Source organism: Filicampus tigris, chromosome 8, assembly GCF_054856515.1.
Source record: "Filicampus tigris isolate MCC_2025a chromosome 8, RoL_Ftig_1.0, whole genome shotgun sequence".
Taxonomy (NCBI): Eukaryota; Metazoa; Chordata; class Actinopteri; order Syngnathiformes; family Syngnathidae; genus Filicampus; species Filicampus tigris.
Genome location: NC_141224.1, coordinates 20,917,490 through 20,989,572, shown reverse-complemented (window position 1 = coordinate 20,989,572; position 72,083 = coordinate 20,917,490). Strand labels below are relative to the sequence as shown.

Here is a 72,083-nt window from a genome sequence, read left to right as displayed (position 1 = left end):
GTAAGCTTTTGACTGAGTGGGCTTGTTATGTTCTACATTTCTGGAACTCAGAGTTCCCTTTGATTTTCCTGTTTTTCTTGCATAGTTCTTTATTTGGCATAGTATACAGTACACTAACAGAGAATTGGCATACGTTTTATCTCTGTCGATGTTGTAAAGCAAGATAAGCAAGATATCACCATGTATCCATAAGATAAGAAAACATACATACATACATGTTCAACACCCAACACCACTTATCCTGTTCAGTGTCACGGGGGATGGGGGGGGGAGCTTATCCCAGCTGACTTCAGGCAAAAAGGGGGCCGACACCCCATACTGGTCGCCAGACAGTCGCAGGGTACACACAGACACGAACAGCCATTTACATTCACACCAAGATAAGAAAACAGGAATATCTCTTTTTATACTTTTTGTTCAGTGTAGTGATGGATGACAATCTTGGTGTTGAGTTTGTCTGTTGCAGCAGTGCAAAGTGACCAGGAACAGGCACCCACAAAAGGAAACCCTGTTCCCCAACTGATGAGCAGCATTATTCAAACACAGTCTTTGTTGTCACTGCACTGTGCAAGTCATCACATTCCTGTGACAGGCAGGAATGCACTGTGTCCTCATTTAGATCAGCTTTCACTTTATCTCGAGTTGAAATGCCTGGAAATAAGGCAACTTGCCAAGTTCATGTTGCTCTGTCTGCTGCATTTGTGCACTCATCATCTAATTGAATATTTTCACCTATGAAAACACAGCAAGTGTACAATGACTAGTTGCCACATTGCTGTACATATGCACAGTGTAATGGGAGCCAAGAGAATAACTATATTAAAAATTCTTCTTTACAACAGTCTCAGATAGGTATTCAAGAGCTCATTCTCTCATTTGTATTTCTCTCTCCCTCAGGCATGGCGGCAGATTTTTTCTCTCCCGGGGTAAAGGGGGGGCTTGACCGATATGTGGTTGGGGCTGAGGAAAAAAAAAAGATTTTCATTAATTCACTTACTTGAGAGGTTCTCTTGTTTTTTCAATAAAAGTATGATACACGGCACAAACATACGTACGGATGCGTGGAACTGCCAATATGTTGAGTAAACATTTTTGACTGGTAAAACCATTCGAATGTATGTTGATAAAATGTAGGCTAAAGGCTAAAACAGAGCTTTTTTCCCCGCAATGCCGCTGGGTATTGACTTGCACATGCTATGTTTTTAGGATTTAGTCTACATTTTATCAATACATTCAAACATACTGTGCAAATACGTTCATTTATTTAAAAAAAAACACGATTAATGTCAATGATAATATTATTGTACATTTTTTTTTAATATAGAATTGTAGGTCTAGTAATCGCTAATACATAGGCCTCCCCTACAGCAGGCTTCCATGTTTCACCGCCATCATTCTGCTTCGGATACCTGAAGGAGACAAATTTAGCAAACGTAGTTCCTCAATATCACGACTACAGCATGTGTAACAGATGCAATGCACTTACTTTGTCACTTGAGGAATACTAGAAGTCATTTGTGATGACATTTTGCTTGCACCTCTGCTGACAAAATTGGTGGTAAAGTTGTTCATCGTGGAAAGTGAAAAGTTAATTCGGGACATGGCTTTCTGATCAAGGTCTGATGATGCTTGTTTGTGCAAATCTCTGAATGTATGTTCTCTATCAGACCGCGTGCATTTATTCTCTTTGTTCAGATGATCCCCAGGGTGTCTTAGAAGTCGTGGGGTCAATGTCTCCTCTGTTTGCTTCTGAACTTGGGAGCATTCTATTTAATTAGGCAGCTAATCAGCCACTAAACACACAAAAAAATGAGACAATCTGTATCTGTTTACTTCCCTATATTTGCATGTATAGCAGATTGGAAAAAAATCATTTATCCGGGAGAAAGATCAAGGTCGTGGCTCCTCCTCACACCCGATTCTGTGAAACCAATTAATGTGTTGGCTGGTGAAGTTCAGTTGGAGGACACGTGCAACAAAACAATAGCACATGACAGCTGCTCTCTGCTATCTCTGGCTGTGTTTCCTTCCAGCATTAATTATATTTGCAGATTCTGTCATTAACTTCGGAATGGTGGTGAAGTTCGCAATTGTTCATATTTGTTATCACCAGTCAGATGCCATGTGCGTGGCCCCAAATGATGAATGCAGTCAGTCAACATGTCTTTCTATTTGATCATTTGTATTTGCAGTGAAGCCTAGTATGTCTTTCAAAACTAATATGAAAATGAACTTGTTTAGAGTGTAACTGATCATATACGTCAGTCATAAAGAGTGAAAACAAAATAAAACGAAAAAGAAATGCAAAACACTATTACCCTATGGAAATAAACTGTGTTTGTTGACCACATCTTATCATTTGTAGACTTTTTACATTCGCGATATCATTAATTCTTGACAAAGTTACACTTACTGTAATATGTTGTTATTTTGAGCCGTCCTATCGCTATACCATTATGAAAGCAGAAAATTGTACAAAAAGTCAATGTTAAAAAGTATTGAGTAGGCAGTACGGTGTCATGGTGGTTAACACAAGTGCCTTACAGTTAAGAGATCTTGTATTTCTGTTAGACTCCAGCTCACCTGCCATTTTAATGACAACAAACAGTATCGCTATTAATAATAACAATATACTGATGTATATTTACTTGTATAATATTTTGATTTATAGCAGTTGATTTTAAGGCTCTATATTTATAATATAATATATTTCTTCATATTATACTCCTACACTTGCACGGCAAAGTAAAAATGTGTCAACATAACAAATGTTTTATTTAACTGCTTTATTGTTTACTGAATACTCCTCACCAGCCAACATTTTTTTTGTGCGTGTGTGTTATGAAATGAATGATGTGTGTTAATTACCAACATAATTTTGCTATTGTTCATAGCACTTATGCCCATTTTTGGGGCAAAGGGGTGAGGGTGACAAATTTTTTAAAATGGCTGGACTAAGCATGGCCGGAAGTGGATTTTAGTCGAGCCCACTAATCGGCCCTCATGAGTGTGACGTGCTCGCGAGGCAGCCAAATTTAATCTCAGCCTACTCGGTGAAAGGCTTCTTTTTAGGCTTCTTTCTACTCCCGCGTCTGCACGAGCAACAACTGCTGTTTTAGGGATTGTGGTATTGCCCCCCTGCCCCCTCTTGGAATGGTATGCCCCAGTTGCAGGTGGGAGGCGCGGGTTACGTGATGTGACAATAAGGAAATACATGCACGTTGAACGCACGTTGCTGTCTCATGTCTCTTCTTACACAGACAACTGCCGCATTGATTCACGTGACCGACGCATTGTGCTGTTGGCGACAGGTCTGCGACACATGCCACGCACACATCAGGAATTGTTGCTGCTCTGATCGGTCTATTATGTCACATGCTGCAATGACATACAGTTTCCCACACGGAGGAGGGAATGCACCACGCAGCTCGTTGCTGCTGCTGCAAAGCAAACTACTTTGGCAGAAGAAACTACGTTTCTTTAAAATGAAATTAAAAAAATAAACTCCTAATACAGATGCATGTCATGTCAAGAAGCAAGTCACCCACGTTCCCCCTTAGCCGCCACCATCCAGATCGTTTTCGCAATAAAATTAAATACATCGTCTAGTCATCTTGGTCCCTTGATGGTTGTAGCAGGCACGATATCCATTGTTGTCACTGTCTTTTCGAAGCGACGCCCCTGTTTCAAAACAACTTGTGTCCGCGAGTATAGTCAAGCTGCGCGCATAACTCAAGCATGGCGTCTTCCCTACTTCCGGAAATACACCATAGCAAACCTGCTGTGTATAGTGGTTTGCCGGCACACTTTTATTTTGAAGGTGAAGGAGGAAGTGTGAAAAATAAATAAGTAACTTGTTGACTGCGACTTCTGACCATCTGTTGGACCCAAATAATTATACAATACGACAAATCCAACCACGGGGCTCGCAATGCAAGTAAGCACACGCAATTGGGTAAGTAGTAAAGTACTACTGCCGCATTTGAAGCGTGTCCACAGCGGGTTAGAATTGTAAATTAGCCAGTCATCTTTAAAAAGCATCTGCCGTTAGTATCTCTCCCACGGATGCTTTTTTTTTTTTTTTTTGGGTCGGGGGGCGGAACGGGGCGGGGGACGACAATGTTTATGAATATATCCGGGGGGTCGCGGCCGGAAGGGTACCCAGGTGGAGGGTCGCGGCCGGCAAAAAAGGGTCAAGTGCCCAGCTCTGGCCCTGACAGACCAAACCGACGTCGGAGGTCGTGAAGCGTCGTGGCGTCTGTAAGCGCCGTCTGATTGGTGTAGTGGCCACCATCGTAGTGTCGTAACCCGTCTGTAAGTGTCTTGGGGGCGTTTACGTATGTTGATTTGGCGTCGCCAGCCGTGACATTTGGTCACTCTGACTGCCTGTTAGCCAGCAAATCAGCGTGCGGAGCACCAACGGGATGTGACAAATGCAGAAAAACAGTGAGCACGTCTCCGCTGCCTTAATCTTCTTACAAGTACAAGAGCGAGTGTTAACAATGTAAGTATTTCACAATACCATGACAAGAACGTGATGGTTTACTTCGCGTGGGAGTTCATCGTGAGCAAACACTATAGCTGAATGCATTGTTTACATTTTTATAATCCGCCCCGGGCCAACAGCTTTCCGGTTGGAGTTTTCTAACCATGAGAAATGGTGACTACTGCCGCCGATGGTATGGAAGGGTATTACATCTTCTGCATGCGCAGAAGGTATTTTAATGGTCAGCGTCAGTGTCTGTCGTTGCGGTGTATTCCTCCAGCGTGACGTGCCGACAGCCGGCCGGACGCCACAGGGGGTAAGCGTCTGTCACTGTTGGCCAGCGTCTTTTTGGTCTATCATGGCCTTAAAACAAAGTCGAGCAGTTTATTGGACTGACTTTTGTCCCAGCAGAGGGACAACACTTTGATGCATGGCTGTGTGACTGACATAGAAAGAAAAAGGAAAAGAAAGCATGTGTGTTGTCATGATTCTCGTCTGTTGCAGGCTGCGGCGGGATGGCAGGGCGTGCCTTCTGACGCCGCACCTGTTTTGAATGAGAGCAATCAAGGACTTTAAAAGGACTACTTCCACAATAGCCTGTTGTCGGATTATTGACCCTTGCTTGCCTCCGTTGCGCCAAGTGACTGATTTTCTAGACACCGTAGACATTGTTACTTGTCCTTTCCGATCGCGTGAGTTTTTTTCGTGTGTTGAGTGTTTTGTTTGATTATCCTGACGTGTTTTATTTTTTGTAATCTGAGTTTCCTTGTCCTTTGTTTGACAAATGATTTTGCGTTGTTTATTCTTGCTACATTGCTTTTTGCAAGTGCTTTTTGTGGATCGTTTTCTCCTGGCAGTTGTTGCCAGTGACCTTTGTTGTACTTTTACAGTCGTGAATTTTGATTTTCTGTAAATAAACTTTGTTAAATAGATTTTTTTCTCCTTGTCTGGGTTTATGGGATCCACCCTCTTACAGTTCCTACTGGAAACCTTGACGTGTGTCTGAATGTGAGCTTGCAAACGTCTCCAGTTGGTCCAAAATGCTGCTGCCCGCCTTCTAACTGGAGCTCGGAAGATCGAGCACATAACATCAATTCTGGCCTTCACTGGCTCCCAGTGCATTTCAGAGTTCAATTTAAGATTCTCCTATTTGTCTTTAAACCATTAAATGGCCTGGCCCCGGCATACCTCTCCGAGCTCCTCTACTCCTACGGACCAGGCGCTGCTCGAGGTGCCGAGGACCAAGCGGAGCCTCAGAGGGGATCGAGCCTTTTCTGTTGCCGGTCCTTCCCACAAAACAGCCCAATTTCTGGAGTAACCATTTTTTGGGGAGGTTGTTTTCTGCATAATAACCCAGAAACTTGGGTCAAATTGACCCAAGTAGTGGATCGGTCCATTTTTTACCCATAATTGTGTTATTTTTAACCCAACTGTTGTTAGTATAGCGAGTATTAAAGATAAAAGAACAGAACAGCAGAAGTTAGCTAGAAATTTTTCAACAGCACTATCAAGATTTTCTGTGAAAGAGCCTTGCAGATCTCAAGAAAAAACATATGTATTGATTTGTGGAGTCTGGATGACAGGTCATTGATGCATGACAAAAATGAGTAATAGCTTATTTTGACAAAGTATTTAACGCTACTTGACCTCCACAGTCGCAGACAAAAAGTTGGTCATTTGGTTTAACATGAGAGCATTAGTTCACTCTAAAGACTGAAAAAGCTGCTCTGTATCTCAAATAAAATCCAAAGAATCCCATGTTTGAAGTGATTTTGTGTGTGTGGGTAAGTGTGTATCTTTGTGTGTGCGAAAGCAATGGGCAGTAAATAGTCTCCAAAATATGCATGTGCAACATTAGTTCTCAGCTGTTGCGACCCTGGGACCTGCATTTTTTCTATTGTCGCAACCCACTTTTATAGAACTCAATTAACAATAAGGAATGTGTGTTCTTCAAAAACAGCCTTTAATTATCTCACATTTTTATGTTGTAAGTGCTTTTCAGAGAACCTTTTCAAGAAACTGAGGATGAAAATAAACACATGAACAAAAATGAGTACCTTGGCACAGATCTCTCAGAGAAAATGTATCATTGTATTCTCATCGGTGAAATGTGCATGTAGCATTTCTCCCAGACTTATTGGTACAACCGTACACCACACATTGTGGCATTTTCGCTGAAGAGCAAATAACATTTAAAACACCGCACAGAAATCAATGTGTTCAAGTTAGGAGTCCTTAGTGCGTGGCAACGTAAGATGGCCGGCGGCGGCTTCACTTCTCTCTATGGCAAGTATTAGGTATTGTGAATTTATCCTATATCTACTTCTATGTCTTGCACCGATTTTGCTAGCTAACAACCAATCAATGTGATCAATTGTCACAGATGGAAGACACCTTTTTCCATACTGCGATTGGTGGTCGATTAATTCAAATCATATTAAAAAAAATAGCACAATGACCCAAGAACCTCTTAATTCTTCACAATTTGAAACGTTGCTTCTCACTTTGGTTTGTTCCTGCTTGTACAAAGTATTATGAATATGTTGGACAAGAATGTTGTATGTGTGTGCATTTTATTGAATAAAACAATGACTCTGGTTGGTGTGATAAACAATGCTCACTCAGCCACATTGTTTGTTTGCTATGGTGTGAAAGTAATGATTTTGATTGACAATGACTGAAAGAACCAAAAGTCTTTACTAAAGACAGATTATTTTAAAGTTTGCATTGCGATCAATTGTAAAGTTATTCTTTACATATACAGTTGATATATAAATGAATTGTGGCAGAGTATTAAGGAGAGAGTGAGCAGGGATGGGCATGGCCAGCTCCGTTCCTGTTACAGTAAAAATGTGACAGTAGCAACCATTAATTCTACTCTTAATACTAGAATTGTAGTTTCATTTAGATTTTTTTTACAAATGTATTTACATTTTACTTGTATTTGACAATAAATTTGTTTCAATGAAGAATCAAGAACCAGTTCTGATAAGAATGCTATTTGAGCGGAATACTGACTAGTATGAGCTGATGTATTTATTATATGCATGTCTGACATATAAAATGCAAATGTTTTGAATAATTGACTAACCATAAGTAAATGCAATAAACACTTGATATATCACAGAATTGCCTCATGGGCATCCAAGTTCATGAGACACACCTGTGTAGTCTGTGCAATCCTAAAACCTGACACAAATGTAGCACCACACTGGTAATCCAAACAACTTTTTTCACAGTGCACTATAGTATATAAATGCAGTAAACACATGAAAAAAATAATAATTTATGACTGATACTCACGTTCATTTTTGAGGTACTTGATTAATTGTATGAATGAATGGTCTTAACCAATAATTACGTCTATCCAAATATGTTACATCAAAACCTGTTTGTTAAAAAATCCTTTCAGGGAAGATTAAGCAGGAACAACAATATTCGGATGATAATTCATTCCAATTCATGAACTTCGTGAAAACAACATCAATGATAATGTCATCATATCACAGATCATTTTGGAAGCGCATAGCTGGTTTATTTCATTATACGTATGTTGGTCATGTATCATGTAGAATACAGAATTGTATGTATTGTACTGTATATTCGATATGTATTGAAAAGTGAAACCACACCGAGCGCAGTATGCCTTTGTTTTCATTTTCATTATCCAATCGGAATCGCACAGCTTTGTGTTGCTAGGTAAGAACTATCCGGCAGTTATCAACATTTAGTGATCTGTGTTTCCATCCAACCAAGTGCTTATGGATACAAATAGACATGTTTGGTGAGGACAGTTTAAGTTGTTGTGCAATTGTTATTTTTATAAAATATTGTTGGTTTAAGTGGCAGTTGTGTGAACGGTGTTATTTGATTTATAGCCATGCAGCTAGCTAGCTAATCGAATAATTAGATGGCAGCTAATACTTTGGTTAATGATAAAAGTGCACTTCTTGTTGCTGATTATCACCCATAACAGAACACATTAGGCTACATGATGATCCATTTTGTGTCAAAGTCATTTGTTTCTTCCTCATCAGACCAGTCACGAGAACCGCCACGGCGCCTCACGACGGCGGAAGCCCTAACCGACCCTCGTGATTTAATCAACATTCAAATTGATAAGGACCACCGCCTTAGTTTAACGGTCAAACGGCAGCAGAATGTGTTGCTTAGCAACGATCAAATTGGGAGAACAACGTCATCCGTGACGTGTTCATAAGCATCTCTACCATGTGGAATTTACATTTCCTGGTGCGCACCAGAAACTTTAACTAACGTGCGCAAGTTAGTTAAAGAGCGTTTGTGCTAGATTGAGATAAAACGGCAACATGGATTTTATTGAGGGTAGTATTGGCATCTACAAACCACTGATGGTATGTATGTTCAGGTGTTTATTTGAAACTATGCATTAAGTGCGAATATGAGTATTGTCTTATTTTCGTTTTAGACGTTTTTTGACACTCCCGCATATAAACAATCAATGGAGACCTGCTGGAATGCTGTCTCTTATAAGCTACAGGTAAGAGGTAGCAGTTTGCACTGAAATACAAGAACAAGAAAGATGAGCAGAAAGATTGAATGTCTTAGTTTCTGCATTAGATCGGACTGTTGGCAGAACTTTTTGGACTCCAGCAGAAGAACCTGATCCCATCTGAGGTGACTGCTGATGCAATGGCTGACCTGCTGGTGGAGGAGACAAAGAATTCAGTTCGAATAAAGTTAGTATAAACTCCCAGCTACATGGTACTTAAACATGATTCTGTTGAAGAAAAGTGAAGATGCATAATGCTGACATTTTGTTGTCGTTTATTTGCAGGCTTTGGGAGTTTGAAGTAGAAGACTGCTTTGAGGCTGAGTCCAAGCTGGTAAGAGAAGACTTCGAACAGTTTGCACTTAGTTCTTTGCTGCACATGGTTTAGTTTTTTTTTGCCAGTACGTATATACAGAAAACATTCCATTTGAGAATAGAGATGCTCCGTCCGTGATTATAGCTTTGTAGCAAATCTTCCCTCTGCAGTCCCTGTGTCAGGTGAGGTAAATTAAAACAAAACAAAACAAAACAAAACAAAACAAAACAAAACAACCCATTAAGCGAAGTTAAGATTTGGAGCATCATAGATACATACATAAATAATGACATTCTGTACAGTAACAAAGTGCATTTTTCAAAAATATACCCACATGAATTACATTACTTATTCACATCTTGTACATTAGAAAATGTAGTTCGAAGATGTCGATGTTGACAGGTTTTGTTTTCTTAAGATCAAGTTTCTTTGAAGAAGGTCCTAGAATATCTATTGCTCTTCTATGCAGTGGGAGTTTGTTTATGGATTTATTTAAGAATGCTGGTTATCCAAAGTTGCATAAATCCTACAAATTATGTCACAGCTGATCATTGTGTCTTGTTCTTGTGCAGGTTTTTGAAGTGAACACCAGCATGAAGATGAGAGACATTGAGTTTGAAGCCAGACGGCTTCTTGACTCTCCTGAGATGATCCCTCTACAGTTAAAGTGAGTCTCCCTTCTTGCACATTTATTATCAGTCCAAGTGTAATATTTATGCTGCATGCAGTATTTATCAAACACGTGTATTACGTAATATATGCTTTTAATATGATAAATTCCAGACATACTACGATCCTCCGCAAAGCTCAGCAGTTTGCTGGGAGCTTGACTCAGCAGAAGGCCACCTATGTTGAGCTACTCAGCATACGTGCAATGGTGATAAAAGTTCTTCCAAAAGTCTTGCAGATCTTTTGGCTGCCTCCAACAACTACACCCTTCACCATGCCATCCAGGTACCTCAGTAAAATGGCTGTCGGAGTGACGCAGGCTGTGTTGGACCGCGTCTCCCAGACGCTATCCTCCAGTCAAATCCAATTCTCCTACTCCATAAGAGACAATTTGGTCCTGTCTATCCAGGAAAAAGTGAGACAGTCTTTCACTGCGCACGACCTGGTGGAGGGCATTCACAGCTTTCAACCACAGTTCTTAAAGACAATCACAGATGTCACAGTTGAAGAAATCAGTGCACTTTCTGCTCTTTTTGTATCACTCCCATCTTCACCATCCCCTTACTTGTCTTCAGAGACAGCTTCACTGCCAGACGAGGACAACGTGCTTAAGGAGCCAACCAAGGAAAAAGGCTCATTCGTCAGTGAGGGACCTGTTGATTTAGCGTCAGGTCAATTACTTCCTTCAAGCAAAGAGAAAGAGAATAGCCAGGATGGGACCAGAATGACGTTGAGCATCCTCAGCAACGTCTCTAACTGGATGAAAACGCTCTTTGTCAGAGAGCACAGACGAAGATCATAGACTTCTCACATTTACACAATGCATACCAGTGCCTTTGCATTTGGGACAGAACTCCCCGAAGTGGGTTCTTGATGTGTCACGCAGCAGTTGCAGCTCGCCTCACTGAAATAATTTGATGCATGGCGACGTCAGTGCAAAAGTTACCTCAATACAAAGAGAGTTGGCATTCATCTTTGGTGTTAAACTTCATACTCCAATTACGGTTGGTGGACTTCTGCCGACCTCTGAAGCAAATTCACAGGTGGACTTCAAGCCCCCAGCCTTCATCTTGCAAATTACACAAAGGACAGTGAGCTGGCGAAAAAAACAACAACAACTGAAAATGCCTTCTTAGATGACACTAATGTAAATGGGGCTTTTACTCTAACAATATAGTAGTTGTTGACTTTTGTCTCCTCTCATGCAGATTGGCAGAGAAAGCCACTTACATGATTTACTTAGAACATATTTTAGACCATATGCCATTTCTGATGCAAATATAGTATGCAATGTACAGTATAATACATAATATTCATTCTACACAATGTGTATTTTTGGAATTTTAAAACTACTGTATTTGTGTTTGCTTTTTTAAATGTCGTAACGCTTGGTGCTTATCAACCCATTTTTTTACGTATTCAAATGTACTCTTATGTTCAAGTCACTTTCTGACGTATTTTTTAAAACTTTTATTTCTTCTTCTTTTTTTTTTTTAACCAATGGCAACGCCGTATTAATAATAGCCCAGTAACGGTTACACTGACATAATTTTGAGATTCATATCTAGGTATCTTGTTTAAATATTTAGTGTAATGTCTTTCGAGGAAGTAAACAGTATTGTATAAAAACTACCACTCCCAGAATGCTTTTCTCTAACCGACCGGATGTTGATCTTATGTTTTGACGAGCTCGCTGCAGCTTGTCATCGATACCATGTAGCTTCCTGCCGTTATGGGTGATGCTTGAATCGTTCTGATTTAATCTGATTTAAAAGGATGTGAATATAATATGACATGTATATTACAATACTTTTTTGAATAGCTGCCTTTATGTAGTGCAGTACAAATGTTCCATTTTTTTCTCTCTCCTTATACGATATAGTTTTTCAGTGGGTATGCGTATCAAATATGCAATTTATTTACTCTCAGTGAATTCCACACATCACAGTTTTGCTTTCCACAGTACTGCAAAGTGTTGCTGATATAACGAGCGCTTGGTGTGTATGCAGTGTCCCACGTTATGGAAGGCATCACAAGGTAACGTCTGGAATGCGACTCTGGCTGTTAATGTATTTTGAGAATGGAAGTAGAATTATCCCCCTCAATGAATGTATACATCCATCTACATTCAACAGTTCTTTCCCCATGTGTGTTCCGTTATGTCTGGTTGTTGGCAAACTGGCCATGTTTTGAAAGGTGAGCTAACGCGAGTCTGTCTGTAGGCTAGCTAGCTAACACCAAAACTAACATCAGCGTTTTAACACAACTTGTCACTTAAACGCGAACGCACTTACACCCAGTGTTTGTTGCTTCACGGGCAAACATCATGTTTTACCGAAACACTTTTGCAACGTTCATGTGATATTACACGTACAATGTGTACATTGCATATGTCGCAAAAAGCTACTATGGACAACGATGCTTTGTGGTTACTTTGCATGCCAGATCTAATACCGAACTACAGTGTTGTAGCATACGGCATATCACTAGCAATACTCATTTTTGCATTTTCATTGCTCGTTTATCTCAGTTTGGTATCTAACTATAATCAATCAAACAAACAAACAAACAAAAAACACAAGAACCAACCAACCAAACAATCAAAAAGAAAAAGTAATCACCAGAATGTCGTTTTAGGTCATTTTAATAGTTCAGATTGTATTGACCAGTATTTACCGATATACAGTTTTACTAGGTTGGGTATGGATTGAACTCACCAAGTGATCACTTGTTTCCCCATCACTACTGGCAACAAGCTACAACCAATCGCCATTAATGCAATATTAAACACAAGTTAAAAGTCTTCTACTTATTGATATTGCAAACTGGAAAGACACAAAAGAGCTGATGAGCATCTATACATGGCGTCATAGTCCATTTCTTTTCAACCTGTGATTAGCTCAAATAATAGACAATGATTTAGAAATGTGTATTACATTGTTCCAGTCAGGAAATATTCTGTGTTGGCACTCCACACTCATGAGTGTTTGTCTCTAACCTACAGGTCATGCATGCGGCCAGGCCTCTAACCTGCACTTTTTTACAAATCACCCTAGAGCAATTGTGCTTCTAGTAGGTGCAGGCTCTTCCTTCATCTAGTCTCCATTCTTCCCCACTGCCTCCAACAGCCTAGAGTTCCCTATGTTAACTCTGTTGAGCATGTTTTACTATATCTGTCTGCGGCGACGCTCCAGGAGTGGGACTCGTGGTGAGGCACTGACCAGTCGGCGAGCAGTGGAGTCTGGCCAACGGGCGATATTGCCTGTCAGTGTGGAGGTGGAGCAGTACACCAAGGAGGTTTTGGACTTCAGCTCTCATTATGGCAGTGAGAATAGTATGTCATACACTATGTGGAACCTGGCTGGTGTACCTAATGTCTACCCCAGCTCTGGGGACTTTACACAGACTGCGGTCTTCAGAACTTATGGAACTTGGTGGGAACAATGTGCCAGCGCTCCACCACGTTTCCGGCGCACCCCTAAAAGTTTCTACAGCCAGGATTATATTGAGCTGGGCTTTGAAGAGCCTGTTTACCCTACAGCTGTGGAGGTGCTTGAGACTTATTACCCTGGGGCTATTGTCCAGATTCTGGCCTGCTCGCATAACCCCTTTTCCCAAAATCCACCCACGGATGTCAGGTGAGGCAACAATCTGGTTTTGAAGAGTATGAGCAGACGCAATGTGAATTTGTAATTGTATGTACCGGTATATCCAGCACGCCCGCGACCCTCGTGAGGATAAAGTGGTTCAGATGATGGATGGATGTTGTATAAATTACATGTTGACATGCTTACATACACTATGCTTATGAGAATTCTTCAAATTAATCAGTACTAGACATTTTCAGACCCTCTTTTACCCTCATGTTTGAAAACATTTGAGAATGTTTTTAATAAGTAATTAGTAAGATTGACTGGCATATAAATATGTCTTTGGGATTGAATGAGTTAAGGTGACTCGGAGTAGGGAAATTAATGCAAATGCATAAAAGCAGAGCTGGGCATTGCCTGTTTCCCATCTGCATATTTAATTGACCCACGTGCTCCCAGTCGGTCCGAGTCAGCCAAATGACATCGAGAACGAAAGTTAACCTATACCACGTCATACGCAGGTGCCGCACTTCTGACATGCGGCCGAGTAAGGAAAAAATACAACAGTGACGCATATTGTTTTTATTTCACTGATGACCACGCTTGTGCGCGTGTGTGTGTCTATTGTTTTTGTTTGATATTTTTTCTTTGTTTGGCGGCGTGTCTGCTCGTGTGGCGCCTGCTTGTGACGTGAAGATTACGTTCTCAACGCCGATTGGCTGTCGCCGATAAGGGATGGACCGGGACCACGTGGTCGATTAAATATGCAGGAAGGAACGCGGTGGCGGTTCGACGATGCCCAGCTCAGCATAAAATCTCCCATGTCTTATCACGATCCATGTTCAGTATTCTTTAATGGGTCTGACTTGCGATACCTTACACCCAGACGCTAAAGCAAAGCTTCCTCTAACGCAGGGGCGCCCAAGTTCGTTCCACGAGAGCCCCTATCCAGCCTGCTTTAGATGTCTCACTCCTCCAACACACCTGATTCAAATGATCAGCTCATTAGAAGCTTGTTAAAGAAAAAAGTTAAAAAAAAGTACATCCTGCTGATTTTGCCGCATGAAAACATGCATTTCTTTCATTAGATAATAAGAAGATAATTTCTTATGAACATGTTAAATATTGCCAAAATATCGATATCGCACTTTTTTTCTGATATTGTGTAGACCTAGCACTTTGGAGTGGTGTTGTATTTTATGTCATGGAAGTGACATTACCATATTTGTATTTACGCAACTCACTCTTAACAAATAGTTTGGATTGTGTCCATCATGTACTGCCATCTTGAAGTACTATGCAAGTGGCAAATACTGTATTCCATCAGGTTGTTGTATAAAAAATGCAGTTTCTGATTCTAATTAATTTCCCCCCTTCATTGACGCAAAAGTAAAATGAGTACAGTATTAACTATCAACTTCCATTGAAAGAATTATTTTCGTTTAAAAAATGTAAAATAAATGTGCTTAATTTCAGACAAAATAGCCCTTAAACATAATCTTTAGAGTGGAAGTCAAGTCAATTTTTTTTAAATTAATAATAATTGTTGTTTGCACCCCCACTAGTCTAAACTTGAAAAATCCACCCATTTTATCCATCCCAGGGGGCGGCCATTTTGCCTTGTACTGCCACTTGGTGCCCACTCAAAATGACACCACAGTGCCTAAGGGCTCATTTTGTGAACGTCACATGACCAAACCCAGAAAACAGGGTTTGATCATGACCCATGATGGTCATTATCTGAGCCCTTAGGCACTGTGATGTAATTTTCAGTCGACAGCAAGTGGCAATTCAGGGAAAAAAAGTCGACCCCCCCGAGATTAATAAAAAGGGGTGGAATTTTCTGCTTAATTCATATTCCACAAATGCAAAATGAATCAGAATGCTGATTTTAGAGTAGTGGGGGTGCATAGAACATATTATTGCAAAGAACATTTTTTTCCTTCACTTTCCCTTTAAGATATTTTGACAAAACATTTTAAATGTTGTGAGAATTTACATAACAAAAATATTCCCCATGGGATCAGTATGTGACAAAGAAAATGTCTTAACATAAATGAATAAAGGCTGCTGCTTTTATACAAAGTTAGCTTTTGTCCCTGTAAACAAAATCCCACTTACAATATATAGCTCTCCATGCAGATACATACCAGCAAGGTGCATATTTTTCATACACAAATTTGGCAAGAAAAATAAGCCTGTCTAGAACAACAGGCTTTAGGCATACCCTGTTAGATGCTACAATACCAGACTACACACTTTGAAACCCCCCTTGTAGCAGGGTTGGATGTTGGGTGTTTCTTTCACTGGGTATGAATCTTACTTAATGTCAGCAATATGGGCCAAACTCTGAAACCGTTTGGATAGGGACCAAACGGCTCGTTTCAGGGGTTCCGGTGCCCTATAATCCAAAGTACCTCCCACAGAACTCCCGTCCCGAAGTACATGGGCGAATGCCTTCTCTAAGTCCACAAAGCACATGTAGACTGGTTGGGTCAAACTTCCATGCACCCTCCAGAACCCTGCTGAGGCTGTTGTAGAGCTTGTTCATTGTTCTGTTGCCAAGTCTAAAACCACACTGCTCCTGCTGACTATGAGGGTTCGACTTCCTGATGGATTCTCTCAAAGACCTTAGCAGGTTGGCTGAGGAGTGTGTTCTCTTCCTGGAGTGTAATATTAGATAGGAATAATGTCGTCCATCAACAGAGATCATTGGCTGTTCGCGCACGAGGAATGGAACTGATTTATGATGGCGAATGTAAGGCAAATGTCGTACAAAATCTCGATAAGTAAAAACTACCGCACAGCAGAATTGTAACTCAGTACGTGATAATCGGTAGCTTCAAATGCCTGAGTCACCTGAATAACATACCACTTAAATGCTAAAATACATAGGCTTGCGATCTTAAACACTGATAAGTCATAGTCATCAAAATGAATAAATAGTGGATAGGACGTTTATTCCGTCCAATTTCTCTCGTGCAGGTGGGAGGTGTTGTGGTCGGGGGAGCCCACTAAGGTGCTGGCACCCCAGGCTCGCCAGTTTTCACCCAACATCAAGCACATCAGTTTTCCCACCAACCTGCTACGCCTGGAGGTCAACAGCTCTCTTCTGGATTACTACACTGAGCTGGATGCCGTCATCCTACGTGGCGTGAAAGAGAGGCCCATGCTCGCGCTCTACAAAATGCCTGTCATCGACATCATTGACCTGAGTGACAGTGAGGATGACCTTTCTGATCTGGGTGGTGCGTTCAGACAGGGTGCAGATAGCAGGACAGGCAACGGCTACTTTGACAAACTACCCTATGAGGTGAATCATCATGAGCTCTAATGAAGCAAGAGTTTCCATTAATGCTATTGTTTTTCGATGACTACAACTAAATCCTGACTTTGATAAGGCTATTGCTAAGTATCAGGCTTATGTGGCAGTTATTTCCAACAAAGCAAAATGAGAAGAGGTAGTACAGTGGAACTTCGATTTAACGGACAAATTCGGGCAAGGGGTTGTCCGTTAGATTGAAGTACTTTTTTTCCGTCGCCTAAAAACACCCAATTCAGTACAAAGTTATTGTTGTGTACAATTTTTGTGGCCTAAAAAATGCCCAGAACAGTAGAACATTATTGTAATTAAATATAAAAAAGCTTGAAACTGTTTTAAAAGTCTCACACTACGTATATCCAAACTTACATCGCTGCTGTTTGGGGGTGTGCGGGTAATTGCGTGCAGTTTATGAGCTGCAATGTTAGTGCACTGCAATGAGCTGCAATGTTAGTGCACTTCCTTTTTTCACCTTCACTACTTATGCTTGGATGCCACGGGTAAGGGCTTGACAAAAAAACAAAACTGTATACTGTTCCAAAAATAGCATGTTTGAAAGACGTGTACACATCCGACATATCGAGAGCTCGCTCCATTAAACAATAGCCACATAATAGGACCAGAGCCGGAGTGAGACTCAATTTCAGCACTCAAATTTCCTGGCTGAGACCGTCCCACTTTATTTCAGAATGGTTTAATGTAGATATGCAATTTTAGCCTTATTAGTGTATCATTACAATTGAATGTGCTTACAAGCTGTTACAAGTAACACCTGTGACTGTGTTATGCCTTGTTAATGTGTGCTTTTTTGTACAGACAGGGTGTAAATTACGTAGTTACAATACAATACTATACAATACAATTTTATTTACATAGCGCATTTCCAGAGCTGGGCACTTGACCCTCTTTGCCCGTCCGGCCGCTGCCCCCCGGCCATATTCATAAACATTGTCGGCCCAGGGACGGACTGCCCAGCTCTGTGCATTTCATAACAGTAAGAGCTGTAACAAAGAAATTTACAAAACAATAAACAAAAAATAATAAAAAGGCCATAATACACAAGTGTTAATCAATAAATTAACATAAAACACTATATACAATTGACACCGGAAAAGAGCCGAAAATTTCAGGTCTGATTTGATAACACCATTAGTAACAAATGTTGTGCAGTCAGTGCTATATTTAATAAAATAGCCTACCACACTCAATATGTTAGTAGTGCATTAGTATGAGAAGTAAGGAAGATAATACCTTTAAATGTCCAAATGCATTTAATTGTCTGATTTCAAAACAGATCCGAAAGTAATGTGCGGGCCGGAATAGCGGCCCCAGGGTATTGCATACAGCAGCCCCGTCCACTGGGAAATCGTCCAGTTTTCCAAATTATCCATGCCGGACCTTTTGAGCTGCATGCGTACAGCAATGCTAAGCTAATTTCCATACTGGCACAGTCACCCCTGCCACATATATCCATGCACTGCCTTTGATGAGAACGTGGGCACTGCCAACATGGCTACCACAATGGCATGTGAAAGCTTGCTCTAGTCTACCGTATATCTGTGACAACAGCGTCACAACCTGGAAATGCATGTCTCAGTCGCTGTCTGTGGATTGCCGCACTGTGCCAGTAAACAGCGGCCAATTCTGGAGCTAACAAACTTTGACAACTACTGCACAAATGGGCCTTTGGAGTGAACTGGACACAAATTTCTGTCCGTTAAATCGTGAGGTGTTTTGGGGGTTCCTTAAACCGAGGTTCCATGTACTGTATCTACATACAGAAAGTGACACACTCATAAAATAAACATAATAAATTACTGCACTACTACCTACCTTTGCCTTGGGCCAATTATGACAAATAAGTGTTCGATATTATCACATACGTACATCTGACATCCCTACACTAATATATATATATATATATATATATATATATATATATATATATATATATATATATATATTGATCGTTGTGAGCAGTTGTGATGTCATTTTCAGTCGACAGAAGACAAAATGGCCGCGCCCGGAGATGGCTAAAAACGAGTGCATTTTGCTGCTTAACTTATATTCCACAAACGCAAAATTAATCAGAATGCCGTGTTTCAACTAGTGGGCCTGCAGGGAACATATTCTTGAAAAAAATATGTTTGGGTTGACTTCTACTTAAAGATGCTGACTTTTTTATCCTGACAAAATACATCTTTTTTTCTTGTCAAGATTCTGCTTTATTTTTTTGTCAATAAAACATGAATTTATTATTGTAACATTACAACCTATATTTTCTTAAAAATAGGCAACTTCTTATTTCCTACGTCATTTAGGGGTATAGTAGTTATGGAGGTTTAATTGTCTCCCCTGTAAGGGGTTCCTGGACCAAATGCATTTGATAATTGCTCTCTTACAGATCACTGCGAACAAGCCATTTAGGGAGTTCAGATGGTAGCTTTAGAGGCCGACTGGTTCATGTCCTTTAAAGAGAGTTGGCAGGAACGGAACGCTGGATTTCAAAAAAATTAAATTCATACACATTCATTTTGCATTTGAATTAGTGCTTTGTACTGAATTACAAAAATGCCTCCAATTAAGGTAAATCAGCACTTTCTAATGAGGCCATGTTCCCTTCTGCCCTCGATCCCAAATTACCACTGCATGCTCATCTTTGTTTGATATTTGTTATTCATTTGTGCTTTGTTGCCTTCTCTGCTCAAGTACTTTCCTCTTCTCTTATCCCCCCCCCCTTTCCCCCTTATCCATCCATAGCTCATTCAACTAATACTCAGCCACCTGACCTTGCCAGACCTGTGCCGTCTGGCCCAGAGTTGTAAGATGCTACACCAGCACTGTTGTGACCCGCTGCAATACACCCAGCTGAGTTTGCAGCCCTACTGGGCCAGGCTGAGTGACACCTCCTTGGGACACCTGCAGAGCCGCTGCACACGCCTCCAGAGGCTCAACCTTTCTTGGACTGGCAACCGTGGCGCTCTCACCCTCAATAGCTTCAGCAGGTCAGACTGTCAGCACGAGTTCTCAAGGATAGAAATGGCCTTGAAGAACTTGAAAAGTTTAGAAAGAAAGCATACATGGCAAACTACCCGTTTTGGGGATAGTACTTTTAGTTTGTGTGGTAATTCTTAATCTTGATTAAACCATTGGTAATATTACAGCTATGCATATTAGTAACTTTTTCATCTATTGTTATTTCGTCCTTTTTCCACAGTTTCATGAAGGTCTGTGGGCTTAGTCTGGTGTGTTTGGAGCTGTCTTGCTGCCACTTCCTGAATGAGGCCTGTATGGAGGTCCTCGCCCAGACTTGTCCGGGGCTGCAGGAGCTAAACCTGGCCTCTTGCGACCGACTTCACCCACACGCCTTCACACACATTTCCAAACTTACACGTCTCCGCAGACTGGTGCTTTACCGTACCAAGATTGAGGTAGGCGGCGTCAACACACATCCTCATATATATCAGTATCCTTGTTGTTTGTACCTTGGAAGTTCACAGCAATGCAAGACAGCTCTTTGTTATACAGGACATATTTTGGCTTTTTAACATGTAACCCTGAGTGGCCTATGATCTTTTACTAAAAGTATTTTTTTCAATATAACACAACATTTTTCATGGTTAAATTTTGGCTCGAATAAAAAGAAAATGGGACTGCATTTTATTCGAATGCTTAATTGGTCATGTTGAAAGTGACCCCGAGGTTTGATAACGAGCATCGGTAAAGATTTTTAGCTTATTAGCCACCCAAATCAATTAGGAACATGATAACGACCATCATCGTTATTATATCACGGACAAAATGGATTTTTTTAGAGCCTGTGGTATGCAACTTGCGGCCCCAGAGCTGCATGTGTCTCTTTCATCCATCTTCTGTGGCTGTCCTTGACTATTTCATTATGAAAAATAGTCATGAACTATTTTATTTGAAATTAAGCTTCAAGAAAACAATTTTTTTCAGATTTCATAATGTTTTTACTACAATTAATTGATTTCATCAATACAACCCACAATGTTTTATTTTTTTTTTTTTTACATACTGGTAAAATAATTTTTCCTGTGGTAGACAGCCCAAATGACTCCTTGAGTATTTAAGGTTGCCAACCACTGGTTTAGAGGAACAAAGTGTTTGACTCCTAAGTAGGAAAACATGACACTTGCTTTTACTGCAGTTTGACTATCAAAAGCCTTGTTTTCAACTCATTTGCATCCATATGAAACACAAAATGTGGACAAGTAGACTAATGACAGATCACTTAAACAACAACATTCTTCTTTCAACTTTCTTTATGCAATGATACATGAGAAACTGCATGTGTCCGTAAACAGACCGAGTCGAAGGAGAATGTTTACAGTCTGGTTCGACTGCAGCAAAAGCCTATCTTCCATGTCAGACCGAATGCAATTGGAGTAACATTTCAAAGATGTTTGTTCTTGATATAATTTGGCAGATTGACCTTCTCCTGTGATGGATCGTCCTGACTGATTGTGGTGGCTAACAAGCTAACGTAGCTTTACTAATGCTCATTGCCGAACTTCGGGGTCACGTAAACACAAACAATTAACTATTTAACTCAAACTCGGGCATGTGTTTTTCTGCAAATTCATATTTGTGATCTGAGCCTTTTTTAATTAGTTTTTTTTTGGGGGGGGGCTTAAACACAACACGCAAACACACTGTCTTAATGTGTGTATTTTTTATGTGTCTTTATTGGACATGTCTCAGAGTAGGCACCGTTGCTTTTAAAATAAGCAGTCAATTAACTCGGATCACAGGCGGGCCCGATGACATACTACAGTGCTCATGTTCAGGGTTGTCTGAAAGATGAAAAAGTAGTGACTCTGGTGTCAGATCTTCATGGTTTTAGTTCTTTGTCATGTTTTCATTTTGAAGTGTTGTAGACACAAGTTGAGTTTCTGTAAAGGATGGATGGAGCTACACATGCAGTTTCCTGCTGGTTGTTTACAGCGAGACAGACAGAATGAGCCGCGCGTTTGTTGTCAGGCTGTCATGATCTTGTCACTCAATACATAACTGTCTCGCTCGCCGAAGAGAAGATGCCAGAGGCAGAGTTGAGCATGTCTACGTACGCTGACACTGTTTCACTGCTGATAAATGGGTCAGCATAAAAACAAAACCTTTCCTCACGTACAGGTGACTGACATTATTCAACCTTAATTTATCATTATTTTACACTCATCATTACTAAAGTATATGTATATTTATTTACAATCTGTTAAATGTCTTTGTTAAGTTCAAGTGCATGTCAATTCTGGAAGTATGAGTTTCAAGCCCGGTTAGACTTGGAAGTTATTATACAAAGTACTGTATTCGTATGAAACGTAGATGTCTGGAGGGATTCTCCAAACAGAACCATCTTCTGGGTGTGCACAGTTTATGTACGATTCCTACATTCCTCTTGTCTTTTCTCCTTGTCGTCTCTATAGCAAACAGCTATTCTTAGCATCCTGACTTTCTGCATCGAGTTAAAACACCTGAACCTCGGGAGCTGTGTCAGGGTAAGAATAAACACAACATAAACACCAGCATAAATTAGAATAAGCCATTGTTAGTTGTGCAATGTGGAAATTCTGCAATATTGTGACAGGAAGCAGCACCGCTTCGATAACATGAGATTTTAATAGATGTTTGATGGAAAGGAACTATCATCTTAAAGCTCCATTTAGACAGACGGGTGGACAGACAGACCTCTTGATAGAAAAGACAAAGAGACAAGAGTACATACCAAATTGATATTCATTTTTGCCAAATTGTATTGGCCCTGAAATTGATGACTGTCCCTGAGTGATGACTGTGATCGCAGGTGTGAATTGCTTCTTGCCCAAAGTCTACTGGGAAAGCCTCCAGCTCACCCTGTGACCTTAAAAAGGATAAGCGGGATTGTGAGGAAATGGATGCATGAAGGAATTTTGTCATGGAAGGAGGAAAAAAAACTGTAAATTGTTGATCTCGTTTATGCTTTTCAGCAAACACACTTAACTTAGATACATGAGGCACTTGACCTTACACTTTTCCATAAGTGGGTCGAAAATAAATCGTATCATATGTTTTGTGACATTCTGGCAAATAATTATTATTTGTATTGTAGTATGTCTTAACATGTTTTCCACATAGTCTGGTTTTACTTTTGAAAGATTTTTATTTTTTAAAAACTTTTTCAGCATTGTAGCATAGCAAACTCTTGCGCTCAAAATTTTTAACATTTTGAAAAAGGAAAAATAGCCAACAGAAAAATGTCCAGAAACAGATCAATCCTGGTTTGGGGGGGAGACGGGACGGGGGGGATGGCTAATGCGTATGCATGTACGTATACGTATATATGTTCATCCGTCCGTCGTTGGTCTGGTTGCCATTTAATCCCAAAACCTCTGAAATAGTCCTCTAGTAAAACAGGTGCTACAAGAGGTGACACTTCAAAAGCAGTCTGGCTGTATGTTCGGCAAAATGTATATTCCTGAACATCACAGTTGGAAAAAATGAAAAGTTGCCATCCAATTCCATAAGAAATGAATGCAGGTCATTTTTGACCCACTTTGGGGAGTTTGCGTAATAATTTAAGGAATTTCAATTGTACAAAAATATATAAAACGGTTAGTTAAAATTTGAATGGGTGGATATCAAATACCTGAAAACTGAAATAATGATATTTGCTTTTATTACAACGATACTGTGGGGGGGAAAAAAAAAAAAAAAGCTCTCCAGGTCATCTTTAACCCATTTGTGCTTCTAAAGGGTTTAAAAAAAAAAAAAAAAGTTACGTATGCAGAACAATATGAAATTTTGATATTTTAATCAGGAAACAAACTAAATAAAATACCATCATCTGTATGTTTACGTTGTTTATAAGCTCCTATTTATTTTATTCAATTGTTTTTATTTATTGAAAATAAAATGGCCCACAAGTTTGAATGACACACAAATTAAAAAAAAAAATTTTTCCATCAAATTGATATTCATTCGGATTCGTATGTGGGTCTGGCTGGCCCAGTCAAACTGTTCTTCTGAGGGAGTGAAATTGCTGTTCACGTTTGGGTTGCTGGCATCTTACTAGCATGCTTTCTGGTGTATGGTGTACTGTACATTGGGTGCGTGCAGGGTAGTTTTTGTGTGAAATACCCTTTTTTGGAATGATGAAGAAAAAGATACAATCTTTGTCTCATTAACTTATGAGGCATACTTTTAAGCGTCTTTAATCATTTTTTTTTTTTTTTTGTCTCTGGTAGATGAGTCTTCCATCTTGAGCCACTAGTCGCAGTGCAGACGTATTGAGGGATACAAGCCATTGTCATTTAGTGCCCACATTTAATTGCCAAATATTCTTGCAGTTCTTTTAATGATGCTGCTGGCTTGTTGGCAGCCTCAGTGACCAGTTTGGTTTCCATTTCACTTTGTCAATTTCAAAGGGACGCCCAGTTCTTGTTATTATCCCTGCTTTGCCATTTTGTTTGTGCACTTGCTGAAGATGGGCTGCAATGTAGATGTCCAGTCAAATGGCATCAAAATGATTTGTAACTTTTTTGATAATGTTTTTGATCCACTTTGCAGATCATTTCCTTTTGATGTAAACCTTAACTAGAAGTAACGTAAGAGTTAATATGTTTAAAGGTAATTTTCGATCATCAGATTTTTGGGGTGAGGTAACTTTCGGGCTTAATCAGAGACGCACTTGTTAAATAGTTTGTAACCATTTAACATAAAAGGAATTTTCATTTCACTAGTGACTACAGGAGCTTAGCCACATCGCAGACGGCAATGCCACACTTGAGCAACTGATAGTTTTGTGTTTGTGTATTTGTATTGAAATTCAAGGATTTCCCTTTCTTTTCTGAGCAAATTGTACATCCATGCAACCATCCAGCTACTTTCTAAAATGTGTATCCTCCAATGGGTTGTGGGTGAGATCCAGACTTCCCCCTGCTGACTCTGGGTGAAAGTCAGGTAAAACTTGGACCGGTCACCAGTCAACCACAGGACACATAATAGGCAAACAAACTTTCAAATTCACAGCTCTATACAATTTAGTCTTTAGATGACCTAAGAAACATGTTTTGGGAATGTGGGAGAAAGTACGAGTACCCAGAGAAAACCTACGCAAGCACAGGAAACCTAGAACCTCACACCTGTGCGTCAGATGTGCTAACTGCTCGTCCACCCTTCTAGCTTCAAATATAGTTTTCAAATATTTACAATGCAAATTTAAGTTTTAGAGTATTGCATTGGCTTTTTGGACATTTTTCGGACTGATCTAAATTCTTCTGCTGAGACCAGATCATGAAACATCTGTCATAGATGAGATGTGAACGTTTGCTGCGCTTCATGTCACCACAATTCATTTAGTTTATTGATAAAGATATGAAAATGTTCTTAGCCAAATACCAAAGAGGAGCAGATTCACTTAAGATTGAGGTTGATAGTTCCACTGCACATGCTGGTGAATGCACCCTGACTCAAAGTGATTCTCTCCAGATTGAAGACTACGATATTGTGGCCAGTATGCTAGCCGCTCGCTGCCGCTCACTCTGTTCACTGGACCTTTGGCGCTGCAGAAACCTGACAGATCGTGGCCTGAATGAGCTCGTCTCTGGCTGCAGGTACGTGAAATTCAGCTGCGACTGCCGGCAGCACTTCAAAGCTGACCTCGCTTGATATTTGCAGTCCAACCAGTCGGCCAACTGTTTGTTGTTTGATCCGTGACTGCTCAGGATGTTAGAGGAACTGGACTTGGGCTGGAGTCCCACACTGCAGAGCAGCACTGGATGTTTCCAGCACCTCGCTCGCAGCTTACCACGCTTACGCAAACTCTTCCTCACCGCCAATCGCACGGTCCGTGACTCGGACGTCGAGGAGTTGGCCTCCAACTGCCCCTTGCTACAACATCTGGACATACTGGGTAAATGATTTCCAGATACGTTACAGAAGGGATATTGCGTGTGTCATGTCAATGGTGGCACCAACACTCTCATGAATGTCATTCATTAAACACAAGAGTAGCTTTGATGGCCAGACAGCGGCACATTATGTCCTGCAATATTATAGAAACTTGGGCTGGTTGTTTGAGAAATGCCAATTTGTAACTCTGACACATTGCAAGGCTGGATTCCATCCACCTAGTTCACGTGTCCCCTCACTCAGAGCTCAAGTCAGACTCTCGGTAACTCTGATTAGCTCTGCTCACGCATGTCTATCAGAAGCAAATTGTGCCTTTACATTTCTGGCATATGCAATATGTTGATAATAAGATCATCAAAACATGATGGTGATAGATTGGCTCGTTGCGGCTCAAAGCATTTTGTCCTGCTCGGTGTGTGTGGATACAACCGGAACGTCAACATACATGCAAATAGTGGAACCTCGGAGGTCCGATGTTAAAACTGTTTTTCTAATAGGAAAATAATGAAAATTGAAAAAAAAAAAAACATTCCAATGTCAAGTTATTGACACCTTTATTAATATGGTAAGTGAATGAAATACACACAAAGTGTGTGTACTCATTTGACATGAGTCAATGCTGTAGCGACATCCTTTGAGCATATTTGTCCTGATAGAATAATTGAACATCGCAACTTTATTGACTTCATATCCATGTTGTGACATGTCAGGTACACGGCTTGTGAGTGCTGCCTCATTGAAGAAACTCCTACAGTCGTGTCCACAGCTGCTACTCCTGGATGTTTCCTTCTGCTCCCAGATAGACACGAGGATAGCCCAAGAGCTCTCCAGCCTCTTCCCCAGCGTAGCCATCAAGAGGAGTTTCACACACTGACCGCCGCGGGGTCTCATTTCTCATTCCGTTGAGCGAGCCGGAGGAGGCAAAGTCATGCGCAGCAGAAGATGGAGAGACGCTTCAGTATCACAAGATCTTCTATTAGCGGTCAGTAAATAAGCCAGTCAAACTGGGGATGAAGGTCTTTGGATGGGAATGGAACCGAAACAAATAACGAAACAACCAAAATCTCCCAGCTGGAGGTCTATGAAATATGAAACTCAATTATTTTTGGACACAGTGAAGCAACTGCATCTCTGCAATGTGAAACACCACTTATGAATAGGCCAACAACACACGGCTATATGCCTTTGACTTACACCATTATGTTCTCTAAAACGATACTCAAGGCAAGACACAACAAGCCAAATAAATGTGAAAGTCAATCTTTGTTCCAAACTGCTGGGAAAGCAGCAGCAGGACTTCATGGTGACCTCCATCTTGTGTGATAAATGATCAGGGCTTTTGGTCAGTGCCTTCTCAGATTGACCATTAGCCCAGTATTATCTTGTGCAAGCATCATGGGCACACGCTACTCTGTTGTGATGGCAACATCCACCCACTTTGTTTCAGTTAGCGGCAGTCATATATGAAGCTATTGCAGTGGATGTGAAAAGACGGAGGGCTGGTCAGATGCCGTTTTTTTGTGATGTTGAATAAGATAAATCATTTCAAAATGTTTTCCACCGTGAACTCATTCACTGCCATTGATGAATTTACTTGTCTTTTCACAGTCCAGACATTCAATCCTAGGAACCTATTTATATTTTTTCCACATTTTTTTCAAATGTTAGGGTAAAAGAGGGTCTGAAAATGTCTGTCAGTGAATGAGTTAATGTGCCATATAACATGTACAACTCAATTGAAAAATAAACGGAATATGTAGCCTGGTTGCACCTGCTATCAGCGTGGCACAACTGTAGCAATATTTGCCCACTCTGTAGAAACACTCCGAATCCGGCAGATTGCAACTCTCTTCAGATCACTTGCAGATTTCCCATCAGTTTCAGGTCTGGACTCTTGCTGCTTCAACCTTAGTTTCATTAAATCATAAGATTTTAAATGAGAAACTGTTCTCAACTGTCCTACCTGGTTAGATAAAAACTAAATAAAATAGCATAACTTTTTTTTCAACGTGTTTGGGAGATTTCACGTGTGTGGCCGAGCTTGAATGTTTTCGTTCTTGCCGCTCTACCCCATAGCCCAGATGAGCAGTCGTGTTTTTGTTCTCGTCTTTTCATCAATTCTGGATGGACATTCTGTTCTATGGAATGTCACTGTTGTTAATCAGTGTTCTGACTCCCATTTAACATGACAATAGCATTGGGTGAAGTCCTCACGTCGCCAAAACCATCACTTATCAGGAAACCAAATAAACAGCATGATGGTAAGCCATTAAGATTGCATTGTCAAGGAGAGCGGCCATTTTCAACACTTTAGATTGGTCAATAATTTGTCAAATTAAAACTCATGTGGGGGAGCAATACGAAAACAAATATGAAATTGACTAAATTTGGACCTATCAGGTTACGGACGACGCCAGCAATGCGTTTGTATTAGAGGTGAAGCCGTTAATCGACAACTAGTTGATTAACAAAGTCTATAAAGAACTTTTTGAATTTAAAATTGTCCAAATCTTCGTAATGTCAGCCTCTCAACAGTAAATACTCTGGTATTTCTGTAGTCTTCCACGAAAGCAGACTGGTTATTGTTGTTTTGAATCAAAATAAAACATTTTGAGACTTTGGAAAACATTGATCACCAGTTTTGCTTTTGGTATTTTCTGACATGTTACAGACGAAACCAGTAACCGAATCATAATTAATTAATGTGTAGGTTTTCTGCACTGTCAAATTGAAATGTCCTGCTTTGTCATAAAGGCATATAAATTCAAAAGAGAATTTTAAAAGCCGATCGATTAATCGCCAAAATAATTGACAGAATAATCGATTATTACAATAATTGTTAGTTGCAGCCCTAGTTTGAATGGGACTGAGCAATTCTGAACAAAGCCACATGCCACTTGTGCAACCACATAATCTCAGTTGTTCATTTTGCTTGCCCTCCCTAAAATATTTTTGTTGTTGTTTCCAATTGAGTTGTAAAGGTCACATTAATGTGGAAGACGTTTTGGAATGATTCATCTTTTTGATATCACAAAACCATATGATTAGGGCATAGGGTTAGTGTATAGACTTTTTATATCCACTGAGTATACGTATTCAAGTTCATTTTAAATGTGAATGTGGGGGAAAGGATGCCATATTTTCAACAGGACTGTGTTCAGTTAAAATGTAAATGCAGGTGTCATTATTCAATAGTCTTACTAAAAATATGAGATCATTTAAAAATTTCATCTTAAAAATACAGAGAAAACGTTTCATTTCAGAAGTTGTACAATGATATAATCCAATCAGTACCACATTTATTTATTTTTTCCCCTTCAAATCACAGACTTGCATGAAGGAAAATTTCTGAAGTTGATCATTCTAAAGGGTCAACAGTGAGTTCAAGGAAGTTTTTGAGTTAAGTTAATGCCTGTTGGCCAATAAATGAAGAAACTGAAATCACTGACATATGAGAACTAGTTTTTCATTTTCATACAATTTCATTTTTTAACCAAACAAATTGTTTTCTGTTAAGAATGTAAATATATTATTTTTCAAACACTCACAACAAAAGGAGACGTTTACTTGATTCGTTTTCCATGCATAGATAATTGATTTGTGCTCAGACTGACTGATCCATTCACTTTGTGTGTCTAGCTTCACCAAAGACACTTAAGTACAACATTAGTCATGATGTGGCAATTACTAAAGTAACCGGGACCGATATTTTCCTATTGTCCATTTGTTCTGAGCCGCCAGTCACTGCTGTTTGACCATTTTGTTGCCGAACAACCAAAGAGAAGTTACTCTTAAGACATCCTAAAATGACACTGTCATACTGTTTTGACCACTATTTGTTGCGAAGCTCAGGGGTTAATGTTGTTTTGCTTTTGTACTGTGTTTGCTACCAATCAGCACAGCAGACATTATAACAAGCAGACTACCAATGACTTATGTTGATAAATTAGCTTTACTTCTAACTATAATGTATCAGGTTGCATATGTTTTGAATTTATAAAATGGTGTGAGCAAATCCCCATTCATCCAGTGTGAGCTATTTCATGTTTATTGTACTTATTTTCAGCAGCTCAACTTTTGGGGATTGTTGTTCTACCTCCGAAGCCGATTCAATTCCAATGATACCTGACATAAGATGACCTCACAGTTGAGGTCAAAGGGTGTGTACTTCTTACTTGGTCAGATATTCATCTTGTCAGAGCACAAGCGGTTCTGAATTTGAATGCCAAGGTCAGTTTTTGGTCAGTACGCCCCTGGTTGTGTTTTCTAACAAAGTCTCTTTTCATGGGGACTACACTCAGCTGTAATTGTCTTTTGTATCTCGTTAAAGGTAGAAAATACCTAATATTCCATGAATCCAACAGATATGTTTTTAACATATTGACAGAATTGGAAGCCCCTGTGTATGTATAAGCCATGTTTAAGCCACTATGACAGCTGACAATAAATACATAAAAATCCACTATAGAATGTAATCTGTAGTTCAAAATTTTTACTTTTTTAAATTAAATTAAAATTTTCCTTTGCATAATATGTCTGTACTAAATGAGTTGCATATATTTATGAGACATTGTGCCTTATATTCTTATTTGAGTTTTGTGAGAGTGTTTTAGTTTGTTTTGTTTGATTGGTTGTACTGCCACTGCCAATGTGATAGCGAGTACTTTTCATATCACAACTTGATTTGTTTATACACGTGGACAAAATTACTGGTACCCCTCTGCAATGAAAGGGGTAAAAAATAAAAGAAAGGAAATCATTTGAATAATAGTAACAATAAATTAAAATGTACTTAAAATTAACTAATGAAAATAAGACTGTTTTTGAATTGCGGTTGAGCAGAATTATTTAAAAAAAAAAACTCATGAAACAGGTGTGCACAAAAATGATTGCACCTTTAACTTAATCATTTGTCGCACAACTTTGTAAGGCAATAACTGCAGTCAAATGATTTTTTGTAACTTTCAGTGAGAGATCTTCACTTCTTTTGACCCAAACTTCTCCAGTTTTGAAGGGTGCTTTCTCCAGATGGCATTACTCATCTCCTTCCACCGATGTTCAGTCGGATTTAGATCAGGGCTCATAGAAGACCGCCTCAGAATAGTCCAGTGTTTTGCTCTCAGCCAGTCTTGGGTGTTTTTAGATGTGAGTTTTGTGTCATTATCCTGTTGCAAGACTCATGACAGTTTGGCATTTTTTTAACTATTTAATTTCACCAGTGGTTTCCTCCTTGATCATCTCCCATGAAGTCCATTTTGGCTCAAACAATGACAGATCTGATATTAATGTACTTTGACCTTGGATTTCCCCTTCAATATCTTTGAAAGTCATTCTGAGCTGTAATTTTTTTTTTTTGGTCTCTTCAGTATTCCTTCTGCGGCCATGTCGACGGAGTTTGGTTACATTCTTGTAGATCTTAAATTTCTGAATAATATGTGCAACTGCAATCACAGGGGCATCAAGCCTGGGGATGGTCTTGCAGTCTTTAACTTTAACTTGCTCGTCTATAATTTTCCTTCTAATCTCCTGAGACAACACTCTCCTTAGCTTCCTATGGTCCATTTTTAATGTGTCTACACATCGTGTCACCAAACAGCACAGTGTCTACCCTTTCAATAGGCCAACTGACTGCTTAAAAGTTTGAAGGGAGCTGTGATGCTAATTAGAGGACACAGCTTGGTTGAACATGACCCTATGATCAAATTATTTTAAATCTTTACTAAGGATAGTATCATTTTTGTCCAGGCCTGTGTCATGAGTTTATTTTTTTTAAGTAATTATGTAGAACCACAATTTAAAATCAGTGTCTATTTTCCATTGGTCACTTTTCATGTATATATATTATTAATATTATTATTTTTCTTTCACTAGCAGACTGGCACCACAAATTTTGTTCACGTGTGTATGATACACGCTGTATCAACCATATCAATTCTTGTGCAAAATACTGTTTCTTTATGTGGGAATGTGTTTTGATCCAGCCACACAATTTCTTTATTGTTACCTGTTAAAAAAAAAAAAAAATATATATATATATATATATATATATATATATATATATATATATATATATATATATATATATATATATATATATATATATATATATATATATATATAATATATAATATATAATTTTGTGGAATACGGAGCTTTGTTTTTTTTTTTGTTATATTACATGTGAATTGTGATTTATAATACACACCCAAGTGAAGCTGCAGGACACAAATTAAAACCTTGTACAAATATATTAAATTAAGAATCTGAATCGTATGCGGACTGGTTGCATGCAGTTTTGTTTTTGTGTGTGCGTTTCAGACCCCAATGTTCCCAATGGCTTGACACTCAACTGTACATCTGTTTATGTTCATGTTGGCAATACAGCTGCCTATTATACATTTGTCCACCAGCATCGTATCTGTATATCTTAACTTGAAAGCAGATCAGTATAATGTGTAAAGCACATTAGTGGAATTTATTTAGGGTATTTATTCTGTTTAAAATGTACATCACCCACAAGCAGGCAAGACCCCCCCCCCCCCCCCCCCCCCCCCCCCCACACGCACAATAGAGCACTGAACCCACAGCAGCAACATATGTAATCTCATAAATTTGGACGGTAACCTCTGATTATTTAGTCAAAGTTTGACCACTTTCTGAATTAAATTTGTTGAGTATTTGAACCATAACCCCCTCCCCCCAGCCTGGATATGTGATTTATCATTGTGCCATAGGCTGGACAGTGGGCATACCATGCTGCACTTAGCCCCTGCTGCCCTCCATGCTTTCCTTTCTGTTAGTGTGAATTTATTGTACTGCTGTAGTGATGAAACTGGGTGCTTCACTTTAACCAAATGTTCAATAAAAACCAGATGGACGACTGATGTATGTCTACTTGTTAAGATCCAAACATTGGATGTTGTGCTGTGGGAGTTGTTGTATCCAACTGTAAATGATTAATTTACCATTCTCTGACTTTATGAGTGAGCGAATACTTTGGGTTTTGAATCCACAGCTAGAACTAGGACAAGTGCAGCCATTAGCCAGGATGACTGACTGGAAGCAAATGGCGGAATGATCCTTTTTGACTTGGCCCTCTGCTGTTTTGCAGTCTATTAAAACCACGGGGAGAAGTGACACGAGCTTGTCTCCTTAACTGCCTTTTAATTAATTGTTTGTGCCTGGATTAATGATGTATATTGTGGCCCTGTAATGTGCCCTAATGACAGAGAATGAGGCGGCCTCAACTGGAGTATTAATTTAGGCTGCCTCCCCAATGATTATTCCTCAGTCAGCGCTCAGTGTGAGGATGCAAACAGGATTCATGGAGGCTTTCCTGCGCGGTGATGCCACTTGATTCCCCACTCACTTTTTGTTATGAGGCTGTTTTATCCAAGGGGAGAACACCAGCTACAGTATGCGTTTAGCTTTTAATTTGTTTGTGAAATCGGTGGGAGATGAGTATGGATGGATCGACTTTGAGTCATAGTTCGTACCCTAAAATGTCAGTGAAGGAAAAGATAAGGCGTCAGAGAAAAGTTGAACCACGGCTCCTCTTTTTGCTTCCTTCTTTCTTGTGGGTCTGTGTTCTCAAGGAAATGTTTAAACTCTGCTGAAAATGGTCCTCGCAGGTTTGTCTCCCATGTTATCATGTGTCCCACAGAAGCTTCATATCCGTAATGTGAATGAGCCGCAGGTCAAGTTTATAATAGTTTGGGATTTTCCCGTTTTTATTTTGTTTTGGCTTTTGATTTTGAAATTCAGTTAGTTTTAATTAGTTTATAGAGCAGGTTTGTTAGAATCAAATATTCAAGTATAAGTATCGAATCAAATATTCCTTGTTTGTTTGTTTGGTTTTTATTTTGCTTTGTTTTTTTCAAAAATTGTTTTTCTATTATTTTTTTTTAAATTGTGGATTATTTGTTGAGTGCAAGATTCATTTTAAAAAAAATCCCTAAGTATTGTTTCATAAAGTTAAGTAAACTCAAATTCTCAAACAACTGTTTGACCTTCCTTCTGTTGTATGGATGTACAGAAACACCAAAAGAAATGCATTGAAAATAAACCCCGAAAGCTCATGTATGACATAAATTGAAAATGACGAAAGATGAAAACGAACGACATTTTCGCGATCATTATAACGTAAGATGTAATTGCAGTTAGTTTTCATAAAAATAAAAATAAAAAACACTAATTTTTATTTTATTTCATTAACAATTTTTTTTTCAATTTTACTTGTAGTTATTTTGTTTGTTTTCCTTATTGATAACCTTGGAATAGATATAAGTTGCAATGTTGATGTTCAGGAGTGGATTTTATCACCTGCTTTAAGCAAGTTAGTTGTTTGCTGAGTTCAAACAAAATGTGTGTATTATATGATAGATTTGGTAAAACAACTTTATTATCAGTATATTATTATATAATTATATTTTCATTACATTTAATTGATTGTAGGCTGCTCATTGCAATGTAATTCTAAAGTGAAAATTCAACTTACACCACAATGAACCAGTTGCAAGCATGGATGAAGAGATTTCAGAGTAGAAGGGGAATAGAACCTCGCTGCATCTGTTGAACTATTGTTGGCCTTGCTCAAGGGCACATCAACAGTAGTCAGGAAGAAGACTAGCCTCTCCAACAACAATTTTTGCCATGCGTAGACTAATTCAGTCTGAAAAACAAAAACACGTCTTCGTCTTGTACCTTCAAGCAGCTATCAGATTTCCCTCCTGTCGCTCTTCATTGGTGTAGAGATGGACGGATCATTTACATTTTGTCATGAGCGAAACAAAATTCTCATTTTTATGGAGCTGTTGCATCCCTGCTGGTGTCACACATCTAAAACTGTTGACATTAAACCAAATATGTTCCATATTCATTTGTTGAAACTGTCTTTAAAAACTTGAGTAGGCCGCCCATAAACTTGTCAGTGAGCTGACAAGCTTTGTAAAAGTAAGAATTTGAATGTAACAAATGTGTTTGCTCGAGTAGTTCAGGTAGAAGACATTACAGCATGTCAAGCAGTTTTAAGATGAGGGAATTTCAAAAAGGGAAAGTTTTGATTCAATAGATAAGAAATAGGCTCATGCTTTATCAGACTTATACAGGGAATATAAAAAGTATACACCCCCCCTGTTGAAATGGCTTTTTTGTGATATAAAAAAACATGTTACATTATCTCAAAACGTTTTCCACCATTAATGTGACTTCTAACCTGCTCAACCCAATGGAAAAATAAATATTTTCGTGAGGGGAAGTGCAACTAAACAACTGAAATACACACCTTTTTATAAGTGGTATTGTGGATTGTGTTCAGAGTTAACCAATCACATTCCAAATTACCAGCCACAATTTGATGTGCTTTTGATCAACACTCAATAAAGTTCAGAGGTTCAAGTAAGCTTTGCAGGCTGCTTTCTTAGCAGAAGCCTGAAGGTTTGTACTAACACATTGACTCGTATTTGGAACTGTTCATAATTCCCTCCAGTTTGACTAAAGCCCCAGTTCCAGTTAAAGACAAACAGCCCCAAGCATAAACCATGCTTCACTGTAGGTATATAGGTGATGGAAATGGAATCTATTATCATTGCACATGTCACAAGTACAGAGCAACAAAATTCATTTAACACTTTCAATCCGTCCAAGAAACATAAAACAACAATGACACTAACAGAGGGAGACAGAATGGTTGGGCTGACTGGTCACCAGACGGCGTTTGCCATAAAACATCCCTTTTGGAATCATGCTCAAAAGGTTCAACATTGGTTTCATCCGATCATAACACATTTTTTTTTTTTAATAAACTTTTTATTGGGTATTTCTTTTTTAAACACGGAATAAAAAACAAAACCAAAAAACAAATACAAAAAAAAAGAGAAATCAGGAAAAACAAATACAGAAAAAATACAATTGTGTGCTATACACACGGTGCTGCACAACTAATCTCCAAAGAACTATATACAATTATACATAACACATTTTCACATGTGAAAAGCCGAAGAAAAGATGAGCTTTATTTTGGATTAATCAGAGGCACTTTCACTAATTTAACATGAGTTTGAATGTAATTGGTTACAGCCACATTCCCACTTATAAGAGGGTGTGCTCACTTGTGCAAGCACATTATAGCAGTTGTTTATTTCATTTCCCCTCACGAGATTTTTTTTTCCAATTGAGTTGTACAGGTTGTAGGTCACATGGTGGAAAAAATTGTAAAATGATGTCTTGGTCTCATTTTTCATATAGCACAAAAGCCTGCCATTTGAACAAGGGTGTGCAGACTTTTAATATCCACTTAGCATTTTAAATGTATTTTTTTTTATGTATTTACAATATCTTTTGACTGTTGTGATTGGTTTACCTTGACCCTCCGTGTCTCAGGAGGGCTTTGGAGGCATCGGCGCTCAGATGAGCATATCGAGCAATTATAGCCAGAATAATAACGCACTGATGGGGTGACACGATTCGCTCCACTGATCAGAAAAGTTCATGTGAAGTTCTAATTAAACACTAACTCGTTTACAAATGAACGCACACACGTATTTGTGTGCTTAAGTGTGCCGGTGTAATTAGCTGCAGAGCGTCTGAGCGAGATGGAACAACAACAATGACAAATATTGCCGTTGCACAATGTTTGGCTTGTGCAAATGGGTGCTCCAAAAAAGCTTCCTCACAAAATGTAACTACAATATATGAGAAACAAGTTTATTAGGAAATCTATTATCAGGAATTGCTGTTAAAAAATACATGTGTTAGACCCAAGGTCGTGTACTTATTGTCCCTTTTGACCTTTGGTGCATTGTAGGTCGCTTTCAAACAGCACTAAGTGGTATAAACAGCATTATGATCAGACCTGAATAACTTGATGTCAACAAAAAGGATGCCTTTACCAACTTTTTTTGTCTCTTCTCATTCGCCACAAAACAACAACCCACAATTCAGCATCAGAAGATTTGCTTCGGTGTTTTTTTTTTTTTTTTAATAAGAGATTGGATGATGTTTGGAAGTAAATCTGGACCATGCAACAAATTCCAAGCTAGAATGAAAACTAAAGATAGCTACTATACATGCAGCGTAGTTTTCTGATGACAGCATATTAACATCAGCTATTTCTTGGCAGCTGCTTCAGAGATGTGTGTGCTTTAGTAAATAATTAACTCTTCAGATTAAAGTCAGGAATCAAATAGCAATCATGCAGCACCGTAAAATATGTCATGTTTGGCTTCTGTTTGGACTGTTTTTCCTCAAACTGTGCTTGTCAGCATTCGGTAATCTCCGCAATGGTTTATTTCTAATAATAAGAAAATCGATCTGCTTGTTCAACTCCAGTGTGCTAGGAACTCCTGAATCCAGAGTTAATTTCATTTTACCCTCGCACTTGTCTTACCTTGACTTGTCAAAATGTCTTTGGCGAGAGGTGACTGTTCCCTGCTTGATCCAAGCCACTGCCAAAACATAATCAATTTACGATGTGCAGGAGCTGAGAGAAGTATGCTGCAAAGTGTCAGAGTTGAGATGCTGGAACCAAAAAGTGTCCAACACGTGTCTCCAATGATCTTCTTGGCCTTGTGGAGGACTTGTGTTGTCTTTTGTTGACAACCTTTATAGAGTTTAGAATCAATACTGGTTGGCTCTTGGTCAGTTATATACAGAATTCAGTCTATCAGCATTTATTCAACCCGGGATGCTCAACAGCTTTCAAAACTAAATCATCAGGCCACCATGTCATTGTTTCAAAATATAGTTAGCAGAGAGTCACATTCACCATAAAATTCCAAATATATCGGACAGCACAAAAGATCGATCATCGCTGCTCGGTGTTATTATTAGTCAACTAACGAAATGTTATGCAATTTCATAAAACAAGAATATTTTAAATGTAATTTACAATGTTTACATGTTTTTGTTATGAATTAAAGTGTCACAGCTATTTCCATTATAAATACTGATTTCATGTGTTAGTAAAGTCATATAGCTACATTTGATATTCCCTATAAAATTACCTGGTTATTGGAAAAAATGAAAAAAAAAACAAAAAAAAGATTATTCATTATTTCTTTTTATGTATAATTTGGGCTTGGATGTCTTAGATGTTTTGCAATTCATGCTTCTTTTTTTTTTAGTTCGTTTATTTAGTTTGTTTTGTTTGTCATTGCCCCCTCAGATTCAGTAGAAAATGTTTCTTCAAATTTCTACATTTTCTTTTCGCCTATTTAACATGATATTGATTGGTTTAAATCAACATTTCAGTAGCTGTGCTCTTTCCAATGCTCCTCATCACCAGTGCCAGCGAGAGGGCCATATAGAATCACTAGGTGGCGCTACAGCACCTACTACTCCTAGACCACGTTTGGCGACCATCGGCAACACAAACACTGCACTTTTCCATCCGTGGAAGTCTAATGGGAAATTTCACCTAAATAAAGTGGAATGTGTAATTAACGTGACGCACTATTAATTGCATTTGCTGTAGCGAGCATGTGAAGGGCACGCGGGTGTACTTTTTGGATAACAGGGGCGCACATAGCGGACTTCTAACAAAATGAGGAGCCTCTACAGACAGGCTAGTTCAAAAGCCGTGTTTACCGGTGGTGAAGTAAACTGGAACTCTTCATTTTAAAGGAAAATTAATGGCTCCTGGAATTGCTTGATCACATTGCCTTAAATTATAAAATGCCATAAAAACAGTCGAGGTGGAAAAGGAGAGTCTAAATAAGAAACCACAACACTTAACTTTTTACAGACAGACATATTTAAGGTCATTTTGTTTTATGAGTTCATTAAATACTATTTAAGACCTAATTATATCTGACTGCTATATAAAATGATGGCATTTACGCACCTGAGGCAGCCGATTGTGTCAATTCGTTTAACTATTGCAATTGAAATAAACGCGTTTGTTAATTTGTTTCTGATCAGGTGAACTGGTCAACAACATCGTCACTATAATTCAAGATATAATGTTGGATGCGATCTGAAAGTCAACTTGCCATTAAACACAGCTTTTCACACTGACAAAATAGTCTGCACTTTAGCTCCTCACTTTATCTTGAGCACAAAACAGATGATTATTATTATTATGGTTATTATTATTGTTATTATTATTATTATTATCATCATCATTATTTGTTGTTATTGTTTTTTTTTGTTATATGGGAAAGTATTGCCTTGCCTGGACTATAACATTTCATTGTGCGTTTGAAAGGAATTAAACATATTTAAAGCTAGAATGGCTAAAACAATCAGGTGATGCTTTTACGGTATGTTTATCTCATCATATTTCATTTTAGTGCATTTTTGGGGACGTGCTGTTTAATTGCAAGGATAAAAGGGCCTTTCTGTGAATCACCAATGGCTACCGGGCCTCATAATGGGAATAATGACAAATTCTGTTTTTAAAATGCAAACTGATGCACAAACAAAACAAGATTCAAGATATTGGCCTTAAATCAAGGCAGGGAAGTATCTCACTTTTGACTTAAAAACACATTTAGCCCCGACATTGGAAAAAAAGCTCTTTAATATCAACCCCGTTATTTAAAAATGTGCAAGTCCGTTTGTTCATATAAGTCATGAAGTACCCACACATTTACCACCTCTGTAAACCCAGTTTCATCCAGGGAATATGACTTATAACCCCCAATAAACATACAAACAAACAAAACAAACAAAAACGTAACAAACAAACAAAAAATAAAATATGTCACCAGAACAAAAGTGAAATCAGCGTTGGATAGGTGGAGAGCAGATCCAAATCTCACAATTTGAACTTGCAATGAATTTGGAATTTGGACCTATTGATTAAAGCTACTGAAGAAACATTTCAATGTAACAAGGGCTTCTCCTGCTTTCTCGCGGGTAAAATAATTCCGAGGTGGAAAACAATCCCTTGGAGATGGTGGAAATGTTTTGCTAAAATAAGAGGCCATCTACGGAATAAAAAGATGTATATACAGATACTGTGGATGTGGAAATGCAAATGAAAATACTGTTCCTTACAAAACCAAGATTTCTTTTATACCTGCATCGTCCTAGCGGTATCCTCCACAAAATCCCTTCGAGAATAAATTACAATAACAGACAAATACAAATATCAAACAAAAGGCTTCTAAGTGGTGAAAAAACATCGGCGAAGATGAATAAAACTTGAAAACAAACACTGCAACAATAATAATAATAATAATAATAATAATAATAATAATCACCATCATCATCATCATAATCATAATAATAATAATAATAATAATTTTGATCAAATGCTGAATTTTGGGGGGGAATATTATTAGCCTTCATTGTATTTGGGAACAAATAAGAGGTTCTGATTAGTTTTGCTCTTTTGAACTTTTCGGTCACCTCTGACTGACGTTGGTGGTTAATCCTTAAAAACACGAATGGCTTTTTATCTAAAATTGAGTCTATAACGCATACGTACGAATTTTGTAATTGAAGTCACATTTTTTTCTGCAGTAGTGCGAGAGAATCAAACTCCTTAAACGATTTAAACAGAATTTACATGACATAAAAAAATATATCAAAAGCGCCCGCGAAGGCGCAGAGCGATAAATAACACACAGACACAAGGCAGCAGGTAGATTATGAAGGAAAATGGATTTGAAAAATTCGTTTTCTGAAATATTCATTCAAAAAGTGCCCCAGTGGAAAAAAAAAGAAAGAAAGATGGAACCATGACATCTAAAGTACAGTACAGTATTTACAAAAGTGGATGCGAGTATTGTTATTATTATTGTAGAAATCAAGAGTCCGTCCTGACCTGCGGATGACGCAACAAATCTTTTTGGCGCTGGGATTCTAAAGGAGAATAAAGGCGAGTGGGGTGGGGTGGGGTGGGGTGGGGTGTTTTGATTCATTACAAGACTTTATCCTCTTATTAATGATGATCACATCCCAGCCACGGCCACGAGTTTTAGTCTGTGAGCCACATCTATATAATCATCAATATCTTAATTCTAACATCGATACGTGTTTGTTTTGGATGATGAAATGCTGACTGACCTCAGTTATCATAATAAATAGGAGCTGCGTGGCCTGCTGTCTCGGCGCAATAAAACGAGTGCAAAGCTGACAGATGCTCACCCTGAGCTAGACTCTTTAGTGGCCCCCAGCATCCAATCAAGCAGCAAGTATCTTTGCTGCGTGGAGCTACACAACTAAAACGCCTTTGCTTTTTAAATTCTGATTTTAAAAATTCTTATTATTTCGCTTTGTTTTGCCCACACGGTAACTGTGTTGTTGCTAAAGTGGCCGAAGCTATCCTGCTGCTGAAGAGCGGATGCTTGCGTTTGGTGTTGAAAACAACAGCATCCATCCTTCTGCCCTCCCCTCCCTCTGTCGTTCCAATTCCGTGACACAATGGGGGGCTACACCTAGAAACTGCGTCGAATGGACTCACAGTGCTCGGCTGGTATCCTCAGAACAGAAGAGAACACACGTCGATGTTCCTTGAGCTCTGGGAGAGAGATGAGAGGGGGGTGGTCCCGTCCCCCCTCTTGGCTCCTCTTATTTCTCACTGCAGATATTGTGTGCGTACTCACTGCTATTCATGATACATAAAACACCCACTATCGTTTCATAGTCCAGTGGTTCATAGATAAGTGAAAATCTGGGCCAAGTCCTGTCGAAGCGCTCCAAGATGCAAGGCGGGCTCACTGAACGGGGGTCTGGACCCCGTGGTGGGGCGGCGTGTCCCCGTACACGTCCTCGCTCCCCGGCAGAGCTCCTCCGGGAGGCGTCATCCGTTTCTCCTTCTGTCTCCTGTTACAAAACCAAACCCTTACCACTTCTTTCTCCAAGTGCAGACTGTCCGCCAGGGAGATTATTTCCGACGCGGCGGGTTTTGGGCACTTCAAAAAATGGCTCTCCAAAGCCCCCTTGACGCTGACCTCAATCGAGGTCCGTTTTTTTCTTTTCCTGCCCTGCGCGGCGATTTTGTCCAGACTGGTCGGGCTGCCCGAGGTGGAGTCCGCCTCCTCCAGCCACTTGTTCAACAGAGGCTTCAGCTTGCACATGTTTTTGAAGCTGAGTTGCAGGGCCTCAAACCTGCAAATGGTGGTCTGGGAGAACACATTCCCGTACAAGGTCCCCAGGGCGAGCCCCACGTCCGCCTGCGTGAAGCCCAGCTTGATCCTCCGCTGCTTGAACTGTTTGGCGAACTGCTCCAAGTCGTCCGAGGTCGGCGTGTCCTCGTCCGAGTGGTCGTGGTGGTTCGGCCCGTGCTGGTGCTGATGCTGCTGGGACGGCGGATGGCTGTGCTCGCTCAGGTGCGGACTGTGGTGGTCTTCGTGAGGGTCTCGGAGGTTGTGGTGGTGCAGCCCCTGGCCGCCGCCGCCCGGCCCCGGGATCAGCCCGTTGACGCCGAAGCTCGGCTGCGAGTAGATCAAGCTCTGGCCGTTGGTGGTCGCCATGCTGGGGATGTGCGCCGCCGTGGTGGTCCTCCACGCCCGGGCGTCGTGGTGGCTCCCGCCGTGCGCCGTCTGGTGCACCTGCAGGTGGGACGGCGCCCGTGACTGGTGCTGCAGGTTGCCGCTGGAGTTGTGCATGTCGTCCCGGGCGCTCTGCACCGCCGGTTTGATGTCCTGCTCCGAGGACCACGGGGCCGCCTCGCCGTGGGACAGCGCGGCGATCCACTGGTGAGCGTGGCTCAGCGCGTGGCCGCTGCCCTGCAGCTGGTAGTCGCTCTGCAACAGGCTCTGCGCGTCCCGGTACGCCGCGGCTTGCTGCATGCTGCCGGGCTCCGAGTGCACGATGGATGCGCTGGAGGTGAGGATGCTGTAGTGGTTAGACGCTGCGGTCGCCATGACGCTCGGAGCCGGACTGCTAGCTCGCATTAGAACCAGCTGGCATTTGACGCACGCATCCTCTAGTCTGCTGCCTACAGGCGGCTCCCTCCCAGGCGCTCTGCCGAGTGGACGCCGTGGCTCACCTGCGACTCGGCGCCGCCCCGCCCCGCGCGCTCATTGGCCACGCCAGGCTGATGGACGTCGTTGCTAGGGACGACGGCGTGCCGATTGGCCGCGGGGAACGCGCTTCTCTCTTTGGTGATTGGGGTGCGAGAGGAGGCTGAGTGGAGGAGAGCGTTGGAGTGCACCATGGAGGCGCGGAGCGGCGGCTTCGGCAGTGGCAGTGCGACTGTAAGATAGAGTTGATTTATTTGGATTATCACGCGCTGTCATGACTCAAGATGTACTCGTCTCACGTGTAGCCGTTAGCCCCAGAAAAGCTCTGATGCCCAACATTTATTGATCGCTGAAACCAATTGTCGTGATGAGCATATTACATTGTGTGCGTGTACAATGTCCTCATTTAGTTGTGTAAATCTTTCATTTGGAGGTACATCGTGCCGATACACATTAGAATGGCCCGTTAAATGTTTGCAGATGCAGTTGTTTGTGCTGATCTAGCTTACTGCATGTGCAATACTTGCATTTAAGCTGATCATGTTGTATGGTAGCCATTCTGCCCATTTATTTTCCACTTTGTCTTGTATTCGGGTTTGAAATGTTTAACTTTACGTTAAGATGCAATTCAGCCCCGAACTGACATGGAAAAAAAAATTCGAACAAAATGGTTTCAAAACAACGCGTGCGCGAATCTAACGACTTGAAACACTTGCAGTTCTAAAAACACAATTTAATGACGTGCCATTGTTGTACATGTTATAAGTACTCAGTAAATGAAACCGGCTGTCGTTTGAATAAGCAATAAGACAAAAAAAAAAGTTGCATGTATGTACGAAACTCAAGACAATATAATTTGCAAGACAAACAGAAACAACAAAATTATACATTATTAAAAACATACTTGGAATGCACGTTTACGTATAATGGCCACACATTAAATAGTTGCCTGATTAAATTATTTGCAAGCGACCTGCAGGGTAAATTCTGTTCAACACATTTGTATTTGATCAATAAAAAAGAGATACCTAAACCTATTAAACATAGGCCATTAGAATTTAGGAAATGTACAAAAACACAAAGTTTTTTTTTTTTTAACTTTCAAAATGTTCAAAAAACATTTAAGTGGATGTTTTGCATTCAATGTGGAAAAAAATGTATATGTTCTCTAACTTTGTTAATAGTTGTTTTCTAATAATGAAAAAAAAGATGCACTTTTCCTGTGATGAGTGTGATAATGTTTTTATGACCTTAAAATCGTTGTAGACTATTCTGCAAGAGGGCCATAACAAAGACAAAATAGCGAGAGCCTCCTTACGTCACCAAAACAGATCTTACAAATATTTTCAGCAGTTCTATCATTCATAACACTCAAGTTTAATGGCGTGTGCATGGGAAAACTGGCTGCTCATCACCCAGTGAAGCGCAGACGGACCAAAATATATGATGAGGCAGTTTAATGTTCAAACCGGGCCTCTGGTCCAGCGCAGAGGGAGCAGGCTTCCATCCCGCTCCAGCTGTCGTCCCCCTGGTGTCAGCTTCAGGGACCAGGACTTTGTCCGGAGAGGGGACATTCCTGGCTCACCACTGCCGGTTGCCATAGGGAGACGTCAATGAAACAACAGCAGTGGCGTTGCTCCCTTCCCCCCCTCCCTGAATGCTCCTGTGCCATCTAAAGGCCTCTATTTAGAGAGGCTCTCTGCTGTGGGGACAAAGCCTGGCCGGGGATAAAGGAGGGAGGAGGAAAGAGCACAGAGCCCTGAGAGGGAGAAAGGAGAAGGAAACCGAAAAGATGAGAGAGATTATGTGCCTCCTCAAAGCTTCTCCTCACACTGCAGTGAGATAAAGCAAACTACTTTTATTTAAAAAATAAAAAAGAAAAAAATAAAGAAATATTTATCTATATATATCATTCAATAATTCATTCTATTGGATCATGCATCGAGACATTTGTGACAAAGCCATTAGACAAACTAAATTTCAGGAAAAAATTGTAACATTTAGGAAAGACTTAAATGCAATTGTTAATCAGTTCTACGTCCAAACAGAAGAAATATGCAGGACCTGTGCAAGATTGTTGCTCAAAAGTCTGGCAGAGAGAGGAAAATATTTGTTATTATGCTTGCTGTTTGCAGTTGTGTAATTATGCTGTATCAAACTGAGCCATGTTTCTATAGTTTCTCTCTCTTGTGAACATAGCCAAACTACACTGTTTCAGCGCATGTAATACATTACTGTCAATTTCATTTTCTTAAATCAAATAATTCCAAATTAAACATTGCTTGAAAATGTATTTTGGATTCAACTCTTGTGTTGGATTTAATTAGCTGTACCTAATGTTGTGGTCAGTGAGTGTCGATGAAATGGCCATCATACAAACGCTACAAACACAAAGCGCAACGCATTTTTATTAGTGTCTAGGTGGAATATTTCCCACATTGACTCAAGTGAATACCACTTAATGCCTAATTTACAAAAAGATATTTTCCAAGTGTTAAGGCTTGGGAATCACTTTCACCGTACTTGTGTCGAGCAAACCATCCTTTTAAGAATAAACAGATGGCAGCACTCTACAAAGCCTGATGGAAAAACCACCAAGTGCTTGTACCGTATTCCACTTAGAAGTGGAACTCTTCGACAAGTGCACCTGATTGGGCCATTAATGTCGATCAATTCATAGGCTAATAATCCTTTGAATGAATTCAAGGGATACGAGATAAAATTTCCGGGCACGGCTCAGTAATTCCTTCTGGTAATATTGAACATTATTGTGGCGTAACTTCGAAATGGGCCAAATCAAAAGAACATTGTGGTAATTAGGCTGTAATTCAAGGAATTACCACATCGCCACACAGGCTTAAATAGTCGTGTTGGGAGAAACGCAAAGCACATTATTCTAATGGTCTAATATGCAAAATATGTCTGTTTCAATTACATGGTTTAACAATGCATAAATGATGTGAGCCTTGTTATTTGGACTGCAGGGTCCGCCGTTACTCAATCACTTAAAGGGGCCCGTGTTAGGGGCCAAGCTAAAACCTCTTCTACGTTAAAAAAAAAATTAAAAAAAATCCCAGAGCACCAAGGGCCACTGCCAACCAACATTTAAGGGTATAAAGATGAACAGCAGAGAATGTAAGCATTAAATTAACAGTGGGATAATTATATGACCCGTGTGTTGTAAAGATTCAATTTCTAACGCTCTAATTAGGCAACCGTCTCCCCATACATCAGTTCACATCCCTCTGCCATTTTCTCACTAGAAAGCGTCCTCTGAGCGGAAATAATTGCATTTTATTAAGACATGGCTTGTGTAATGAAGAGAGACAAAGGAGGGGCTGGTAAAATATGATATGTTATCTAAATGGCTTGTTCCGCGCTCTGTCCACTGTGCCAGTTTGTGAAGTCTAAAATGATGCATACACAGAAGCTCCCGGATTCCACGTCAGACAACATGACATGTTTCGCAGTAGGAAAGATTATGCACTTATGTCTCATCTGACATTTAAAGCACAATAATAACCTTAATGATGCTTTCAATCACTTGATGGAAAGGAGTTGGTCCATCCATCCATCCATCTTTTTTTCTTCCACTTATCCTGCTCATGCAGGGTCATAGGTGAGCTGGAATTTATCCCAGCTGACTTTGGGCAGGGTACACCCCGGACTGATCACCAGTCAATCAAAGAGCTGAACGATAGAGGCAAACAACAATTCACACCGATGGGAAATTTCATGCCGTCAGTTAACCGGACATGGATTTGTGCGGGAAGGACTAGAGGACCTGAAGTAAACCCACAAATGGCCACTGTGATGCAGATGCACCAGTCAAAGGCTGCACTGTGCCGCCCGCAGTCACACATATAATATTATTGGGTGATCAAACAAAATGGACAGCTTCAAAAGTGTTTGGAAAGTGACAGAAGTGTCACAATTTGGCCTTTTCACACCATCACAATGCATTTGAAACAAAACAATCGTGACTTCCAGCTTTAATTGCCACAAGAGGTTCCACTTAAACATTTCATCATTTTGGAATTCCACACATTTTATTCTGAGGGCCTCCATTTGCAGGGGCTCACAAGGACAGTACAACGTGGCATACTTGTATACAATAAAAATAACCATCAATTTTTAATAATTGAATTAAAGTGAATTATAGATGGACTGACTGACATTATTACTAACAATAGCCATGACTAGGATCCATTTTGACCTGCGTATTGAATACTTTTGAATCGAGCATCAAGCGGGATAATGTCTTCTAAAGTGATATGATAAATACTGTTTATTTAATTACAGGTACGAAAAAAAATGGTTGTCAAGGCCTGCTGCAAGGCTTACATAACAGCAGCTGACCCACGCCTTTCATGCCTGCTCTAATTGTTGCGGGCATCAAAGAGGATGGAGATTGACAGGCCGCAAGGGCGGATTAATGTGTCGGCCGATGACGACAGTCTGAGGCGTGAGGGAGGGAACCGCAGCGAAGGCGCAGGGTGGGAAGGGGTCTGAAATAGTTGAGGAGGACAAAAAGTGGGGAGCGAGTTAACGAGAGGGAGAGCGTTAATTGTGCGCATTGAGCTCTCTTTTGCTGAGTGTGGCTGTGGAAGGTGCGGGCTCTAACCCCTCCAAGCAGCCCACCGTGATCTGAGCCAGCTCTCAGACTGCTGTATTCCAATGCAATTAGGCCACTCAAAGGCCTGCTTAAAGCTGTACCGCGCCGCGCGCGCACACGCACGGTTCGCAACAACCCCTGTGGGTCCCTTCCATTGTCACGGGGAGGTGTATGCCGTCCCTCTTTTTGAAGGCCTGGATGAAGAGACCACCCTGGGGAGTATAGAAAAGGCAGGATTACCTCTCTTTCTGTCCCCTTTCCCTCTTACCTTTCATCACTCTCTGCCTCTTTATCGCTTTCCCTTTCTCCGTCGCTTTGCTTTCTCCTCGAATGTCTATCGGCTGGAGCGGGAGCGGAGCTGAGTTTTGGACTGAACGCACGACTCCTGCAAGAGAAAACACAAGAGGAGATGAGCAGTGAGGCGTTTGTGGGATGGATGTCGGTATGGGACTGCTTCAGCTATATCATCCCCCTCCCTGCTTATTATTCACGCAGTCAAATATTTCAACAAGTGTTGCTCCTTGGCTCATCCCTGTTGGCACCAGTCTCGCCTGTGTTGTATTAAAGGAAAGCTCTTCACCATAGCAGAGTTTTCTTGGCCGCGTTTCAGTGTCTCGTTCCCCAGAAAGCATTTAAAACAGATTACCGACCTAACGCTACACCTCCCCGATAAAGCAGGGGGGAAGCTGGCACATTAACACCTGCGATACTTCTCAATGGCATCAATAGATTAACGGAATAATCCACACAATGAGGTCTTTGATTCATGTGGTTTGGCAGGCAGTAATGCCAGCGAGGGAAGCCTGGCACAAGCAGCCCCCCTTGTATTTATTATGATTTTGTTTTTAAATCTTTGCATCAGATGAGCTTTTGATGTATTTTAACTCCTACATCTGCTGTTTTGCATGTTCCCAGTCAGAGGAATAACCTGCGTGTGATGCGCACGTGAAGGCAGAAGGGGAGGAATCACAGGCTTTCTGAAGGGTGTTAAAACAGGAGCTCGCCCTCATCCTTCCCCCAGTTTTCTGCAGAAGGATGCACATAAAGGAGGAGCGTGTGTTGGTGTGTGCGCGTGTCAGAGCTCGCAGTCCCATCGCTCATGTGCGGCTCGATTAGCCCCACGTGTGTCGTTCGTCAGACGTGGAGGCAGAGCAGATGGCAGGAGATGCATGGTGTTACCATGCTGCTGCACAATGTAACACTGCTCTAATTGAAACATCAATACGGCCCTGTCAATACACAACTGCTCTTTACCAAACAGCGCTACCCACAGCGAAAAGGCTTTTTTTGTTGGTTTTTTTTTGTTTTTAAGTCAGACTGCTTTACTTTGAAAAGTTGAAAGTCAACTCTGTAATTACCACAAAGCAACTTGTCTCGCCATCAGTTTGTTTCAGGTATGTCGAATATCCTCATTTGAATGACACACATCAGTTGATCTGTGTTTGTCGAGTGCGGAGGTGCTAAAGGAGGCATGCAGTCAAATTAAAAAGAGAACTTCCTCTGTAGCGTCTCCTTTGCGGCATATTTTTAATGAATTGATAAAGACTTGAGGGAGTTCACATTCCTGTGATCGGTAATTTGATGTTAGCGTAAATTCAGTGGAGAACAGAGAGAAATTAGGCGGCTAGAAATTAATTTGTTATTTGTCCAAGCCAATGGGGAGTGACGGAGGCTCCTTAATGAAAGACTTATCCATTTCCTGCTATGCAGATCTGAATTCGCACTTCAACGAAGTGGAAAAAGACAAACATATTTGTCTGAGCTGTGGAACTTGAAGCAAAGGAGAAACCTGCTCCCGAGACGATTTGTTTTTAAGCAGTGATTTATGTTTGTATGTGTTTGCAGGGTGACAGAGTGATGGAGTTTGAAAACCAAGTCGGTAATCCTCCTAAAGAATCTTTGCTGACAGTAAGGCCGCACACACAAGGCCATGGAGTTGATTCATGATCATCTGACTTGCTGCACTGTTGATTGAATTCATTCTTTTTTTTAAACCCTTTGTTCATTTTCTCCCTCTTCTCGCACTCCTTGCACTGCCTTTCACTTTGCAGTTTGTCCTGGTTGCAGCAGCACCTTCCACACGTCTGCTCTGGTAAGGCCAAGTTGTTGCATTGTCTGATCATCTATTTTGTTGTCACAACATGGAGTTTGTGGATAAATGCCCTGCTGTAAATGAAAGGTCAAACGCAGGGGTTTAATATCACACTCTAAAAACAGTTGGGTTAAAAATTACACAATTTCGGGTCAAAAATGGACAGACCCACTACTTGGGTCAGTTAGACCCAACCCATTTTTTCGATTGTTTTCTGCAAAAACAACTCAAAAAATGTGTAGTTTGGTACAAAACAACCCCAAAAATTGCGCTGTTTTGTACAAAACAATGAAAGAAAATGGGTCAAATTGACTGGATCGGAATGGATCGGTCCATTTTTGACCCCAAATTGTGTTATTTTCAACCCAACTGTTTTTAGAGTGCATTAATTAAATACTCATACAAACAAAACCACACATCTTTTTGGTTGCTTAAAATTGGGTACAGTGAATCCAACAAATAGATACACTTCTTTCCAAAAGTATTGGAAGACTAATTATTTTATTTTTTTCCGTAAATAGCGAGACTAGAGATCAGCAGTTCAGCGTTTAGCCTTACACAGCGAATTTTGCCTGTGGAAACTACCTTCAAGTGGAAGTCAAGAATATGTTCTATGCAAGCCCACTAGTTGAAACGGGGCATATTGATAAATATTGCGTTTGTGGAATAAAACTTAATCCACCCTTTTTTATCCATCTCAGGGGGCGGCCATTTTGTCACTTCCGTCGACTGAAAATGACATCACAACTACTCAGGGCTCAGGTAACGACCAATCACGGCGGACCTGTTTTCTGAAGCTGAGCCGTAATTGGTCGTTACCTGAGCCCTGTGCAGTTGTGATGTCATTTTCAGTCGACGGTAGTGATAAAATAGCCGCCTCCTGAGATGGCTAAAAAGAGGTGGCTTTTGCTGCTTAACTCATATTGCACAAACACATTATTAATCAGAATGCTGTGTTTCAACTAGAGGGCCTACAACATATTCTTGAAAAAAATGTTTGCGTTGACTTCCGCTTTAAATTAGTGAAGAGGTGAAACAGACATGAAAAGCAGAGGGTTATCTACGAGTGAAAAATAAACAATTGCAAAGCTGATTAAAGTTGAAAAATCAATCTCAGCCATCACACGACATCCAGTGCAACCATTTGCAATGACTTGAGCAAGAAAGCAATCACTCATGTACTAAGTAAAAGATGCCGAATGGTTCGATCAAGGAAAACATTTGATGAAACTTAACGAGAGAAGGCTCGCCCTCCTAGACAACCCTGTCTCGCCTTAAGCAATAACCTCCAGAGCGCAGAAGCCAAGGAAAAAGAATCAAATGTTTCCAGAGGACTTCAGAGGGCCAGAGGCTTTATCAGAATATGCAAACCACTCATTAAGAAAGAAGTACAGAAAAGAGAGCCTGGAATTTGTCAGAGAACATGGCCAGGCCTGAAATATTCTGACAAAACATTTCTCAAAGTGATAGAAAACCTAAAGGTTAGTGAAAGAAAAGATCTGCACATGATCTCAAACATACAAAGTCATCTGTCAATCTCAGTGGAGGGAATGTCACGGCCTGAGGTTGAATGGCTTCTTGTGGGACGGACTCATTAATGTTCATTGATGTACCACATCATCACAGCAGCAGCAACATGAATAAAAGTGTCTATACAAACATCTTTACTACCAATTAGAAGAAAAATGGAAGCAAAGTTAGAGGGATATCCAGCATTCTGTAGCCAGATAATGACCCAAAACACACTAGCAAGAAGACTTGAGCATGATGCTAGCCATGACATCCACTGACCAGAGGCTGAGATATCCGGCATTTGTTTACAGAGTGGAAATGTGATTCCATTGTGAGGCAGTTCTACACTTCCTGTCCCTTGCCTTATATTTGTTTTGTACTAATTCTGTTCACTACTGCACAATTTACCAAATGCTTTGAATACGGTTACATTCCGGATGGACAGACAGACAGACAGACAGACAGACCGACCGACCGTGTTTTCACAAGGTACAAAACAAGCACAAACAGTTGAATCTTAAATCAATCAACCACTGTCTCAGTCCCTGGTGAAGATTTGATCTTGGCTCAAATTTCCAGCAAGTGTTTACCATCTCACAGGAATAAAGAATCCGCAGCCAGCAGGGATTTTACCGATACAGTTTATTACAAGGCACGTGGAAGTGTGAGCGCTGTAAAAGATAAGACTGCACACAACACTTTCAATTATTTCTCACAGCATTCACGAAAATAGAGGCACAGTTGGGAGTAGAGTAAGACAAACCTATAAAAAGACACAGAGCGAAGAGAACTCCCAGGCTGGTGAAGACTGAGCATACGATGTCTTGCTCCTGGGTGGAGGGAGAATGTTGTGAAGAGTACACGGATGCAATCTGTCATGGAGCAAAAAAATATGTTTAGAATCACATTTGACAAGCATGAAAATAGTTCTAACATTCTTGGGAAGTACAAATGTAAATACTGACAAAATCAACTAAGACAAAAATAATTAATATTGTGGCCAATTGTGTTGTTAAAGTAAGTTTGTGTTTGGTTAATGGATTTCTTCAGCAGTGTTAACTCATTCACTGCCATTGACAAATTTACTTGTCTTTTCACAGTCACAGCCATTCAATCCCAGGAATTTATTTATATTTTTTAAATATTTTTTATATTCTTATATTCTGCCACAGTTTGTCTTGAGCCACAGGTGCTTCTAATCAACTGAGCTTGTTTACCTGCCGGTTGAAGTAGAAGCACCTGTGGCTAAAGCCAAACTGTGACTTTCTGGACCTGGATTTCCCATCTCTGAACCAGACATAGAATTGATACTTTCTGTCATAGGTGGGCATTTTACTATACTGTAATTTGCTGGTCCGTCATTCATCATGAGTGAAATTGCAGTCGGACAGTCGTTTAGAATTAGAGCCAGACCGGCCAATAGATGGCTACTATTTGTTTCCCCCCTGAAGAAAAAAGACGAATGATGGACGGCGGAAGGGTACCCACGCTGCTTATGGATGACGGATAACGGACACTCAATTTTTAGTAATATGCCCAGCTCTGTATACACCGGTAAATATATACCGGTATACAGATATCTATCTGTGCTTTTGATTAGTCACAACGTTACAGATATCTAGATAATAACTATTCAACATGTAAATATAACTACAGTCAAAAATATATATTTTTTGAAAAACGTTTTACTACAGTGTTAACTTTCGAATAATCAAGTTCACATTTTAAGTGCTTAATTAGCTTGCCATGTTTATAGCACTGTCACTAAATCACCACATCATTGAAAAGACCTTAGTAAGCACAGTGTTATACATTAAGCGTGTTATTACGCTCATGAATTAAAAGCCAATCCACAAAAGTATAAGCCCAAGAAAAGATAAACCGCAATGATCCTTTTCACATTGAATTCTTCACACTGACAGATCGCCCGCTCATTCAAGCAATGCAATCTTTTCTGGCCTCTAGCTCGTCAACACAAACAGATGACAGCCATCTTTTCCTGGAGCGGATCTTTTCTCTTCTACTTTAGATGAGAGTCCTTTGGTGAAAGTGAGAAAGAGAGGGAGGCTCACAGAGAGACGGAGATGTTTATTTCGTTTGTCTCTGAGGGACCCCCCCCCCAACACACACACACACACACACCCACACACGCACACACCATCTTCAACCCAACATCCTAATGGATGAAACAAAGAAAATTATTTGTAGGCCAAGTATTTTTCTGAGCTTCGTTCTCCTCAGCTCTGCTTAGCAGTCGAACAGAGCCCAAGGAAACGTGCAACACTCAAGCTGCGCGTGTTTGTGTGTGTGGTTGGGAGGTTGCAAGGTCTGTTTGTCGTGTCTCCGAACATCGATTTGTCCTTTTTTCAATTGTTTCCTCCTCTTTGCTTCTACAATGTCTTCGGATCTACCACTCGTGTGAGAATTTGGGGTAAAAATGTTGTCAGGGCTCCATGCATTGCGCACTCGCGCAAAGACAAGCTGAGCTGCACATTCACACACAGTGCTGAAAAAAAAAAGAAATAGAGCGCCAATTATATTCCAATTGAACATCCAAGTGCTTGTTTTTCAAGATGGAATGATATTTAATTGTATTCAAACCTGCTTGGAGTGTTGTGTGCAGATAGGATCAGAATAACAATATCTCAGTCCTGATTCACCTGTCTGATCCCTATCTCAGTGGCTATGATTCTGACATTTTCAGATGTTATTACTCCGAGACAAGGATTTGTATCCGAAAGCCTTGACAGTGAGCGAGGCTTTGAAAGGAAATGCTGCATGTGCACAAATTCTATCCTTGTACCCCGACAATGCAAGCCATTGCTCAGTGTCACCCTTTGCGCCGCCTGGCACATCCCAACATGTGAAGTTAATCAATGCAGATATGTTCAGGGGAAACTGTAATCCATAGGAAATTAGGCCACTATTGGAATACTATCGGAATAGTAAATGACAGCGTGTGTCTGTTGTGTGTCTCTGTGCAGCACCTCGTGACTGGCTGGAATGGTGAGATCAGCAACGAGCTCCTTCCTGTCTGTGATCATGTGGTGAACCCCTTCGGTCACTTGGACAGGGGCTCGGCCACAACACTGTCTAAGGAGGGAGATGATGCAAGCACATGGACACAGTGGTCAGCAGGAGATCATTTGAGGGAGAAAGAAAAAAAAAACGGGCAAAGGAAAACTTCACAATGATAAATGTGTGATTTGATTGCTACACAAATGAAAGGTTGGTTATGTAAACTGGAATTGAAGTCAGATTCTAAAGTTTTTCTTTTGCTCTTATAGTGATGGTCTTCTGTCATATCCTAAACTCAATTTACAGTGTATATGCAGCATCATTGTAATTCTTTGTAATTGACATAATCAATATCAATAAGTGAAATTACATCTTAACAAATATTAAACAACAACCAATTTCAAAGGAACAATTTTCATGCAGTTTCTCACAAAATAATTTACTGTTCCCCTATTATGTTCTGAACACAGCTTTGTCTTATGTGGCCAAGCTTTTGAAATTTTTTTTGCGTGTACATTTCAACGTCAACGTCAACAAAAAAATTCAACGTCATTAAATTCACAATTTTAAAGGAAAGTTTGGGTTTAGGTGTTTGTCATGTACCACATAATTTGGGCTTCTTGTTTCTGCAATATTACTTTGAACTACTTCGCATTCACAATAAAACACAGATCATAGAAGAGGACCAAACTCTTATTTAAAAAACAATATATATATATATATATATATATATATATATATATATATATATATATATATATATATATATATATATATATATATATATATATATATATATATATACGGTGGTCGACTGGTTAGCACGTCCGCCTCACAGTGCGGAGAAGAGGACCAAACTCTTATTTAAAAAACAAATTATATATATATATACGGTGGTCGACTGGTTAGCACGTCCGCCTCACAGTGCGGAGGTCGTGGGTTCGATCCCCCTTCCTGTGTGAGTTTGCATGTTCACCCCGTGCCTGCATGGGTTTTCTCTGGGTACTCCGGTTTCTTCCCACATTCGAAAACCATGCATGGTAGGTTGATTGGACACTCTAAATCGTCCGCATCACAGTTCAGTGGTCGTGGGTTCGATCCCGGCTCCGGCCTCCCTGTGTGGAGTTTGCATGTTCTCACCGTGCCTGCGTGGGTTTTCTCCGGGTACTCCGGTTTCCTCCCACATTCCAAAAACATGCATGGTAAGTTGATTGGACTCTCTAAAAATTGCCCTAGGTGTGATTGTGAGTGTGGATGTTTGTTTGTCTCTGTGTGCCCTGCGATTGGCTGGCAACCAATTCAGGGTGTCCCCCGCCTACTGCCCGAAGACAGCTGGGATAGGCTCCAGCATGCCCTGCGACCCTTGTGAGGAGAAGCGGTATAGATAATGGATGGGTATATATATATATACATATATATATATATATATATATATATGTATATGTATGTATGTATGTATGTATGTATGTATGTATGTATGTATGTATGACTGGCATTTTGAGTTTGAAGAAAGAAAAATTAAGCTTAAATAAAAGACATTCAAAATGCAGTACTATATATATATATATATATATATATATATATATATATATATATATATATATACCACCCTTATATTGTAAATATGTAGTGGATCAGATGATCATATACGTCATTTAGAAAGATAACTATGAAAAGTAAAAAAAAATGAGTAAAAAGAATTTTCTTTCAAATTTGTTCAGTAATTTGATCTTTGAAGTCGTTATTTTACTTGGGCCCATCCATTACAAGAGAATTCTGTGTAAAACAAAGATCACGACAATAAAAAAGATACATCACAAAGTATACAAAAAATGTGTAAATATAAGGAAAAAAACATTTGCACACTTCCAAAAATATGAAGAAGATTCATTTGGAATGTTACTCTACAAATTTGAAATTCACTCCACTACAATTCAATCCTCCCTAAAATCATTAAATAACTGCAAAACTGGGGGGGTGGGGGGGGGGGGGGGCATTTTATTTTCATTTGTTTAAATTAATTCATCTAAACACAGCCATCAGTACTATATACTGTATCATGATATGTACATAAGAACAAAATACTCCAACTCAACTTTATTTATAGAGCACATTAAAAAGCAACCATGCTGCATACAAGTGCTGTACGTGGAGTAAAATCATACAGACAAAAAGAAAGACAGCTACAACAATAAATTAATAATATAAGAACAGTAATCTTCATAAAACACAAAAACAATGTTAAGTCTCATGCTGAGTCAAAAACCATAGAAAAAAATGTGAAATGTGAAAAATCAGTGAACATCTTAATAGGTGTTTGTATGTTCAAGAGACTGCCTGGTACACCCACACTAACACTCACACCCACACACACACACACACACACACACACAGTGCTCTTCAACCAAGTGTTTTTCCTGGGTACACTGTTTGTGTCCGCGCCTGTTTTTGTCCTCCTTTAATTGCGCCTTTCTGCATGGAAGAAGCACAGACTACAACAAGGCAGCGAGGGCTGCAACTAATGGAGAGGCTATAATTGTGAATAGAGGCATTCATCGAGGGACGTCATCCAGGAATTGCGCCATACAATGCCCAGCGCCAGGCTGCTCAGATCACCAACGAGTCAGCAATCACGCACACACAAACAGGGGAGGACCGTAATCACACCTCTAGAACAGAAGGAGGCGAGGAGGAGAGGAGCTGCAGGGGAGGAGAGCAAGTGGAGAAAAGAAATTAGACAAGGAGAGAGGAGGGAGGGGAGGAGGAGATAAGATAGTGAAATTGATGTTTCCTACCATTTGATTTGGGTCATAGAGCCCAGGAGGCAGATCAGACAGACACGCACACACACACACACACACACGCACACACACACACACACAGATATTTTGACATCAGCATAGGCATGGCGACACACGAATACATATAGGATGCAAGAACAATGAAAGCCTTCAAATACACATTTTGAAAGACAGACGAGCACAAAGACATATACCGCATTCTGTCAGGTAACCCTCCTACAGTCGCTATACCATCCCCCAGTCAAATAAACCATTAGGCCATACACAGAGGAAGCAAAATAAAAGAGAAACAACAAAGCCTTTCGTGGCAGTATGGAAAAAAAAGCCTCTCAGGCACCTGTCACAGAGACATCAGGAAGAACTCAATTAAACACACCATCACTGCTCAATTACTGTCGTATAATCACAGCAATTTACGTTCCTTTGCCTCACAACCGCCCAACAAACACACATGGGGGTCAAGCACACAATACAGATGCTGAAATAGCGCACACAACGAGAACTATTGGCTGCATTCATTTTGGTTTGGTATGGTGGGAAAACTGCTCGGACCAAGCTACGCATCAGTTGGGAAGTGACAATGGATTACTTCTCTGCATTATATGAAAAGGGTCACTGATAGTGTAGTGGTACACACGCCCGAGTTGTGTGCGGGCAGCGTGGGATCGATTCCCGCTCAGTGGCGGTGTCTGTGTGTGCCCTGCGACTGGCTGGCGACCAGTTCGGGGTGTAGTCTGCCTTCGCCCGTTGACGGCTGGGATAGGCTTCAGCACCTCCCCGCGACCCTGTATAGGATAAGCGCTTTGGAAGATGACATGACATGACATTATATGAAAAAAAATAAATGAGAGCAACAAGAAAACAGACCACGACAGCAAAGTGGAAACTGTGGAGTCTCAAGAGCTCATCTGCAGTTGGACACCTAACAATAGCATGAGGGATTATTTTAGTTATTTCTCGGGATGAACGATAATGTTTTTTCTCCACCGATAGTGATAACCGACAACTACTTCTCCAAATCAATATCGATACCAAACTTTTTTTTGTATACTAAAAATATATCTGTTGCTGCAGCTTCAAAGCAAAAAACATTTCAATCCTGCATCCTACTAATGTAGCGGGATTGGCGGATGACGTAAAAAAGTAGTTAGCAACAACAAACCGTCGCATGTTTATGCTACTTTCTGAACTCTTGACAGTGAGGTGATGAGCAATCTCAGAACCAGTAACTATTAATAAAGTTGGTCACGTTTTGTTCTCACCCCCACTTGCGTTTTTATATAATATTTAATAGTACTTCCTCAACGAATAAATCACTCGCAAAATTATTTACATTTCGGTGGCATTTCAACAGTATTTTTAAATAAAGACAGGACTCCAAACATTTTAGTGATACTGGCCATTTTCCTGTGAAGTCATTTTCAAGGACCATACTATGAATTATTGATTAAAAATATCACTTGCAATAGTTGCACTTCAACCGGCCGTGGCTCTTTGTATTCCAAGAAGTTTTAATAACTATTATGACAGTAACATCATAGTCAGAGCTGGGCATTTTACTAAAAATTTGCGTTTCGATTATCGCCTTCCGCCTACTACCGGGGTACCCTTCCACTATCCGTTTATCTGCCATTTTGTCCAGCCGGACCAACTAGTAATCACCTATAGTCCAACCATCATTTTAATGGGGCTTCCGTTGGTGTTTCCAACCAAACTACCACTAGCACCCTCATCATTGTTACTTACATATGTGCATGATGAAAAGATTACATGATTGATGGCTGCTTTAGTCCGGTAGCTGCACACCTATTTATTAGCAGCTAAACTGGAAGGTTGTAGGCAGATGACCTACAGTATATCGTCGCTGTCCTGTGAAAAACACTTATGTCCATTTTGTTCCATTTTCTTATTTTTACGTGAATGGTGTTTCCGCGTTAGAGACATTACATTTACATGAAAATTAAAACAATGTCCAAAATTGGACATAAGTGTTTTTACATGGCAGCGACAATTATGCTCTGCTAAGAAAAAAACCTCTCTGTGCGGGCATGTCCTGGTCCGCGGACTGGTGGTTGAGGACAACTGTGAAATCTGTCATAAACCGAGAACTGTTTCCGATGAAAAAGCATGAATAGTAAGTACAGATGCAGGAAAGACGCAGAGTCGGTGTACGGTGCAGTGGAAAAGTAACACAACAGTTGAGGAGGGGAGAAGTAAAATAAGTAGGCTTTTAGGAAAAACAAAAACACATTTACATGTACTGTAACAGATAGTATCAAGAAACACATGCATCGGGTGAAAAGTGGTAACAACTTCCTCATCTAGCTATCACCATGTAAGCAAATATGTGTAACTTCCCCAAATGTGTTGTGTGTGGATAGCAGATTGACTAACAGCTTGATCTTGGGTCAGATCCAGCAGCACAGAGAGGGGATACATGGATGGATGGAGAGAAAGGGGAGGGGGGTTGTGGGAGGGCACCATTGATTTTTTTTTTTTTTAACAGAGAGATCAGCATCATGACAAAGGAAAAAAAAGCAGCGGCACACACACACACACACACACACACACACACCCACACACACCCGCACACCCCCCCACACGCACCCCCACACACGCACACACACCATGCACACACATGCACACAAACAATTTTGAGTATTTTCTTGTGTTATTCTCCTATGGCAAGGTTAAGTCCAATTCCAGCTTAAGGGGTGGAAAGGTTGCCAAATAAATGCAGCACAGATACTTAACTTTCCCCTTCCATTCTAAACTCTCCCTGATAACGTAGGACCTCAATGACCGATGAGAGTCTATGTTGACAAAGATCAACAAGAACGTCAGCCTACATGTCTCTCTCCCAGCATGCCTCAGTGATTTTTAACAGGCCTAATCCCCCTGACAGCAACAGGGATGAAGGTGCTTTGGCTTAGTCTCAGGCTAGCTAATAAGGTGTTTTTGGAGGTCACGGGCATCAGGGGAGCAGACGTACACGTATGGGGAGGGGTTGGGGAATTCAAGGGGGTCACATCGTAATTACACATCACTATCTCTGTGGTCAGTGGTCTGACTAACTTCCGCTGTTTACATTGGTTAAGTTAAGCAAGTTTGATGGTAGTTGGTGCGGCGAGGATTCGTTCGTTAAAATGACTCAATGATTAGAATATACGATTCAGAATAGTTGCTGTAGTCGTGTTGTTTTCTTCATCATCAGGACTTGATTTGTCCAGCCTCTGCAATTCTATGCTCACCTCTGTTTGCAAGTGTTCAAAGTGATGCGAGCAGCATGTGCACGGTCCTGTGTGGGTGGTGAGTGTTGCAGAGTGCACATGGTTACACTTCGCAAGGCTCTAACTGCCTCCTCTTCATTTGGTCTCGAGGTGCTCTTTGCTGAGCATTTACGGTCATTTGGAGAAACAGACAATACTAATACTTTCTTATGTTTATAAGGAGAAAGATCAAATGTTTTCAAAACTAACATTTTGTGCGATTAGGTAATTGCCAGTCAATAATATATATATATATATATATATATATATATATATATATATATATATATATATATATATATATATATATATATATATATATATATATATATATATATATATATATATATATATATATCATTCTCTCTGTCTCTCTCTCTGTCTCTTGAATGAGAGATTTTACATTTCAGTTCCCATGCGGTGAACTTGAAGGCTGAAGAGGTAAACCACCTCTGAATATACATCTTTATAAATTGTAATCATTTTTCCGAAGAGGATAATGTGTAATACTTTGGTTTTCTTGCATTACATGACGCAAGGCAAATTCATCCATATGCACAAAACAGCATGTAGGAAATGTTGCACCCCAAAGTAATATTGGTGAATTGGTAAATCATATTTAAGTGATAAAACCTTTTCAACTGCAAAGGTATGAACTACTGTAAAATGGAAGACACTATGGATTTGGTACTTCTGGCTTTGCTCACAATTCCGGACTAATGGGGAGATCTGAATTTGTTTCACACCAAATAAATCCAGCTACGTCTTTATGGAACCTATTGTGCGTCCACAAAGTTGGATAGATTTTTTTAAAGATAAATAATCAAGTGTTATGGACAAATTAGTGCGTCCCAACCTCCGACATACTAATTACCGGTATATGATTCAAGAGTGTGTCCCAAACACTTGTCCTAAGCTAAGAACCATAACAATTAGGTTGTTTTGTGAATGCCTGCCAGAACTAAAGCACATTTATACCCATTCATATTTGGTAGATTTTGTAGAATATCACCAATAAACTAAATGCTCATGGAGTATTTGTTTAATGTGTCATTAATGTTGAAAAAAAAGCAGCTGTGGTTGAGCGGCTAAGAAGTTTGATTGCCACAGTGGGGGCCTGCCACGATGCCTTCAAGCAAGCCACTTGAATCTCAGAACAGTAACTGCGAGTGAGCTGCAGTGTGCGTGCTGTGCTCACTACTGTGGTGGATTAAATGCAGAGAAAGTTTCATGAATATGCATGTAAAAAAAAAAAATCTTATCTTCTTTCTGACTGGCAAAAATACAGAGTCCATGTCCAAAATTTCCATCAAAATGAAATGTGACTGCAGTCATCTAAAATGTATTATAGGTTTCTTCTCTTCCACACAGTGCAAAATTCCTCTCTTCTACAGAGGGGATATACTTGCCGAGTCACAGTGGTGACTGCCACGCAAAATGTGATTTTTGTACTAAAAGATTCACATTAACTTCCGCTGAACCTTGGAATGCATTTCCTGCACAGAATGAGAAGTGTGTAATTTTGTTCCTGATCACTTGTGGTAGAGCCGTTTTCAGTAGATCTCTATTCACCGCCAGCATAGACAGCAAGAACTATTTAGGAAACCCATCACTCGTTCATTTGCTCGGGGGCATGTGAGCAGTGTTGTGAGACTGAGTTGAGGGGGGGAAAAAAATAAATAAATAAACTGTGTGCAATTTTACTGTCGCCTGAATATCTCCTAACTCTGAATCATTTTATGATGATGATTACCATGGTCTTCTGATCCAGGAATTATTAGTAAATACTGGCATTACTTTGATAGATCTGAGCCATAGTTTGAACTATGCCCTACATTATATGAATAAAAACAAGAACATTATCTGAAATGGAACATTTTAAGTATGCAGGTTCGAGCTCAGATCTCGACAGCGTGACCATACACACTATCTCCCTTCCTGCGCGCTGAGAGTGGGTTCCAAGTGTGTGAGTGCTGTGAGCTGACCGAGGCTAGGCATGGCAGCCCCCGGCCGAGCCCTCATTGATTTGTTGTTGGTAAACAAACAGCTGGATGTTATAGTTGAATCAATATGCCTTGCATGCCTCCCAGCATGCCTTCCGACTAGACTGACATGCTTCTACAACAAGTTGTGACCCGCATGAAAACCTTGTAAATTGAATATTTTGTGACTGTTTAATTGCAGTCAAATTAATCTCACACTTTTGACATTTGTGGAACACATAATACAATTTTATCAATTTAATGCAGTAGTGAAATATGACTTGAGATCGTATGTATGCCATACACATACAGCATAAAAACATAATGATTCATCTGTCTGCCACACTACTGGAAGTGAGGGCTGCAATGCTAAAAGAAGGACCGCTGTGGACGGGTCGGATTAACAATTAATCACATGCAATTTAAGTAGTTTTCAATTATGCTGATTTGCATGGTTTTGCCGTGTTGAAGGAATTTGGATCACATGGAGAGAACGTTTGAATCCATATTCTTTATTATCCGAGCAGTGGAATGGCCTATTTCAGCATGCTGTTTGATTTCAGAAAATTCTGAATTTCAAATAAGAATGAGTGACTTTTTATTTTATATACTAATTACAACCCCTCAAGGGGAAATTCAACAAATGTGTTTGAGGGTTAAACTGATGCAATACTTGCGTTTCTAGAAACTTGTTTTAAGTAATATTTTACCATTCTTGATGGCAAAATGTGTCAGGAGTTTGACATGTCTGCTTCATGTTCCGGCTTCACATCTTGCTTGCCTGTGATGGGTTTGCTCTGTGCTTGCGTTGGTTTTCTCCTAGTTATGTGACTTCCTCCTCCATTCCAAATGCTGGCATGGTAGGTTAAGTAAAGACTCCAAACTGTCCATAGCTGTGTGAATGGTTGTTTATAAATATGTGCCCTGCCATCAGGGATAACACTGGAGGCAATAGCCACCTTAGAAATCTGTGTAGCCCCAGTTAAGCCCCTCCAGCATTTTATTTAATATTCTAAAATATATTTATGAATTATTTTCTTCATTATGTATTGGTCAAGCACCCCTGTAGGGCCAGAAGACAAAAAAAATCCTTGAGCCTTCCCTTCCTGTGATTGACAAGTGAACAGTCCAGGGTGTACAGTACACCACCTCTTGCACAGCGTCAGCTACGATTAGCTCTTGCTCACCCTTGACCATAATGAGGACAAGCTAGTGTGGAAAACTAATGCATTAATATGAAACAATTTAAGTGTAAGAATCAGTGAACGGCTGTAATATTATTCAGGCCCTATTCACTAAGATCCTGAATAGGAGATGCTGGATTGTCCACTCACTCAAACAAGTTGCATGCGCCAGTGGTGAACGTCCTCCATATGATCTAATAAGACTGTGATCTTTTACTAAAATCCTGAAAAGCGGCCAGTGAATTGCGTGTGTGGTCACTCAGGGGTGCCCACACTTTTATATACAAGTAAATATATAAGTAAATATAAGTAGATACTGCCACTTTATAGTATAGTTCATTACTTTGTCCACACCAGCTATGCCTGATAATTACGTCTAATGTTTTATCAGGATCTGTCACAATGACCTGTCAAAATAAGTTAAGAAGTAATGTAATTCAAAATTTAATCAATGAAACTCTCTACCTCTTAGAACAAATTCTGCCGGTACTTTAGTAGCTAGCTGATTGGCTAGGTAGCAGCTACTGTTAGTAGCTAATGGAGGCAGCTGTTGTTAACTGTCAAGTATCTGGACTTTTCTTCAGCCCCACAAATCATCATTAGCTGCTCCTTCTTAGTCATCCAAGTATGTTTACTGTACATAAATCACAATGCATATTCTTCATGTAGTTCTCTATGCATGTTCTTCTTTTTGGTCCGTTTGAAAATTCACTCTGATGCACTTACATCACTCTGAGAGTGGCAAGTATGGAAGGGCGAGAGTGCTCCCCTCCCAGTAATTTCCAAACACAACCTATATTCTGAAGCAAACTGCAGCTCGTGCTTGGACTGTTTCCACCTGTGCCGTCTGATGCAGCGATCTGTCCCTAGTTGGAGCGCCTAGAGCGTGATTCAGCACTATGTGTTTGCTGCACTATGAATAACCAAATGGCACATTTGAACAATGATCAGTATTCAATTCAATTCAATTCAATTCCCAAAACTTTGTTTGTCCCTGAGGTCAATTGATGGCACACAGAGTAGTAAGTTAAAAAACAGTAATTGCACATAAACAATAAGGCTGATGTTTAGAGTGCTAAAATACAGAAAGTAACACTATTGCCAAAGAAAGCAATAAAATAACGGGAAAAAACAAAGGAAGAACGAGAGAGGGGGAGGGGTCGATAACAAATATTAATTATGGAAGCATTTAAAAGATTACATGTTTTGCATTATGGTGCAATTTGGCACAAGGTAAAGTGCATTACTGATAGCTGGTGCAAATTAGCATGAGGTAAGTCTACATGTGCAAAAGACATTCAAACATAGAGACAGTTAGAAATGCTTTATGCACTTTTTGACTTGAGGAACAGCTCATAATTGGCCTTTCTCCTTTGAGTTTTGCACGCAGGACAGCAGAGCCGCGTCCTGATGGCAGCCATTCAAACTTTGAAAACAAAGCATGTGTGGAGCCTTGAACAATGCGGCCTGCTAGCCGGTGTCAAATGTTCATCAACGGTCAACAAATGTCTAAGAGGAGTCCTATTATTTTAGAGCAGACAACCATAGTTGTTGTCTGGAGGCGTTTTTTGTCCTGAAGGCTTGTTGAATGAAACCAGCTGGTGATTGAGAAGTTGATGATGCCCTCAATGACGGAGTAACATCATGTCATGAGAATGTTCTGGTTTCAAAATTTCCTAATGGTCGGCGTGAACCAGTGCGTGTTCTGAGCGCGTTTTCAAACACAACCTCGGTTTTCTCTCGAGTGTCACAATGCAACAACAACAGAGGAAAAAAAAAATTCAAAAGTACCATTATATGTTGAATTAATGGTAATTCATCAATCATTGATTAAATCATTTTCTCTACAGCATATCCCATTCAGGATCTAAGGGAAGCTGGAGCGTACCCCGGGAGTTGGGTTCGACCAGACTGATCACCAGTCAAATGCAACTTTATGGGTAATAACATTATTCAGCCCATTGTGGAGCTTGACGCTTAAAAATATACATACAATTTCCAAATGAGTATCTAACTGGCTCATTGCCTTGAGAGACTAAAAGTGCAGGTCTCTGGATTGACAAAACCTTCACAGAGGCTGGAGCCTGGCATAAAATCAATCATGAATCAAGTTGATTTCAAACAACTCTTACTGAACTAATCAGAAGTGTCCTAATGGTATTATGAAATGAGCAAACCATAATATAAAGGCAGGAACTGAAATGAAACTGACTTTTGGACAAAAGCGAGACAAAGACAGGAGAGGATTAGCAAGGGAAGGATTTCAAAAACCGAGAGAGAAAATACAGAGGAACAAAGATAAGTGAGGGGATTACTGATGAGCGAGAGATGACAGGATATCGAAATGGGTGAGCATCGACGAGAAAGAAAGGAGGCAGAGCTTAGATATAAAATGAAGGCTTCCACAGTAATCGGAAGTGATCTCAAACTCTCTCTTGTAAGAGAACACTGCCTTATAATTGTCAGCAAATACTGGCTGGCACCGGATGAAGCGCTGAAAGCTGGTAGATTTTGGAGGAGGCAGTGGTAAATGGGCCTGGAGGTGGAGTCTTGCTGTGGCTACATATGTAAAACAGCGGGGAAGCAGCAGTGTCTCAGACTGACGCTTTGGCCCAACCTGAGCTCCCCTCTGCTCCCTCCAGCACATCAATCATACAAAACAGGGCCATCACAGCCACACTGCATGCTGGGAGACACACACGTGCCAGAGCGCCCATACACACACACACGCACGCACACGCGCTCACGCGCAATTACACTATAAGAGCCATTCACTCAGATAGACAAACACGCACGAACGTGTTGTAGAAGTGCACAAAAGAGTTCACAAATTGCCTAAGTGCAAACAACAAAACATCAGAAAACACACACATGCACACAGTCACACTTTCTGTGCCTTCCAGTGTCATAAAATGCCCACTGACAAACAGAAATAGCTATCCTGCGCCCACAGCATGCCCTCATCCCGTACCATCTGTGATGGGTGCCAACCCACAGCAGGTGAGATTTACTGGGAGACCCCCACCAACACACAGCAACAAAAGAAAGGAAGAAAATACACAAAGGGACGCTTGGATCACTTGATCTCCCAAAACTCATTAAGAATGCATATATATGTAAATATATGCACCTCTGCAAATGCACCTTGGGCCAGAGTGTTAGTGTGTGCGCTTGCGGGTGAAAGTACGTGGCTGGAAGAGTGTATGTGTTTCAACTGAACAACCAATGATGATGCTTTCACAGTGTTTTCCACCAAGCTGGGATGTGCTTGCGTAGTTATATACTGTTACATGAAAATGTGGAGATATTTTTGCAGTGTTGTTACCTCCCCTCCGAGTGAAAGTTTAGGAAAAAAAGTTATTTTATGCACTGTACATTTTTTTAATCAATCGACCGATTAATCGTAATCATTTTTTTTTTCTGCTAAAAATCTGCATCGGCATGAGGCTTAAAAAAAAAAAAATAGCAGTCAGGCCCTAATACAAACCTATCTTTCCCATGTGTGTACATTTATTGGAGTATGTTAATTGTATTTATTGTGTACAGTCTGGGATTATTTATTCATTGGACTAAATATCTCATATTTAAAAAAAAATACATTTTCTTATTGACACAAATATTAATCAAAGGCAGTGACCTCAGCCCATCGAGTTGAAACATTTAACATTATACCACACACTATATAGTTACAGATCCTCGTATGACTACGCAGACAGTAATATTGAAAAGAAACACATTACTTTCAAATGCAAGTAACTAGTAATCTGAAATTTGTTACATTTTGGAAATAACTTGCCCAAAACTGCTTCTGGTTAAATGAATAGTATTTTTTATTTTTACAATTAATAGATTTACTGTTAGAGGACTTGAATGGAGTCAAGATCCTTCCACAGTTTCACCTTGGGAAACCTTGTTACGACTTTTACTCCCTTTAAATCATGGGTGCCCAACTTTTTTTGACCCAAGATCTACTTTTCAAGCAGCTAACCTCCCGCGATTGACTTGTTCACACATGCGCATACACACACGCACACACAACCATGCACGCACACACACGTGATGAGCAATAAGCCATAACAGACCCTAACATGAACAAAACAGAAAAATAAAAAATGGGGTGGTCAACCAAATCGATTGGTTGGGTACACCTACTCTAGATAGTCAAGTACGATGTTTTCTCAGTGGCATGGCCAACATGGGAAAAATTAGAGCAGAGAGGAGAGTCACTGAATGTGTACTTCCAGCCTTGTGGTCCTGTCTCCTTCACAACTTTGGAAGGTCAGGAGAGCCTCAAAAGGCCCAACACTAATTCTCTTCTCACTTCAGCCCCATTTTTCCTTTAGCAACACCACAGCTCTCTTTGGCAAACGTCTTCATGACAAATCAATATAAACTCTCCACAGACCCCCCTCTGCAACTGTCTGTGCTGCCCTTGAGTTTTCAAACATGAAACTAGAAGTTAAAGACCTCTGGATGCCTCTATTTGATATATTTGACTCCACATCAATGGCCTTGTTTCAAATACAATCATTTTAATAGTTAAAATCACAAAATATGAAAGCCTGCTCTCCCAAGATGTTCCATAGAATAACTAAAAGTAAAACCCGAATTTGTAGCAAAATAATCTATATGTGAAAGCTAAAATATAGTGATGGGAATTTTATGCTCTTCTATGCCGGTTCTTGAGGCTCAGCTGCTTAAAAAAAGCCTACTATTATTTTCCCAAGTGGTTTCTCAAGTTTTTTGTTGACTCAATTATTATATTATCAAATTATGTGTAAAATTACTTATTTAAAAAAAGAAAACATCACTTCAACTGATGTAATAGGCAGCACACTTGTGCCAAATGCAGATTTGTAGAGCCTGCCTAGTATGATATTTTAATCTTGCTACGTCTACGCTCTGCCCTCACACTATTAATTTAAAAAGTGTGTTAAAAGTTTCCATTGTTTATGGCCGCTCATTTTTTCACCTTAGTCATGCGTAGCCTCTCATTTTGTAGCAATGCTCAATCTCGTCTCTTCTTTCTCTCCCTCACTCCAGTTTGCATGCTCACTGTGCTGCATGTCTGTAAAATCCCCCTTTCCCCTCATGCTTAGTGTGAACACAGACACAGCCACACATCTGGACCAATCGCATAAAAGATGACAAAACCCAACAAATTGGTTCCTCTTTTGTCATTCAATCAGTCAATCAAAACCTTTATTGAACCACAAATAAAAATCCATTGAGACCAATGTATCTTTTTCAAGATGAGCTGGCCAAGAGGGCGGCGCACAATTCACATAATAATACAACGCATAGTGCGGTGAAAAAGTATTTGTCCTTTTCTTAAATTCTCTCTTTTTTGGGGGAGGGTGGGGGGGCTATAATTTCCCTTGTTCAAAATAATCAAACAAAGATAATCCAAATAAACATAACAAGCAGTTTTTAAATGGTAATTTATTTGTTAAGGGAAAAAAACATATTCAAAGCTACCTGGCCCCTTGCCCTATGTGGAAAAAGTATTGCTTGTTACTAATACTTTTTGGGAAAGCTGATTCATTTTTGCCGACTACACCCAAATCTGACTAACTCCACATCCCAACAGATGACTTAAATCGACAAAATGTTAAACAAAAAAGCTGCAACAAAAATGTCTTCGGGCAGTAGGCGGGGGACACCCTGAATTGGTTGCCAGCCAATCGCAGGGCACACAAAGACAAACATCCGCACTCACAATCACACCTAGGGGCAATTTAGAGAGTCCAATCAATTTACCATGCATGCTTTTGGAATGTGGGAGGAAACCGGAGTACCCGGAGAAAACCCACGCAGGCACGGGATCGAACCTACAACCTCTGAACTGCGGGGCAGACGTGCTAACCAGTCACCCACCGTGCCGCCTATAACAAAACCATGTAACAAAAAACTAATCTGAATCGGAAAATGTTTTTTTTCAAAAGATGCGAGTGCATTTGCGAGTCCACTTTGAAATATGTCGATATGTATCGAATCATCTTTATTTGGAGAGCAATAACTTTATAAAAATTTATAAATTATTATAAAGTTATAAATTGTCAGTTCTATAAATTTACAAATTTATAGAACTGACAAGTCCATTCAAATATATGTAAAATGACAACAAAAAAGTAACTGCATCATTCCATTCTCAAACTGAGCCGAATCATAACCCCACCCCACTAAGTCAAACCGAATCAAATCATTCCACTTTCAAATTGAACCGTTCTTGAATAGTTTTGCACCACACGTAACAACAAACCATATTGAAAGATGCACATCCCTCATATACTGTATATACTGCATTGTAACAAATCTACGATTTCCCTTTTCAGGAATTTTTGTAATAATAAATCAATGAGCGTGACATCAGCACGGAATAAATACAATACAATCAGTCAAGTCATTTGTTATCACTGCTTCATTTAGAACTGAATAATAAGAGTTTTATAGAAGGAAAAAAGTGGTGCGCCAGCTACTAGTTAGGCTACTCAAGTGTTAGGGCACTCTCCCTATATTGGATGAGTGTGTTTTTTTTAATTTCCAATTTCTCTTCCAGCGGCTAACTAGGACACAATGTAACACAAACAACAAACAAGGGCGAAAATATGCACAAATATGTATTTTGAAAAAATGTAATGAAATAATCAAATAATATTTTCCTTTGCTCAGGTGCTATTTGCAATGACTGATAACTATAACCTTGTCCATCCCTGCATACTGTTGTTTCTCTGTGACCTCCTGCAAGGCTGACAACTTGTGTGAAACCACTCCGAGTGTGTACACTGATTAGCAGTGTGTTAAGGCATGTGGCACATCAAATGTGAGTGTTAATTTGTGTTACGAGCATGGCAGTGTCTTGTCCCAGCCCCCCTATAATGAGCAGTAGCACTGTTGTGGCGCTCGGCTTCTCAGTGTTTCCTCGCCGTCTCTGCGACACACTGCGCCTTGGTAATTGGTCACAGAGGGGACAGTAAATCTGCACGAGGACGTGGGAGAGGCACAGAGAAGGAGAGCGAGGGAAGAGTGTGTTTGTGTGAGTTTACAGGGAGGGATAGGTGAGAGAGGACAGGGGGGTGGGAGTCTTTCATCTTCACAACTTTTTCTCTCACAACTGTTTACAAGGACTGCTGCCTATCTGGACACACACACACACACACACAAACAAACACACCCCCACACACACACGCACCCCCCCCCCCCCACACACACACACACGTACGTACCCCCCCCCCACACACACAAGCAGCATGCACACACACTAAGTGAGGCAGCCCCCACCTCTACTGCTACCACCCACACGCATATACAGTAAATGACCTTAGCGCGCTACCGTCTGTGAGTATGGATTCTAATCAGATGCCGGCAGTATTGTGTCTGTCAAACCTGGCCAAGGTTACTTAACCTTCCAGTCTTAATTTCCCTTCCATTTTAGTGCCTTCCTTCGTATCAAACAGCGCATCTATAAGAAAAAAAAAAAGAAAAGAAAAGTGTCTGGAGGAAAGATGAAGATTGCCATGCTTGGCTGAAGCTCGAAGATGAAAGTAAAGGATGATTCACATTGCTGTGGCAAAATGAACTGAACCAAGCAGAGCTGAGCTGTGCTATTTTTAAACTTATATATGCCACAGCTAATGGAGGAGGACAGTGTGAACTGTTGAACATGTCATTTCTATATCGTAGGTGATGGTATGGGAAGTACTGCATTGAGTACTTACAGTAATACTGCGTGAGAGCAGAGCTGCAAAATTCCAGGAATTTTCAACGATGGAATCTGAAAATGGGAATATATAGGAATTAAGGGAAATATATGGGAATTTAAAAGAATGGAAATATAAAAATATATAAAGGGAAGTGTAATGTTGAAAACAAAAAATCATACTTCTTTGTCCTCACAATGGGAGTACAGTATACAGTAGTATATTATTTAGAGGTTTTATACCAACAGGCTATTGATTTCTAGAAAAAATGATATTGTACTGCTGTATGTGTACAAATAGGCTATTTAAAAAAAAAAATCAGATTATATTGCAATACCGTATGTTCTGTGATTGGCTGGTGACCAGTTCAGCTAGGATAAGCCCCTGCACACCCGTGACCTAGTGAAAAGAAGCGAGACAGAGAACAGATGATGGATGGTGTAGAGGCCTACAATTTAAAAGACGAGCTCTTTATAAGTGGTTTTGGAGTGAAGAAGCATTTTTAGTGACAGTATGCAGCTCTTGGCGTTGGCCACAAAGTCCTTGTTACATTGGGAATGATAAAGTCTCATTTAAAACAAAACAAACAAGATAGTAAACAAAAGTCTCAATTCACAAAGTGAACATGATAAAGGCATCTGTATGGCGGGGATATTGTATTCACACAGCATTATCTTTTTATCGGGATATTCATGAGAGAAACTGTAATAGGTAGGTGCAAGAGCCAATCATCTACTCCATTACCAACTAGGAAGATTGGATAATTTAGCAGGGAATAGAAAAAAAAAAGAAAAATGATACATGACTTGGATAAGTGTGTATCCTCCAACACCCAGTTCCCACCTAGTAAACACTATTGTTGTCCTCGTTCATCACAGGCAGCACATCTGGTGTGACAATGGCACGTCGAAAAAAAAAAAAAGAGCCACTAGGCTGCAAAAAGACTGACAGCCTGCTCCTGTTTACAGTGTGTTTCCACAGCAACACATCCATCAATCACACTTCGCAGCGATGGCCGCAAAGATGAAGCTTTTTTCGATTTACATGCTTTACACACACACACACGCACGCATGCACACGCAAACCAATTGCTAATTTACACATTTACAACATTTTCATACTGATTACTCAAATGTGCATGTACACAGACACACACAGTCCCCATGCCTGCTC

General features: G+C 40.2%; 4 protein-coding genes across 7 annotated transcripts; 3 read left to right on the top strand and 1 right to left on the bottom strand.

Moving 5' to 3' along the window:
* The first annotated feature begins 8,171 nt into the window (after positions 1 to 8,171).
* Positions 8,172 to 10,806, top strand: LOC147144041 (uncharacterized). 3 transcript variants are annotated; one of them, XM_086038678.1, is made up of 7 exons: positions 8,172 to 8,185; positions 8,524 to 8,859; positions 8,934 to 9,005; positions 9,086 to 9,204; positions 9,303 to 9,351; positions 9,906 to 10,000; positions 10,117 to 10,806. In XM_086038678.1, exons 2-7 carry the CDS (start codon positions 8,815 to 8,817, stop codon positions 10,802 to 10,804), a joined length of 1,068 nt encoding a protein of 355 aa, XP_085894804.1. In that variant the 5' UTR covers positions 8,172 to 8,185; positions 8,524 to 8,814; the 3' UTR covers positions 10,805 to 10,806. The 3 variants fall into 3 exon arrangements, with proteins under 3 accessions (XP_085894804.1, XP_085894803.1, XP_085894805.1); XM_086038677.1 differs by lacking the exon at positions 8,172 to 8,185 and adding an exon at positions 8,197 to 8,270; XM_086038679.1 differs by lacking the exons at positions 8,172 to 8,185; positions 8,524 to 8,859 and adding an exon at positions 8,199 to 8,270.
* Positions 10,807 to 13,118: 2,312 nt separating this feature from the next.
* On the top strand, positions 13,119 to 31,842 carry fbxl4 (F-box and leucine-rich repeat protein 4). Its single transcript, XM_086038675.1, has 8 exons — positions 13,119 to 13,640; positions 16,578 to 16,905; positions 19,675 to 19,919; positions 20,132 to 20,345; positions 22,362 to 22,433; positions 25,402 to 25,526; positions 25,638 to 25,825; positions 26,535 to 31,842. The coding sequence occupies exons 1-8, from the start codon at positions 13,144 to 13,146 to the stop codon at positions 26,696 to 26,698; spliced, it is 1,833 nt and encodes a 610-aa protein (XP_085894801.1). The 5' UTR covers positions 13,119 to 13,143; the 3' UTR covers positions 26,699 to 31,842.
* A 4,338-nt stretch (positions 31,843 to 36,180) lies between these two features.
* Positions 36,181 to 42,731, bottom strand: pou3f2b (POU class 3 homeobox 2b). The gene has a single exon (XM_086038591.1). It carries the CDS (start codon positions 42,666 to 42,668, stop codon positions 41,487 to 41,489), a length of 1,182 nt encoding a protein of 393 aa, XP_085894717.1. The 5' UTR covers positions 42,669 to 42,731; the 3' UTR covers positions 36,181 to 41,486.
* A 106-nt stretch (positions 42,732 to 42,837) lies between these two features.
* LOC147144038 (uncharacterized) lies at positions 42,838 to 54,509 on the top strand. 2 transcript variants are annotated; one of them, XR_015087895.1, is made up of 4 exons: positions 42,838 to 42,971; positions 49,198 to 49,260; positions 49,404 to 49,444; positions 53,941 to 54,509. XR_015087895.1 is itself a non-coding variant. In XM_086038592.1 (4 exons), the coding sequence occupies exons 1-4, from the start codon at positions 42,930 to 42,932 to the stop codon at positions 54,148 to 54,150; spliced, it is 327 nt and encodes a 108-aa protein (XP_085894718.1). In that variant the 5' UTR covers positions 42,844 to 42,929; the 3' UTR covers positions 54,151 to 54,509. The 2 variants fall into 2 exon arrangements, 1 of the variants encoding a protein (XP_085894718.1); XM_086038592.1 differs by having other exon boundaries at positions 42,844 to 42,971; positions 49,198 to 49,231.
* The last annotated feature ends 17,574 nt before the right edge of the window (positions 54,510 to 72,083 follow it).

Excerpts from the sequence above, each read along its gene's own strand:
- LOC147144041 (XM_086038678.1), top strand. The coding sequence starts at position 8,815 with ATGGATTTTATTGAGGGTAGTATTGGCATCTACAAACCACTGATG. Across the intron at positions 9,205-9,302 it reads AAGAATTCAGTTCGAATAAA|GCTTTGGGAGTTTGAAGTAG; the intron begins GTTAGTATAAAC and ends GTTTATTTGCAG. Across the intron at positions 9,352-9,905 it reads TTGAGGCTGAGTCCAAGCTG|GTTTTTGAAGTGAACACCAG; the intron begins GTAAGAGAAGAC and ends GTTCTTGTGCAG.
- fbxl4 (XM_086038675.1), top strand. The coding sequence starts at position 13,144 with ATGTTAACTCTGTTGAGCATGTTTTACTATATCTGTCTGCGGCGACGC. Across the intron at positions 13,641-16,577 it reads AATCCACCCACGGATGTCAG|GTGGGAGGTGTTGTGGTCGG; the intron begins GTGAGGCAACAA and ends TCTCTCGTGCAG. Across the intron at positions 19,920-20,131 it reads ACCCTCAATAGCTTCAGCAG|TTTCATGAAGGTCTGTGGGC; the intron begins GTCAGACTGTCA and ends CTTTTTCCACAG.
- pou3f2b (XM_086038591.1), bottom strand. The coding sequence starts at position 42,668 with ATGCGAGCTAGCAGTCCGGCTCCGAGCGTCATGGCGACCGCAGCGTCT.
- LOC147144038 (XM_086038592.1), top strand. The coding sequence starts at position 42,930 with ATGGAGGCGCGGAGCGGCGGCTTCGGCAGTGGCAGTGCGACT. Across the intron at positions 42,972-49,197 it reads TCGGCAGTGGCAGTGCGACT|GGTGACAGAGTGATGGAGTT; the intron begins GTAAGATAGAGT and ends ATGTGTTTGCAG. Across the intron at positions 49,232-49,403 it reads GGAGTTTGAAAACCAAGTCG|TTTGTCCTGGTTGCAGCAGC; the intron begins GTAATCCTCCTA and ends TTCACTTTGCAG.